This window comes from Haemaphysalis longicornis, unplaced genomic scaffold, assembly GCF_048455015.1.
Source record: "Haemaphysalis longicornis isolate Haplotype H1 unplaced genomic scaffold, Haemaphysalis longicornis Haplotype H1 scaffold_5, whole genome shotgun sequence".
In the NCBI taxonomy this organism is placed as follows: domain Eukaryota; kingdom Metazoa; phylum Arthropoda; class Arachnida; order Ixodida; family Ixodidae; genus Haemaphysalis; species Haemaphysalis longicornis.
This window is the reverse complement of record NW_027526385.1, coordinates 82,685,416-82,746,363: the sequence shown is the minus strand read 5'-3', so window position 1 is coordinate 82,746,363 and position 60,948 is coordinate 82,685,416. Positions and strand designations below refer to the sequence as shown.

At 46.7% G+C, this 60,948-nt stretch overlaps 3 protein-coding genes across 3 annotated transcripts; 2 read left to right on the top strand and 1 right to left on the bottom strand.

Annotated features, from left to right (window-relative positions):
• The first annotated feature begins 260 nt into the window (after positions 1 to 260).
• LOC144138530 (ADP-ribosylation factor-like protein 16) lies at positions 261 to 1,810 on the top strand. Its single transcript, XM_077670863.1, has one exon. It carries the CDS (start codon positions 761 to 763, stop codon positions 1,274 to 1,276), a length of 516 nt encoding a protein of 171 aa, XP_077526989.1. The 5' UTR covers positions 261 to 760; the 3' UTR covers positions 1,277 to 1,810.
• Hdm (meiosis specific with OB domains hold'em) lies at positions 1,800 to 40,377 on the bottom strand. The gene is made up of 12 exons (XM_077670864.1): positions 40,109 to 40,377; positions 37,730 to 37,879; positions 36,595 to 36,670; positions 35,504 to 35,705; positions 7,274 to 7,374; positions 6,298 to 6,350; positions 6,112 to 6,204; positions 4,413 to 4,490; positions 3,853 to 4,006; positions 2,788 to 2,980; positions 2,603 to 2,689; positions 1,800 to 2,032 (listed from the first exon to the last, which is right to left on the bottom strand). Exons 1-12 carry the CDS (start codon positions 40,275 to 40,277, stop codon positions 1,922 to 1,924), a joined length of 1,467 nt encoding a protein of 488 aa, XP_077526990.1. The 5' UTR covers positions 40,278 to 40,377; the 3' UTR covers positions 1,800 to 1,921.
• On the top strand, positions 9,321 to 31,339 carry Usp39 (ubiquitin specific protease 39). Its single transcript, XM_077670862.1, has 6 exons — positions 9,321 to 9,619; positions 14,156 to 14,554; positions 22,339 to 22,542; positions 25,427 to 25,585; positions 28,919 to 29,235; positions 31,091 to 31,339. Exons 1-6 carry the CDS (start codon positions 9,362 to 9,364, stop codon positions 31,251 to 31,253), a joined length of 1,500 nt encoding a protein of 499 aa, XP_077526988.1. The 5' UTR covers positions 9,321 to 9,361; the 3' UTR covers positions 31,254 to 31,339.
• Positions 40,378 to 60,948: the final 20,571 nt, after the last annotated feature.

Here is a 60,948-nt window from a genome sequence, read left to right as displayed (position 1 = left end):
TCGTCGCTAATGACCGCTACGGTTACCTTGCAAGAGCTCCAGGGACACAACGTCAAAACCGACGCGTGGATCTTGTTTCGGGGCGAGGTGTACGACGTGACGAAGTACGTCGACGAACACCCGGGAGGTCTGGCTCTGCTGAACTATGCCGGCAAAGACGCCACCGCGGCTATCAGCCAGCAGCCGGCCCACAAGTGCGTCTTCAACTTTATCCTCTCGAAACTCAAGACGTTTCACGTAGGTAAGCTGTCCGAAGCAAACTAGCAGCCGCCTTGACTCGGAATAACGCAAGACCGCGTTGGGGCGACTTACGGACACAGGAAAAGGTTCAAGAAACTGTGAATGCAGAACGCACTTCTTGAAGCCACGTCCAAAACGAACAGGTTCGACAGTTCCTAACTGCGCTGCCTTTGCTAAGTAGATCTTATTTGACGTTCTCCCCTATCGCACTTCGAAAATTGATGATAATGGTGGATTCTTGACAACTGGCTGGCCTACCCTCTTCAGTCGTTAAGGCGGCTAGTTCGTCCACGAGCCTCAGAAAGATGTCGTCTGCTACCACAGTGTATAGTTTCGGATTTACGCTGCATCCAAGCGCCAATCAAGGTGATGGCCAGGAAATAAATTCTTGCTACTCTGTAAGTGATGGCCACGGAACATATTTTTGCCAGTCTGTAAGTCCTTCATATTAAGGACCGCCGTAAATTATATATGAAGGTGAAATAAGAATCCTTGCCCCCTCGCCTCTGAAGAAAAAAGAATGATCGTCTGCGTCGGACCCAAGGGATCTGGTAAGACTGCGTTGCTGAAACGACTTCAGCAGCATGTTGAAGGCAAGGGAAAAACAGCGGAGCTACAGGATACACGACCCACGATCGGCATCAACATGACACTGCTGAAGATCTCGAAGAACAAGACGTGCCAAGTGCGCGAGGTTGGCGGCGAAATGGCGCCGTTCTTGCACCAGCAGACGTCGGACGCTACGGGTCTAATATTTGTTGCCGACTCGTCAAACGTCTTCCAATTCGGCGAGACTTACGTCACCCTCCTGGACCTTCTCAGCCTCGAAAACCTCAAGGCAGTTCCTTTCCTGGTGGTCTTCAACAAAACTGACGCCAATCATGCCGTTCCTTTGGAGGAATATAAAGATGCGATGAGACTCACCGATCTGGTTGACGCTGCCCCCCAGGACCTTGAAACGGTGCAGACGAGTTGCTTGACAGGTCAAGGCCTGGACGATGTGATCGGGTGGCTGTTACGCATTGCTGCGGGTTGACTCAAACTTTATAACATTCCGTGTTTGTCACTTTTCTCATTCAAGACTGAAAAGGTGCCTGGTTTGCGGATAGTTACGTTAAATACTTAACGGGGGGTGCTGCTTTTTCAAAATGAACTTTTTGGGAAATTGCCGGGAATTCTGGTGTCAGTGAAAATATTGTCTGGCGTTGGACGTACTATTTGTCGTCCACCAATTGCAAACAACTTTGTCGAATGACATCAATGCTTGAGGAATCCCCTGAATAGTTCTCCATTTTGGGAATAGTTCCTCCTCTCATCTGATGTACATTGTCTGCAACGAAACTAGTCAACTGATGAGGAAGATTTTGTTTCAATTCTCGTCAACCTGCTCATTGGCTGTTCCACAACTGTGATTGCCTGATGTCTCGTGTAAATACACAACGATAATTTACTCTTGCAACCATGTTTACAGAAAATGTGTGCTAAAACTGCTGGACTAGTATGTTAACTGTGTGTCACGACTACTCCGCAAGAAATGACGCCCGAAATCAGCGGTCATTGTTCACAAAATCAGTTTGTGAATAATGACGGAACTCAAACTTTTATTTCAAGTTAACTGTGAGAACCCAACACAACAAACGCGTCAAAACAACAACACTCCACGTCTTCTTCGAACGCCGGTTCAGACCAAAGCATGGAAGACGTCGCGCAGGAATTCTTGCGGCTTGGCGCGATCCGCGCCGACAACTCTGACAACGGGGTCCCAGTTGGTGGATGATTGGGAAAAGGTGACCTGGATGAAAAGGCAGCACAACGAGTTTTTTAAAGTTCCTGCACTTGTTTCCTAGAAACTTCAGAGAGAAAAAAACAACGCTAATCAACCAATAGATCGTACACATTCGAGTTTAATCCGTGCACCTCCACAGTTATAATGTCCACAGTTATAATGTGCGCAAATGAAGCACACAACTGGTGTTGTGTACCCTCTTAGTTCTTGTCTGTGCCATTTTTCGTTGTTTGTTTGCACTGTTTTTTGTGCAAAGACGGGTAGTGCCCCACTAGCCCTGGCTTTCAATCATTTGAAACTAGCCGAGGCTTTCAATGATTTAAATATCGCGAAGAAAAGTGAAGGAAATTGCATGTTACTGCTGTTACAAACTAACTGAGGTTGCGTGAGAACTCCACCAGTACCCTACACTTTGGTGTAATTAGATTTCCGTACTAGTATCGTAACATGATGTAGCCAAGCGATAATCCTATCAGTCTTCAACTACGCTTCTTAAAAAAAAAAAAAACTTTTGCGGACTCAAGTTCAAGAAAGGTAGTTATACTTAAAAATTAAAAAAAAAAGGTTGCGTTGTACCTTGAACTGCACCTTGAATCTCTCCAGCAAAAACTTCCACTTCAGAGCGGTCAGGTCGTCGTCAGTGAAGTTCTTGAACTCGTCAACCTTGGCGAACCAAACCCAGAAAGAAGGAAGAAAAAGCGTGTTCAGCCTGTACGGAAACGATAGATTCCTTTTGTCCAGTAATTCAACTCTAATCTCACCGTCACTCCAAGAAAGGCCTCCGCAGCCCTGCCGTTAATGCGGGAACGCTCGACAGATCCAGTGTGGTCCGTCCACATGACCGGTATGTCAAACTCTTCCGACGACTGAGGCTCTGCTTGTCCCATGGACACAGGGCACGTCCCGTTCATGCAGACCGGTTCGTCGGCCCGCAGACGGAAGTTGCAGTGACCGCTAGCGATAACAAAGAAGGGAGTAAATGTAGGAATAAATGTTTGCATGCTGGAATGCGAACGGATGTAAATTTAACCACATTGGAGTAAGACACATTACATCTGATTAAGTTGGTTCGACCGCTCAGAATCAGATAATTGTGTAGGTGCATGAAACGTGGTAGCCATGCTCGAACGTAGCTTAACGAACTTTTTCAGTGCAGGAGACGCGGACATAAAAAAAGACATTTATACGGGCTGTGCTTGCCAGAGGCTTTCAACTTGCAGGAACGGGAAAGCTCTGAATCTGTAACGGTGCTGAACTGACCGTTAGTGGAACTAAATTTGTTATCTTCGAGTACAAGTCTTTTCACGGATCAGTATGTTTTCTTATCTCCCTTTTACGAACAAGCATAGTCCACAATGTTGCATTAGATAAAGGACTACAATTTTGGTGAACCAATTTTTTTACGGCGTCGCCCGCTCGTTTAGAGTGGCGATTTGTTTAGCAGCAGCCAACGCAGAAGTGTACATCTCTCGGTCAAATTTCGTTTCCAACTACAAAACGCTGTCAAACTTGAAGTCAACTCAAAGCGTTTGGAACCACAGTGGTTCTTTTTAGGGTGGAGGTCAGAAGCAAGAACTGATCTTCATTGAGATTTCAGCACGCATTGAAGAACACCAGGTTGTCAAAATTAATCCAGAGGGCCCTCCACTATGGCACCCCCCCACCCCAAATAATAAATGCAAGCTTTTGGAAATAAACAAAACATCTCGGCTCATACTGATGGCAAACATACAAGTCGAGTTTTAACACCCATGCCATGTACAACAACTCTACTATTCTGTGAACTGTGAGCTTCAAACATGGCGAGCCGCTTATGAGGTACTGACCAGCGTGATGTGATGATGCGGGCTCCGGGACCATCAAGATCAAACTGGTTGAGCAGAGCGTACAGGACGCCAGTCAGAGGAGTCATGTTCCCTATTTGGTTCCTGGTGGCGATCTCGTGGTTCAATTGGCTGGCCGTGTACACGGTCGTGTCCACTGCACACGTGCAAATACTTTTATACAATGGGAATCTCGCCAGCTGTGAAATCGCGCAGGTCTTCAGTTGGGTTCTGGATACTCTATTAGCAAGGTTAAAAAACATCTTTCGTGACTTTGATGGAGCTGAGTTAGTCACCAAACGCCAATTCGTACAAGTTGAACATAGCTGTACTTTGTCGCCACGCCCTTTTCAAAAGCATGGATGAGTGAATTATTTGGAGGAAGAGGTGGGTTTGAGTATCTGAACCTGGAGTAGAGTCATCGTCTGAGGGACTTGGTGAAGGGGCGGGATAAAGTTTAATGGGAACTGCACATTCTAAACTGCTGTAGCAAGCGACATATCGTGCTGACAAAGGTCACAGGATTGTATGGATTGGAGGAAGGCTGTCCTGAAATCACTTACCGAAGTTGTCGTCGCTGAGGTCAGCTCCAAACTCGACTCCCTGGATGTAGTCGAACAATGCCATTGCCGCGGGCATTTCTTGGTAGTGAGAAAGGAGAACACACAGTGTTGCGCAAGACTGGTAAGAACAATGCATGGAGGAAATCCATGCACTACATTATATACAGTTGGACTTCACTACAGCCAACACTGATATAGCGAATTATCGACTATAGCGAACTAAATACGAACTTTGGTTGGTCACGCTTCATTTCAATGACGCCTATCCTTTTATAACAAAGTCAAACTGCGATAGTCGCGTGCACTATCGGATATTACAGAGAAATATTTGACCGGTAGGCTGAGAAGCTACTTGAAAAAACTCCCGGCGGCGTCCGAAACTGTAGAAGTAGAAAAGGCCCCTTTGTTCGTGGACACTGTGGAAAGCTTCATCCTGCTCAGTGCTGTGAATAGCACCGCACAAAGATCACATATCCTTAATCGAAAAAATAGGAACGCAGGCCTGTCTTGTAAAATGAACTTTGTTCTGTTGTAATTTCCCATTTCATGTTCTGGTTCGTTGAGCTTTTAAAATGACACAAGAAAAAGGAAAAAATGTAAGGGTTGCCTTGGTTATAGTAAGTTTGATGATTAAAATAATGTGCTTGTTTTTGTATCAAGGATTTTTGCAGGAGCCAGATTACCGATTGGTTTGAACCAATTTTTAGCTCTACTGTTACAACGAATATCAGATACAAGAAACTAAATTTCTGTCCCTCCATTATTTTGTTAAAACGAGGTCCAACTGTGGATGAATGATTGCCCGTCAACCCATCCCTGGTTTGTCCATAGTCGAGCTCAGAGTGCCAGATACTAACTGTTTTGCGTGAACAAATGTAAAGCGACCGGAGTTTCTAGTATCTGATCAACATTTTTATTACATCTATTAAGACGGGGACAAAGGTGAAAGTGCATTAAATGCTCAAAAGAAATTCGAAGCCACAGGATACATGAACGTTTTAAAAAGCCGTGACATAAGAAGTGGAAAAATTCCCGGGCCATCTCCACTAACGTGAAACCTGGGGAGAAGCGGCGGAGTGTGCAGTGTATAAATGTATTCTTGGCGCCCTGGCGTTTTTGCCCACGGAGATGAAACTCTATGGGGGTAGAGGTATACAGCTTTGCTGTAAAAGTCTGTTGTGTTTGAAGCATGAAGCGTTCTAGCGTGAGGCATAAACGAGTTCCCCATTGTTTTTTTGGCACGCGTTACGTTCTAGCGCGAGGCATAGATGAGGGTCCCGGCGTTTTAGTACCGTTACTACATGAGACGACGGTTACGGTGACGATGACGACATGAGACGCAAACAGCCCAACTCCCTGAGGGGCTTCGCTCGTAAAAAATTAGGCTGCCTCAGAAAACGGAAGTTTGGCCTGTTCAATAAGCTGATTGTCTGCATAACAGATACATTTTAGTTCTACGAGTATTTGTAACAGCAGCGGCTTTGGCCATTTGTTACACCGCTGGGTAAGCCACATGTGGGCCAACCCACGAGTTCGGCCACTTCGGGGTGCTGAGGCAGGAAAATGTCGACTGCAGGTGACGCCTGCATCATTCACATCGTTTAACCTTGTTCGACAAAGTGACTGTACAACTTACCTACTTGCGTCAATTAGTCACATCAAGCTATACAAAATTTGAGCGTTCGTAGCGCTAACTTACCCGGGTTGACGGTAATCACCGTCTTTCCGTCAGCGGAAGCCGCTAAGCCGAAGACGTTGCTCAGCCTCACTCGTGCGTCGGCGACGTAGAGCACTGTTATTTTCGGACACGGGCAAAAGGTACGATTTCACTTTTGAGCAACTCGACAGGAGGCGAACAGAGCTGAGAGTAAAGATCACATCTTACCTGTTTCTCTGGCCTTCCACACTTGAGAAAAATGGATCAATTCTTCATCCCACCTGCAGTGTAAAGCAGGGTCAGAAAAAGAAAGCTTCGTAATGATCAAATTGTTTGTACAAGTGAACTAAAGTAGCCAAGTTGCTACACAAGACACTTTGCTTAATTAATAAAATGAGGGGTCTGAGCTAGCTACCCAACAAAAAGTAAAGACTAAGACATCCTATCATTTTGTCTGGCTTAATTTCTCTTTTCATTACCCCGCATGTCGACATATTGACTGGCTGAGGCAACAGAAATATCTGGATAGATCTGGTACTGCACCTCAGCAGTGACTTGAGCTAAAATATCCGTATTTTTGGATTGCACCTGGACTTGTATATATAAGGCGTGCTGCATTGAGCAATTGAGAGCTGCATTATTAATCAGTGCCCCTGTAGTTGTATAACACTGTCCGAAACCTTGCGCATGCACTTCACTCTTCCAGTGGTGATATTTCGTTCCTAGATAGGTACAGGCCTGGCACTTCTGGCGTGATGCAAAACGTTGGTTAAATGCATTGATATGCCTTGCCCTACCTCGAACCTGCCCTAAAAGGTACCAAACCACACTTATTTATGAAAATAACGAGCAGAATTGAGCTAAGAGAATAATTTAAGGCAAAAAGAAGCACGGGTCTTGAAAAAAAGTTGGCACTGGTGGGGGGGAAGAGATATCGAACCCAGGACGCTTGATCTGAAACCCACAATTCTACTCTTAGGCTACTGAGGTTGAACAAGCCGTTGCTCAAAAGAATAGAAGGAGTGTTCCGAGTGAACCGTTAGATGGCGCTGGGTGCTCACAGGGAGTGCCAGGCTTGTAACTGTCCCGTAACAGAACGTCACCTTCAACAGCGTGTGATAACTACACTATTAGAGTAGGTAACTGAACGAATCCTCGTTAGGATTGTGGAGTCTTTGAAAAGTATCAGGAAATAATGTCTTACAGGGTGAGCTTGAAGCCATGCTGGGACTGGTCGCACAAGGTCACATCAAGCTTCTGGGTCTGCCTCCCATCCTTTGTAGAAATTGGGGTTGGTGAACCCATCTGAGGAGAAAAAATAAAAAGCAATACATTTGCTCATTGTTATGATTGCATCATTGCTGATAGTCGTAATTTTAAAAAAATCCCGGGCCATCAACTCTAATGTGAAACCTGGGGAGGAGTGAAGCATGCGGTGTATAAGTGTTTTCTTGGCGTTTTTGCCCACGGAGATGAAACCGTTGGAGAGTACTGGTATACAGCTTAAATTTGCTGTAAAGGTCTTTTGTTTTTAAGCACGAAGCATTCCAGTGCGAGACATATAAACGAGTGTAGCGGTGTTTTTTAGTATGCGTTGCAAAGCGGCAAAGCGCTCTAGTGCGAGGCATAAACGGGTGTCCCGGTGTTTTAGTACCGTGACTACATGAGACGATGATTACAACGATGACATTAGACGCCAACAGCCCAAGCCACTAAGGAGCTTCGCCTCCTAAAAGAAAGGGTAGATCAAAGACATCGATTGAGTGATTGCCACAGACAATATCACGAACACAGGTTGTAGTGAAAGAATTCAAAAATGAAAGGCCAAGGCGTCAATCACAAAGTTAACAAGTAGAAAGAAATGTTTGGACTCCCCCAACACTACGCATCTGGACCATGCATCCTGACCAGGTGGGTTTCCGTCGCACCCATGAATTCGAGTGAAATAATTCCTTCAACTTAAGTAAATTTACTTAATTGTTTCGATGCACACCACGTCGAAAAGTACTGGTGACATACACAGGGCGTCGCTGCAGCTAGACCATCTGAGTCGGTCACTATATAGAGCCAGAGGGATGTGAATACCCATATGAGTGGACTCTAAGAGCTAAGGTCCTCTGCTTCTTTCTCGAAAGAGTGCATGCTGCTGAAACAGCCTATGCAGGCATTGCACAACCAAACTAGGTACTTTACAGTTCAGCATTGGGATAATGATGGGGATGAAGCAGAGCTATAATTATAAAGCTGGATCATTTTGATTCAAGCGTTTCAAACAAAAGGTTACCGCAAACAGGTGACGATTTTGAAAATGAGTACTCATACAGGTTTGTTATGCACATGCGTGCACACCTGCAGGCAGGGATATGTGTCAGCAATAAGTACAAAATATTAACCCAGACTTTCTCTCTCCGCGAATCAGAATTGAGGGGCTCGTTCAATGAACACAGACAGGAAAGCCATGAAGCAGTTAGGAACGTTAAGGAAGGCAAAGCGTAAGGAATTCATCCACTCACTTTTCTTATTGAGTGAGGTACGTTTGTTTTTGGTTTTTAGAGATAGTATGAAGGTGGAGAAAAACACGCTCCTCGGGTAGGAACACAACCCACAACGTTCAGGTACCACTCCCAAGCATAGGAAACAGTTACATATCCACATAAAAGCATAGCATCCGCCCAGTATATTCCGAAGGTCGTGGGTTTGGGTCTCACCCCCATATATTCTTCCCTCTTCAATTGAAAAAAAAAAATAGCGCCAATGCATTCCTACAGATGGATAACTAGATCTGTGACGTTTAATCGCCAGTGTTTTTTTCTTTCTGATACACTGCCCTACATGTTAGAGTGTCTGTGTCATCAAAACCAATATCTTTCCACTTGCTTCTAACTTTTTTCCAGTCTGGTTTCTTAGCACATGAGCATGGGGTTGAGCCGGATGAGTTTTCTGCGTACGCGGGACCACCGGATTGTCCTTTCACCTAGCCATACGCTTCGAAAATAAACGCACTTCAATACGAGAAATAGATTATTTTCTTCCCCTTTCCCTTCCTTGGTCCTCCGGATTACATGTGTGTGTGTGTGTGTGTGTGTGTGTGTGTGTGTGTGTGTGTGTGTGTGTGTGTGTGTGTGTGTGTGTGTGTGAGAGAGAGAGAGAGAGAGAGAGAGAGAGAGAGAGAGAGAGAGAGAGAGAGAGAGAGAGAGAGAAAGAGGATGAATGAGAATGAGTGCGTGCTCGCGTCATCGGCGGCATCACCATCACTCCCAAGCGATCGTCATCAGCACCGTCGGCAGCAAACATGGCGTCCCCGCCAGACGCGAAAAAACGTAAGGTGGACGAAACACCCAAAACACCGTCGGTCAGGCCCCAACCAGCGCAGGGCAAGCGCAGGAACTGTCCCTACTTGGACACCATCAACCGGAATGTGCTGGACTTCGACTTCGAGAAGCTCTGCTCCGTGTCGCTCTCGCGGATCAACGTGTACGCGTGCCTCGTCTGCGGCAAGTACTTCCAGGGCCGCGGCACCAACACGCACGCCTACACGCACAGCGTTCAGGTGCGTGATCAAAGCGACGGGAATTTCTTTTATTTTTTCTTTCATCACGAGTATCATCCAAGTACGACTGGCTGTGTTGATCGCATTGCTGTCAGGGCACATGCTGGTGGCCGATGCTTTTCGCGCTGCTAAGCCGGCATCTTAAAATTCCTCGGACCATGTTGAAACAGTGGAAGTACGCTCTATAACGAATCGCATGAATGTTTGGGCGCTACTTGAGAACGACAACGGAAGTTCCCTCTGCGCCTATCACCGCAGCCGGTTGCTACTCCGCGCGGCTCAGAGTTCGTAATTGCGAGTATTTTGAACCCGATACGAGTCGCTTGCGTGATTTTTGGCACTTAATCTGTTCGTTAATTACTTCAGTGACGACAAACAAACTGATTCTTGATGAAGTGACACACTACATGAGCTATTGCCGTTCGTGTACTCAATAGGGTTACAAATTGTTTTTGTTTCCAGCGCGATTCCAGATGATTCAGTTATAGTTATGAACTAGGGTGGTTGCTTAGGAACTGGTTATGCTACGGCCTATGCCTCGTTCATTACAACCTAGCATGCAATTGAGCATGTGGTTTAAAAGTGCGTGCACCTCTGTTTACGTAGTCAGGTAAACATAGTGTTAATCAAACGCAGATCAGAGCTGCAGAAAACGTAGTTAACGTTATTCTTGTATGGTTCTAGCCTTGAATCCATGGCGGGTGTCACTGAAAGCTGCCCATGCCCCGTGATGGCCTTTAAATTTGAATTGGAATGTTGTGCTGGGCACACAAGAGACCAATTTAAATAAAAGAAAAAAAAAAACGCAGCAGGCTTTGTTTTCAGTTAGATTCAAAAGCGGTTCCCGGACAGTTTATCGAACGCCGTTTTATCGAAAAAATGCCCGTTTTATCGAAAGCCGTTTTATGGAACCACCTACGTCCATTTTATCGAAAGTGCGGTTTGGCGGCTTTCATTGTACTTTTCGGGGTTTATTTTGTTTGACTGGCCATCGCATTAACCTTACCTGCAGTTAGTTTCAATCTACATTGTCTCTGCCGTGCATTGCATACAAAAACCTGCTTATATATGTTGACGCATCTCTCCCGTGTTTTCTGTCGCCTTTGTTTCATTCGATTTTTTAAAAATTTTTTGCGTCTTCATTGATTCCACTCAAGCATGTATGTCCCCCTTGTTTATATTACAGAATTTGACACTATGCTCTAATAACAAGCCTAACCTCGTGAGCAATATACTTTGGATGTGTATTTCGGTTGGTGTTGCCAAATATATCCCTTATTTTGCGCGATGGTTCATCATTACGTGATAAAAACTCTTGCCCTCCCCAATTTTTATAGTCACGTGGTTTGCACGCAACTCCTACGCGGACCATGTGGTCACATTGTTTGCATCTGGATAAATCTCGTGCCAAGAACTTCTGAAAGTTAAGTGCTATGTGAATATAACACAGGGGGGGATTCCGACAGGTAATGTGAGGCCAAGCTGGTGGAGTCTGGGAGAACTCGTCACAAGTGAACCCATAACAGCCAACTCATCATATGTGAACTCATCAAAAGAGCTAGAAAAAAACATGTCGGAGCAGGCTTTTACTAGCTGTCCAGTTTAAAGTTTTGACACTGGATGCACAAGCACTCATTTGATTGATTTTGAGGTTTAAAGGGACCCTGCAACACTCTTCGTGCAGTGCAAGTAAACCTGCGGGACGTTTAGATTAGACTTCCAGGAACACCCGAGCCAAATATTACACGTGCACGTGAAGCGGTAAGCGCGCAAATCGCCATGAAAGATGCGGAAAAACCAACCGCTCTCTCTTCAATTCTCCTCATTATGCACCCCTGGCATGGCCTCTGTGACGTCAATCGGGCCATGGCTGTCCTATTGGCTGTCACCGGTCAACTTCGCAGCTAAATTCTGGCATTTCCTGTGACGATCAGCTGTCGTCGGCGCTGTGTACCAACCTCTTCTATGTCTGAACCTGTCCGTATGCTTTTGGTGTTTCTTTTGTTTTGAGTGCGCACGGAGTTTGAGCGACGAACTAAATATTCCACTTTCAACGAGCCCACTCGACAACAAACGTTTATTGCTCCAAAAACGCCCTGCCAGCCTGAGCGCTTGCTTGCGAGCAGGCCACCATGCCTGCTTTTTTGTGGCATCAGGCCGGAGATAGACCCATCCACGTTGCGAGGAAAAGGACGAAACTCCCCGGCCTGTGACATATCGAAGGCCGCCGAACAGAACGCCGCGCGCCGCCCCCCTCTCCGGGAGAGAGCGCCCAGCTTTCGTCGCGTTGTCCGCGGTTGAGTTGGGAGGGATCATTTATGCGCGATTTTTCATCGCACATAGTTTTGGTGATAGTGAACGGATTTTCATAATTCTTGTGGGAGGAGATATCTGGGACAGTAGACTTCACCCCAAAGTACATTCAGAGTAGTCGATGGTAAGTGTTGCAGGGTCCCTTTAACGCGTCCAAGAAAGACCTCGGCAACAAGGCGCGCCGTTGTTAAAGGCACCGGAGTAATTTTGACCACTTCAAAATCTTTGACGCGCGCCAAAATCTTGACTCACGGGGGTTTTCACTTTTCGCCTTCACCCAAAAAGCGCCCACCGCAGCCGGGATCGAACCCACGACCTTGGGCTCAGCAGCACAGCGTAGAGTCATTAACACCGCCTTAGACGTTTAGCCACCGCGACGGGGTTGCTCAAGCACCAAGTGCGTTACTTACATAAGCACACGCGGGAAAATAATTATGTGGCGATACAAAGGCGGAGTATGAAAAACTGAGAAGCATATCAGGGCATTCTAGCCTATACGCTACAAAGACGTGTATGCTGCGGATCAGATGGGGGACTATACGGAGACGGAGAGTCGTTATATAAGTTCCGCCTGCACAATGAACTGAATAAGAAATGAACCCAAAAACATTAAAAGCATGCAGGAAATAAAAGGCGTCTACTGTATATAATACAAATTTTGGTAAATAATAAGGAACCTCTGTGGAGACAATCTTTTTGAATTACGCGTAGCATCGAGGAAACGAAAAAAATATACTGCAGAATTCTCAAATGAAAAGGCCGAGAAAAACATTTTCGATAAAACGGCTTCGATAAACTGCCCGGACCCCTTCAAAACCAACTAATTCTCATTCATCTGTTGATAACGTACAATAATGTACACACATAGGTGGGTTTTTTGCATAGCCTGGGCCAGTGAATAAATTAGGAGCTTTGAATTTCCCAGCAATGATTTAATTTTCAATTATTCGGGGACTTTTTTTTTTGCACCTAAATAATTGTGATCTGAGTTAAACCAAAACTATCTAACTTTCCCCAGGTGAATCTAGCTGAATATTTCCCATCAAAAACGTTGTAGGGCACCAAAAAAGTTGTAGCGGGTACCAAAGTTTCTAAAAAAATTCCTTCATGAGGGCAAGGGAGTGCCCACATGAAGTTTTAAGAAACTGCAGATGCTGTGCACGCTCATAACACTTCAGTGGTGCTCTTCTTACGTATGCAGTTCAAATCTGACCTACAGTGAAAGCTCGTTAATTCGAATTTATGGATAATTCGAACTGTATGATTTGGTCCTGCCATGTTTCGTTATAGTGTATGTATAAAAAAGCAGCTCATTAATTTGAACGCGAGTAGGATCCACTACAGATAATTTGAACCATGTGCAACCACACTGGCGACTTGGTGCCTGGTACGCGGCCAGGGAAACGAACCATCTGCTTATAACACGAGCTGAAATCGGGTGAATCCAATCTAAAGCCCTTCTTGGTGGATATTCTGGAAAATGCATTCCTTGCGGAGTATGTCGATGAGGTATCATTTCTCAGGTCGGAAGCGTAGAGCATGTCACTGGCTGTCTGCTCGAAAGTCATGACAGGATGGAATGACACCCAACTCTTCCAGTTTGAAGGAGGCAAAGAGGAGGCCTTCCACACTACTTTGGCTCGATGGAGCAAAGAACACTGTCTGTCACCTTTAATGACGAGAGACAATCTGCAGTGGCAGACTTCTTCGTGCATCAAATTTGCTGACGTGTTTTCCATTCGCAGAGTGTGGTTCTTATTCCTTACTTTCATTACTTCAAAATTTGACTACTGTATTTTCCTGATTCTAACGCGCACCTTTTTTTTTTTTCTTTTTGCTAAAAGGAAATTTCAAATTTCTGCGCGCATTACAATCGGGTTTAAAGCCAAAAAGGCTTCGAAGCGACCAGCAGCATTTCCATGTACACGAATTCCTCCAAAAAAAAAACAAATCAACGTAATCAAAACAAACTTTTTTTTTTTCAAAATTTTAGCTGTAAACTTTCCTATGCGTTAGAATCGTGCAAATAATATGGTAATTCAAACTGCGTGCCCTTGCGGTTTTAATTAACAAACTTTTACCGAGTTATCTTCAAAGAGCCAAAAGCAAATCCCGCAACTGAGAAAAATTTTTTCCAACGACGGCTGCATTAGATGTTTCTTTCGACACCCAACAACTTGCTCCAGCTTCGCAAATCAATCACTTGACGTCGCGTCCTCGCAGGTCAGCCACCACGTCTTCCTGAACCTGCAGACACTGCGCTTCTACTGCCTCCCCGACAACTACGAGATCGTCGACTCCTCCCTGGACGACATCACGTACGTCCTGCGGCCGACCTTCACCAAGGGCGACATCGTGCGGCTCGACACGAGCGAGCGGCTGTCACGTGCCTACGACGGGACGACCTACCTGCCTGGGATTGTGGGCCTGAACAACATCAAGGCCAACGACTACTGCAATGTGGTCCTGCAGGCGCTCTCCCACGTGCCCCCCTTGCGCAACTACTTTCTCCGCGAGGAGAACTACGCGTCGCTCAAGAGGCCCCCCGGCGACATCAACTCGCTCATCGTGCAGCGGTTTGGCGAGCTCATCCGCAAGCTCTGGAACCCGAGGAACTTCAAGGTGAGCTTTGGGTGCCTCCAGGTATTGGTTCGAAAATTGTGACTTGCTATGTTGGGCAAACTCTTCTGATACCCATGATGCACGTACACGAAAAGTGACACTAAGTGCTTGAAGGAGCCATGAAGAGAAAATACAACTTTGTTTAATTTGAAAGAACTAGGATTTAGTATCTCACTCAGCTCCATTACAGCCACAAAATATGTTTTTTTAACGAAAAAAAAGCAAGAAGTACCGTAATTACCCAGTTCTAACGCGCCCCCGATTCTAACGCGCACCCGATTTTCCTGGCAAAAAAAAAACGAAGAAAACTTGCACCTCCGATTGTAACGCGCACGGAACTTTGTGAGCAAGAAAAACGAACGCGAGAGAAACGGGCGATTCATTTCCCGAAGTAATCTCACTCATCTCACTCCTCGTTGCTCTCCGCTGACCACAACATCTCGTACTCGGTGCCGTCAAGCGCGTTCGCGATACCACACTTCTGAACGAGCGTTCAACCATGGTCGATGGGATCGTGTCCCTCACCTCGCACGCCCATCCCGCCAGCTTCTCCAGAGGCGCACGCTTCAGCCGACCGCTCGTTTTGAGCGCGAGAGAGCCGCTGCTGCCATTGCTGTTATCAAGCGCGCAAGTGGAACGATTTGACGATTTGTGTGAACGCCGATAGAAAAGCCCAGGCGCCTATGCTTCCTGCATCCAAAAAATTGTTGCTAAAAGCTTTGGTGCCATCTTGAGATGGCGATGGGTGGGACGAAATTTCCGCTGTTGCGGCAATTTCGGTTTCGTATCCGATTCTAACGTGCATGAGATTTTTCGACCTATTTTTCCGGAAAAAAAGTGTGGGTTAGAATCGGGTAAGTACGGTATTTAAAAACTTTCAAATTTTGCGCCACAGTGACGTGTTATGAGCAAGAATGACGTCATACGGGCCAACAATAAAACATAATTTTCAGTGCGTAAACTGCACGTTAGCATTCAAGTGATGCGGTCAAATGGAACTAGAGGTCCCATTACAGACGTCCAGTCATGTGTCAGTTAGGCGGCCGCCAATCGCACAAGCAAGGTTCCATGACGTCATAGAAAAGTTGCGGGAAATTGGCTAGGGGGTCGCGACTGCTTCACATGTTTTCTTTAATATCTCCGTTATTTGTTCGAAGATTGTGATGATATTGGTATCATTGTTATCGGGACTAAGCAGTCTTTCTAATAAACCCAACTTGTATTTTGTCTTCATGGCTCCTTTAAGTTTTAATGCCATTAATTTGCTGCTACATGCAAAAATCTAATGCCATTCGATCTGTCATTTGTGGTTTAAGGAGTTCTGCACAACGCATCCGCCTTCACGAACACCTTAAGTCTGCCTACTCTTGGAACACAATGAGCACCAAATGAAACCAACAAAACTCTCAGCACCAGAGTGTTGATGCAAAAACATAGCTGAACTTCGAAGTAAGACGATTTTTTGTGCACTCTTGGCGGCGAAGTTCTGAAGAAGACAAGGTTCACTAAAACAGCGGCAAAAGGCAAAACATCATGTTTCTCACCGTTTTGAATTTTTCGGATTTGGCTACCTCTGGCATGCTACCACTTTCGGCTACCACTTTTAGAAGTGGCTCATGCCGTTTTTTAGAAAATGCTATTTCTCATAACGTTTCCTTTCACAAAAAAACATTTTAACCCTTGCACGATGTCTTTCTCTACGTTAAAAACTTCTAAAATATGAGCACATTTTTCTTTTTGGTCATTAGTACCATCATGCCTAACACATTTAATGCCTTTGCATTTTCTCGTGCACCACGGCCCACCCAAATAGTGTCATTCGATATCTTAAGGCTTTAAGCTCTTAATGTCATTTTTCGTGTACGTGTGGCATGGGTATAAGTGAAAAAACAGAGTAATGCTTGGTGTTGGGCTAGTTGGTTGGGGATCATTTGTAGGATTGCACTGGTTATGACACAAGAATACACCAAAAAGAACCCGTGCACTTGATGTAAAGACTGCGCTGCATTTGCAGTCTTTTACGTCAGGTGTAAGTGTTCTTTCTAGTCCGTCCTTGTGTTATACCCATCGGAATCACAACCAGCCACAATTGCATCAATATCACAATGGGCGGTATTTAAAAACATAAAAATAAAAAACTCCCACCTCCCCTCGCGGGAACCCCTGTGTAGATGCGACGCATAGGAGGTTCACGTTGCAGCGTTGGACAGCGGAGGAACGGCGCAGGCACCGCGTTTTATAGCGGGCATAACGGTGAGGGGACGCGTCGGCACCAGTGCGTCTGCCGCGGCTATGACGCAACACAATCCACTTTAATCCAATCCAAGCCAATCCAATCGAATCCAATCCAATGCCCCTCGCGAGAGAGTGTTCGCTATCGGAGAGGAGAGGGAGTGAGCGGCGGAGAGCGCAGCTGGCGCGGCGAGGAGAATGGGGGAGGGGTGGATGCCGCCGACGACGCCGGATGCAGGGACAAGGCGAGTGAATGAGATGCCTTCGCATCTAAAATGTGGTAGCTGGTTTTGCACTGTTTGGGGTAATTTTGTGTGTCTCATGAAGGGAACCTGTTATTGCAAACAGAATTTCGCTTGGAGCTTTGTTTGTGTATGTTTGTAATTCTATACGTTCACCGCATGGGCAGCAGAGGCGGTCTTTTTTTAAAGGGTTTTTGAGCGACTTACTGACAATACTTGTACGTGGGATACTGATTCTTTGGCTTGTTTCTGCATTTGGAGCTCCCGTCACGCATTCATTCTGCACATGCAAAGCACAGCCTCATGACTACTAAAGCCACTCTTGTAGAAGCGAAAGACCAGACAGAGACTGCCATTGTTCCGGAATAGACGTCAGCTTCAGTACATAGGCACCCATGTCAGGTGGCGCCAGTTCAAGAACGATAAAGTTTCGTCCAAGTGTTGTGGTGATAATCCAGAAAGCACATGGAAGCTCCTCACAACAATCATATGTTGGGGTATTGACTGACCAGTCGACTAGAACCCGAAGGTTGAGAAAGCGGCCTCACTGGAGGGAGGTCACGATTGCTGCTAGACGAGAGGCCACACCCAAGTCCTGCCTTATTGCGCCTGGAAGGACTGATGGTATGCTAAACTTGCTTTGTCGCATTATGACCAAAGACACACTTGAATGTGATGGCTAAGGAGACAAAAAGATATAAGGAACAGTACGTCCTTTCGACCTTAATAAAACTGACATCAAGAGGCGGAAAGTGGTGGGCGTTGGAATGCTTTTTTAGAAATGTTTTTTGAGGCTGCGTTGAATAAAAGCCTGCCATCCTAAACTAGGCAGTCAAGTCTTGGCATTCGGAGGCCCACTGCATCAGTGCTTCTGTGTTGTATCCGTGAAGCAAAATAATGAAGAGACAAGACAAACCATCCTCGTTTGAAAGCAAAACATCCAGCCAGTCGGCTCTGTTCAGTCAGGGAAAGCACTGTATAGCCGTGCAGCAACATAAGAGGTTCATATTGGAGGTGCTGTGCCTGAACATCAACGTCGTTTGTATCATCTGCCAACATTCCAAAAAGACATTTTGAGGAGCACGACCTAGCTTTGACTCACAGTGCACAGAAATGAAGGCTTTGTAACGAGTCTGTGCTGTGAATATCTTTTCCAAACTGTATTGTTCGTTAGTGTCAATGGTTGCAAGTGCCAGTAAACAATTCCAATTCACTCTTTTTTTTTTTTTGAGTCAAGCACAAAAAAAAAAAAAAAGAGTGAATTGGAATTGGAGCTGGCACGGATGGCCAGCATAGCCCAAGGCATCCCGGACTAAGGAAGCCTCCCACCGGGCGGGTGCCCTAACATCAGCACCTGGTCTCCAATAAAGTTTATTCATCATCATTCATCATGAGTCAAGCACAAAGAAGGGCTGCTCCAGTTGAGTAATGGTTGATTCAATCGCTTCTGCAGCAAACTGCTGCATCAGAAAGGCACAGCTTGAACGCGCTTTTAGTAGTGGAGCTGTTTAAGCTTGAGCTTGGTCCGGTGGCATTAGCAAAAAAAAATCAAGAAAAAAACTCCGCTGTGAGGCACATGGCACGACCTTTGTGCAGCTGGTAGGCGGAGCTAAGCCTCGCCTAGCTAGGACATCACTGTGCCAGCATGTCAGTGACACAGAGTGCCTCGTGACTCCACGCTGAGCACATCGTTCAAACTCCCGCAAAACATGGGTCGACCGAAGAAGTATTAACTGCCGAGGAGGAAAAAGCGCAGCACGAATGCCGTCATGTCGCTGCTCGAGAACATATGAGACGGCTGCAATCCAACCCCTACCATTGCGCCGAAGCCGCCACGCCTAAACGGCAGCAAAGAGCGGAAGATCCCGAGACCTGGTTTAACCGCTCAAAACCTGGCAAGAACATGCAAAACCTAACAAAACTTAGCAAAGCCTAGGAAAACCTAGCAAAATTTAGTAAAACGGAAGAAGCTAGGTCGATCCCCACCTCCGCTGTACCTCCAGCCTTGCACCACTAATGAAAGATGCACCATCTTCTTTTCTTTCTTTCTTTCTTTCTTTTATTTTTCTTCTTTTCTTTTTTTGCCCAGTAGTACTTGTTTGAGTAATCCAGCTTATTTCTTTCCCTTCTTCCTATTGACCTTGTAGAACCCCTGGAATATCGGTTTATGATGTCCACAGCATCCCTTTGAATTTCACCAGCTTCATGCGAAATTCCCCCTGCGTGTGACGTTGCCGAAGAGTAGGAGGTTACGGATAGTTGTGAAACTATTGTGCCCGACCTTAGAGCACTACTGTACTCGGTTACAACTCAAGAACGGCACCACCTCATGTAATGTATCACTCAGCCAAAGCGCCGGACCCATGACGTCAGTGAGCGCGCGTTTTGAAAGAGGTTTGCTATGAATGCGTTATATCGTCTGCCTTGTCTCACACAGTTTGTTTGTCGTCACTGGAGTCGTTTGTAAGAATATTAAGTCCGAAAAATCACGGGAACGGCTCACGCCATGTTAAAAATACTCCCAGTAACGCCCTACTTGCGCTGCGTGGAGAAACATCCGGCTACGGTGATAAGGCACAGCGGCAACTTCCGGTGCCGTTCTTAAGTTGTCACTGAGTATACCAAATTCAAGAAAAAAAAAAATGCTTAGCATCCAGATATTTTAGCAATTCAAGCCATTCTCCACTTCCTATACTGCCGAACTCAAGTTTTTAAAAATTGGCACTGCTTGCACTAATGGTGCAAGGCTAGAGAAACAGTGGAGCTCGAGGTCGCTGTAGCTTCTTCCGGTTTTGCTAAGTTTTGCAAGGCTTTGCTAAGTTTTTTTAGGTTTGTTAGAATGTTCTTGCTAGGCTAGGTTAAGTGTTGAGGGCTGAAGCCAAGTTTAGCCGGATTTTACAAGGCCATTCAGGTTGGTCCCCCACTCCCACTGGATCCCAGGGGGAAGAAGCTAGATCGACCCCTGGCCCTGCTGTTTCCTCATCCTTGCACTATTAGTGCAAGCTGTGCCAGTTTCTTTGCATTTTAGTAGCTCAAGAAAGACTATCACCTTTACAATGGCGCACATACGCATATTCCCCTAGTGCTCACACTCAAGCAGGTGTGAAAGCTGGCTTCACTGTTATAATACCCTATCTGCGGGAGTGCACACTTTACAGGCAGCACAGTTTTTTTTTTTTGCTAACGCCACCGGACCAACCTCAAGTGTAGACAGCTCCGCTGTTAAAAAAGTTCTAATGTGTATATAAGTCTACTTATTTTCCAGGAAGATGAAAGTCCTATGGCTTCCCTTGGCAATCGGTATCCAAGGCTCCTTCACGATTACATCATGTTTTGCGCCTCTTTGGTTTTTTTCCCCTCTTTGTATTGTGGGGCGAGTTACTTTAACAGGCGGACTGGCGAGACGACACCACAGCTCCCCCTGAATCAGAGTTCTTTTCTGTGGCTTACGTGCGCCTGCTTTACTCGTGTGCCATCATGTATCACGTGATATCATGCTAGTGCTGCCGCACTCACTAGGCTAAAACTTGTTCCACCGCTGACAAAATAACTGATGTGGCATAGTGGTAACACACCCAGCTCCTATTCTGTTACTTTGACAAAATTTATCTAAATAAGCGCTTTGGCACAAATTGTGAATTTTCATATGTGACTTTTACTCTTTACAGCGTTTGTGTGGGTCTTTGAAAACCTTCAAAACCCTTGAATTTTAAAGGGACCCTGCAACACTTACCGTCGACTACTCGGAGTGTATTTTAAGGTGAAGTCTATTGTCCCAGCAATCTCCTCCCGCAAGAATTATGAAAATCCGTTCACCATCACAGAAACTACGAGCGATGAGAAATCGTGCGTAATTGTTCGCTCTCAACTCGACCGCGGACAACGCAACGAAAGCTGCACGCTCTCTTCCGGAGAGGGGGGGGCGGCTCGTGGCGTCTTCTCCGGCGGCCTTCGATATATGACAGGCCAGGGAATTTTCCCCTTTTCTCCGAAACGTGGAAGGGTCTATTTCCGGTTAGGTGCCACAAAAAAGCAGGCATGGCTGCTTGCTCACAAGCGCGCGCTCGGGCTGGAAGGGCGTCTTTGAAGCAATAAACGTTTGCTGTCGAGTGGTCTTGTTGAAAGGGAAGTGTTGAGCTCATCACTCAAACTCCGTGTGCACTCAAAACACAAAAGAAACGACAAAACTGTGCCTACAGGTTCAGGCATAGAAGAGGTTCGCACACAGCGCCGACGGCAGCGGATCGTCACAGGAAATGGGAGAAATTAGACGCGAAGTTGACCAGTGACAGCCGATCGGACAGCCATGGCCCAAATGACGTCGTATAGGCCATGCCAGGGGTGCATAATGAGGAGAACTGAAGAGAGTGCGGTCGGTTTTTCCGCGTCTTTCACAGCGATTTGCACGCTCACCGTTTCACGTGCACGTGTAATATTTGGCTCAGGTATTCCTGGCAGTGTAATCTAAACGTCGCGCAGGTTTACTTGCACTGCTCAAAGAGTGTTGCAGGGTCCCTTTAAAAAATTCGCTTTCAAGGCCTTGAAAGTCTTGTAATTTTTACAGACCCTTAAAAATCCCTGAATATTTTTAATTTGTATCTTTAGCGAGCATGCAGTCAACATAAGGGTTACGTAAGTACTAAGCGAGTGTTTGTTGACTTGTTGACCTCCTTTAGGAAACTAAAATTTGCATATTATAACACACTGATAGGGCTTATGCCACTGGAGCCTATGTTTCAACAAGTGGGGACTTGTCTGAAGGCAAGCCCCCTGTTGAAACATTGGTTCCGGCAACTTTGGCATTTTTTTACACTTTCTCATCATTTCCAGCCTCTGTCTTCTTGTGAACATCGATATTATTTAGATTTCCAGCAGACAGTGTGGTCCTTGAAAATTCACTCGCAGAGCTTGAAAAGTCCATGAATACACTTAGAAGTTTTGTCACGTAAGTGAGTGGATACTGAGAGACGGATCTAGAGTGAAGGAGAAGGCCCATTACTCAATGTAGGATCGAAATAAAAAAATTTGGGGGGAAAGAATGGACTCGAGCAGCGCAGGACGGGAGTGGTTTTGGGAGAGGCCTTTGTCCTGCATTGTGCCTGAGCAGGATGGTGATGATGATGGTGACAAAACCAGAATGACCCCCACCTCTACAGCAGTGGTAAATTTCTCTACCGGACAACAACAGCTGTCATTTTTCACACGATAACACACTCCGATGACCTTCATCCTTAAAAAAAAAAAGAAACCCAACAAATTGGCATTCCCCAGTGCACCCAACTGGTGCCGCTCCTGTTCCTTGGATTACAGGCGCACGTGAGCCCCCACGAGATGCTGCAGGCGGTGGTTCTGTGTAGCAAGAAGCGCTTCCAGATCACCAAGCAGGGGGACCCCATCGACTTCCTCTCCTGGTTCCTCAACAGCCTGCACATGGCCCTCAACGGCACCCACAAGGTCAGCAGCAGCATCGTCTACCGGACCTTCCGCGGCGGGATGAACGTCTACTCCCGAAAGGTACTTGTGCCCACCCACTTCTGATTGATTGCAGGACCCACCACGGTGGCTCAGTGGCTAAGGTGTTGCGCTGCTGAGCACGAGGTCGCGGGTTCGATTCCTGGCGGCGGCGGCCGCTTCTCTGATGGAGGCGAAAAGCAAAAACGTTCGTGGGTACGAGATTTCGGCGCACGTTAAAGATCCCCAGGTGGTCAAAATTAATCCGGAGCCCGCCACTACGGTGCACCTCATCGCCTGCGCTGCGTCGGCGCGTTAACTCTTTCGCTACTGCCGGAAAATTGACCAATGTTTAGGGGTATAAGAAAACATTTTTTCCTGCTAAAAAAATTGGTTAGGCACTAATTACAGGAACACAAAATGCAGATTATTTAACGGCCTTTCTAATAACACCAGTTTTTTAAATGTTTTTATATATCATAGTTGCAAAAAAAATATCAATCAAAATTTTTGTCAAGTTGTCGGAAAAAATGATAAAAAAGGAGTTGTGTATATCAAACCACCGGTAGTAGAAAGAAATTAGAATATACATTTTCTAGGGAAACATTTCAAAAACACGCCCTAGAAAAAATGTCGACTTGCGCGAAACAGTTTGTCAGATATAAATAAAATATGTTAGCACGAACGGTGCTCGTGTCATGCGGTGAAGCCCAACCTCCAATTCAAAATGTGCAATTTCGGGTGGTTCCCTGGAATAAATCTGGCGGTTTGACATTATCAGAGGCACCAATTTGCCCCCCCCCCCCCCCCATAACGTAAAAACATCTTGTCAATGACTGACTTTGCATTTACAGCGAGCACAATATTTGGGACAAGCACGCGATGTGGAAAAAAACATGCTTGCAGTTGAAAACGGAACGCCGTGGTTGATGCTTGTTGTCGTTCACGGTCAGTTTTCTCTCAAAACATTAAGCTGAGCTTTATTATCATCTTCTTACTCGCAATTATAGCCTTGCTCGCAAAAATGAAATACGATGCGCTAGAATCCTGCCCTGCAATCTTTGGCCGAGTAGCAGTTGCGCGATGAAAAAGATCAGCACAATGAGCCTCCTCTGTTGCAACGCCACCTAACAGTTTTCAAATGAAACAGTACAAAAACTTATCGGGGACTCCGTCCGAATGGACAGTTCAACTAAGCAGCAACATTAGACACCCGGATACACCCTCGCATGGAAACGAAACTGGAAGGCGAACAGCTGGCAGGGTAAGGCCGGTTTGAAGCGCTATCCTCGGCGGCACAGATATCTGGCGACTGGGTGTGATCTTTTGACTTGCATCTGAAGTTCTTATTGCAGAAATCGGGTTAGGGTGGGGGGAAATCAGGAGCGGCGTGCTTTGTTCGAGGATCAGTCGCGGACGCTCCAGGTGCCATGGCAGGTAGCCTTGAAGTCGGGTAACTGCATAGTAGCGCTAAATATGAATTTCGCGATGCAGAAACGAAACCGAAATTGTTGTAAACTGTTCGCGAATGGTCCTGGGGTAAGCAGAACTACCACAGAACTTAGAACAGCGTGTGCAAAGGCAATATAACTGCCTAAAATCATAAAGTAGCTTTGCAACCAGGCACTGGTTGACATTTTCAGCCGATTTCTGGGATTATTACTGTCAGAGTGCGAACCTGGCGATTGAAAATCGTTTGCTGGTTCACCATTCACGCCCTGATAGCAAAAAACAAATGCTGGTGCAGAGTAATTATGAGTGGCACGCATCCTTCGTTGGTAGCAGCGACGTGCGGTGACCACGCCCTATTCCACACCTAGGTGATTCAAGCGCGTGTCAGAAATGACGTTTTTGTTGCAAAAATGAAAACAAAACTGATTTTGAAAGGCCATTTTCTGATCTAAAGCCGAACAGCTTTACTTGTTCGAGCAACGCCTGGAACGCCATGAAAAGGCGCTCCGAAAATATCGTTCAAATTGAACGATTTTGAATAGGTGCTGTCACGGAAGAGTTAACGTGCCAAAACTGTTCCTAGGCTACCAGGGGCACTGTAGTAAAGGATTGGTATGGATTTCTGGGGGTTTACCAACAAGTGCCGAATCTCACTCCCGAGGGAGTTATTATGGACACAAGAATCTCACCCCTAGTTGCAAATGAGGATCACTCACGTCTGAGTGCAAATGAACGACAGTGCGAAAAAAAGCTAACCAAGCTTGTTGACTATTTGTAAACTAAAACACAGTCATCTCTGTTTCACTTTTTGTGTCAGGGCAAGTTGTTCTCACTATGCATTTTTTGGTGATCTCACTGACTTCTTCGCTAGGGTTGACTTATTCAGCAGCATCTTGTAAAGACGCAGCCACGATCATGATTGTGCTTGAAATTCGAATTAAAAGCATGCCCCGTTTTATATCTTCAGCCTTAAAATGCTGACACAAGCATAGAGCAGGCACATTTTAATTTTTCAAATCATGCCAGCGAAGCACAAACAGAGCCAAGTTTGGAATTTACTTTTCAAACGAAGACGGTGGCGTTGAATACTTTCTTAGTAGTAGCAAGTGTATCACCACACTTTCTCGTTATGGAAAAAAAAAAGTATTCCCAACAGGTTACAGCTAGGTGATGGTATTATGAATATGCACTTTTTAACTCTGGTATAATGAAATTGATTGTATCTAGTGAATGTGATGAAGTACATGGTTGTGATTCCCTTTTGCAATATTGCAACAGATATGGACAAAGGATGAAGGGGGTAGTGACTGCTTTTGATCATTTCCTTCTAGGTATATTATGTGTTGACCTGACGATAATCTTGCGACAACCATATTGCAGTTTTTGTGCTCTGTGTTTTATCAAATAATTGATACGACGTGTTCGTGCTAACCTTCATCGTTTTGTGCTAACCCATCCCATGTTTTAATTTTGCCCCTCCCGCTAATCCACTCAGGTTATCCCCGTGGAGATGACGGAAGCAGAGAGGCGTGCTGCCCTGCGCACCACGGAGTACGACGAGAAAGTGGAGAACACGGGCTTCATGTACCTCACGGCGGACCTGCCCGCACAACCGCTGTTCAAGGACGAAATGAGGGAGAACATCATTCCCCAGGTGCGACAGCTTTTAAGTGCAGAGCACTTTAGGGGCTCACCTTGCTGTTGTAGCTCGCTCACTGGACCCAAGTGGAGCCACACAGCGTTCCGTCTCAGCGACTGTCGTCGCGGCGCAACCCAGAGGCTTCGAAAGCCAAGCGGTTTATATAGTCATAAGCGTTCGAAACTTGTGAACCGCTGGCACTTGTCATACATCTCCCCGCTGCTTACCGCAAAGAAAACTGCAGGTACGCTTGAGGTAAAATATACGTTTAATACGTTTTATTAAGCGGCAGCGCCCGTGTTCACTTAGTTAGGAACGCTCGTTGGGTTGGGTTTTATGATAGTAAGCGAGAGAAAAAAAAGTGGCGGTTTAACGCCGGCACGTGCGGGAGGAGAAGCAAACACGAAAAGAACAGAACTCCTGCTGGCGCAGTTTCAGGCAGGGGCCGCGCAAGCACTGCGAAGGCGGGGAAATTCGAATTGTGTTGGGTGGTAGCAGTAAGCGGGTAACGGTGGTACAGCCCATTATGGCGTGTCACTGCTCTGCACTAATGACAACTTTCACGTTGAGTGGAATGGCTTTAATTTTTTTTTTTTCAAAGCCTCTCTTCCTTGGAAGTGAAGGGTGCGGGATGTTGGTAGTATGGGGTTCTCTTCTGCACACTAAATGCAGTAGAGTGATTGCGACACTGCTTTTATTCCATCGTTGCTCGTGGAAAGCATGTTGGGGGTTAGTTGTCTTCAGCCAATTCCAAAAGGTTGCAGCTACGCTCAGAGTGACTATCATGGAGGTGTGAGAACAGCGGTTTATCTGCTTACATCTGGTCGAAGAGCAGCGGCAATTACAGTGATCTAGGTGGTTGTAGGAACAACTTACTTGAGTGCTTGGCTCGGTGAAATTGTTGTGTGGCTGTTATGGCGTTAAACCATGTTTACTCATTTTGTACCATGCCACGATTGGAGGTGATGGCCCATTGTCTATAGATTCAACGGCCAATTTGGAAGTTCCTTTAACATTCCTAAGCACACCTCGGCATTTAACGGGTAGCTTTAACACTTTAGCTTTGGGTTCGGTGTTTTCTCTTTTTTTTTTTCTGTCTATTTCTTTCTCTATCGCAGCCGTAATTTTTGAACCAATTGCAAGAACATGGCTGGGAAAGATTTAGCGCAAATGCAGTGGTGGAACTGCTGCGCCGATTGCGCCAAGCTGCGCCAAGAGGGTCATCCTGCTCCATTCTGCTCCAAAAGCATATTAATTTGAATAATTGCTCCATGTCTGCTCTCAAACAGTCGCAGGGTAATGGCAGTTTCTATTGGAAACAAAAATGAAACTGAATGTCATACGCTATTTTCCATTTGGTGGTGCCAGAGCATTTCCGTTTTTCTATTTTATGTTTGGCCGTGACGTGCGCACGTTACGCATTTGACCACGGATTTGACTGATTGACTAGATGCTGTTGATGGCCGCGTATGGCTTCTGACACCTTTGGTCATGCCGGTAGAGGGAGATTGGGAGATAAGATGCGTGCATTGCCACCCCCACTTCTCTTTGTGGCTGCAGTGATGGCATTTTGGTGAGCGCGGCTCCCGTTTAAGACGCTTCGAAAGGACACGCCCCATTATGGCAACAAAGCGCCGTTGTTCCGTAGTTGCGTGCCTGGGGCCCAGTGGGTTACGCTTGCAGTGCGCCAGCCCGGGCAGCAACTTTTGTGGGCGCCCTGGTGCCTAATGGCCACCTTGAACGTAAGAACCTTGCCTCTCCGACATGTACACGTTCTCATTACGTTTGGGAGGACAAGGAAAATGTTTGAAATTCGGTGAGGGGCGTTGGGCTCCACGATTGGGGGATTCGAGAAGTCCAGCTGACCAGTCGAATTTGCTGCGCGGCATACAATGGCTGCGAGGGATTATATTCCCGCGCAAGATAGCCAGCAGCAGACTAGGCTGGAATTTTTTAAGGCATCAAAAACCAGCGAGCCTCCGTGTTTAAAGCACGGTGAACTTTGCGTCTAGTGCATAACTAAGGGTCGGATTTGGCCGTAATGCAACAGCTGTGCCCCTGAGTGGTGGAAAGCTCATCAGAGCTGTGAAGGGCTCTCGGAAACATCAGATGCAGCCACTTGAAGGCCAATCATGGGAAGAACCACGCGACAAAAAATCAAAGCCAGGTGATTCCAGTGCTACAAACAAGGATGGCAAATAGCAAGAAGTGCAGGCCGAAATCGATTCAGCTAAGATGATGTTGAGCAATGCTGATCTCCTCATCTCATGAGGCATGAGCAAAAAAGGCTTCGCTGGTGTGCAAAGTGGCCAGAGTTTTCTGAACGAGGGCCAGAGGAAGCTCTCAGAAGCCTAGTCAAACCTGAATTTTTTGCAGAAAAAGAAGTTCTAAACCTATCATGCTGATAATTAGGCTTATGTTTAGCTTGTACGATGTTCGTTTTCTTCAACTAATGCTTTGGTGCTTGAAATAAATTTATGGAAAACCAGCTGAAAGCTTTTTTTGGTTCTTTTCTGCTCTGTGAGGTTCTCTCTTTTTTTTTTTTTTTGAGGAATTGTATGGCCCTGAGTAGTAGTCCTTACAAAGCAACCTGCTCCAAAAGCTTGAAAGTGTGCTCCAAATCTTCATTTTGGCTGTTCCAAGCACTGCTCCAAGTAGCCGATTGTCTGTTCCACCTCTGCAAATGCCTAACAGTGCCTCCAGCCTCAAGATTTGTTTCTTTCTTTGGTTGGCTTGTTTGACCAATGGTGATAATAGACCTTGAGACTTATGACTAAAATCAAAGCCTGAAGTGCCCACCAAGCAAACTGCTCAACGGTGCTGTGCACAACAAAGAAGGTTGAGGACCTGAAAAGAGGTGGATACATACACTGGCGCAAGTCTCCACCGAGCGGCCGCTTTATTGACTGTGTGCTGCCTCAGTTGCGATGATGCTGACTTAGGGCAGAGCACCACAGCCTTTGGGTGCTTAAGATTTAAAATAACCTCCAATTAACTGATGTAATGGGTTCTAACTTCGAATTATCAAGCGATTTCTTCCATTGCATTGCGTGTAAAATTGCCAGGACCAGAACGTCACTTCCAATTAACTGAAAATTCAAATTAAGTCACTGAATATTCGAGAGTCGACTGTATATGTGTCGCTTTTTCTGCATAAACCTTAGTTGATAGCCAGCGCCTGTATCGTCCTTTTTTCAACGTCCCTGTCGTGTTAGTGCGGTTCTAAATGCAATTATGGATTTTAATTTAGTAAGGTCGAAGTTTGGGTGAGTTGTTTTAGTCCTGTTTTTTCCGCTCTGTATTCCAAGCCGTTTTAATTTTACTCTAAACTGAAACGGCGCACGGCAGGTGCCCCTGTTCACCATCCTGTCCAAGTTCAACGGGACGAGCGAGAAGGAGTACCGCACGTACAAGGACTCGACGCTCAAGCGCTTCGAGCTGACCGCGCTGCCCCCCTACCTGATCCTGTATATCAAGCGCTTCACCAAGAACACCTTCTTCGTGGAGAAGAACCCCACCATTGTCAACTTCCCCATCAAGGATGTCGACCTGGGCGAGCTGGTGGCCACCAGCGTGCCCGACAGCGAGGAGGGCACCTACGTCTACGACCTCATCGCCAACATCGTCCACGAGGGGGAGCCCGGCTCGGGCAAGGGCACCTACAGGCGAGTAGCGTCCGCTCTTTGCGTTGCTGGAAGTGCATTCAAACCTACAACAAGCACTCATATAGCGAATTATTATTAAAGCAAGAGGCCTCTTAGTGAGACCGATGCCGTCCTGTCAGAAAACTAACGCATTTCCCCATAGACAGCTTGGTTGACTGAAAAGTTCTGATGTCTCTGAGCACGCGGCGTGTACGTGAAACACGGGCTTCCACTCTGTCAAAACAGTTACTGGTAAATCGTGAAGAAAGGACGGTTCTATAGATAACACAATACACGCATTGATTATAAAGGAGGATTAGAATAGCACACCTTTATCTCATAAACCATGTATCAATACACATGTAGACCATTCAAAGATGCCTATACTTAGTACACGAGAAATCATCGCATGGGTTCGTTTTTCGTTTGCGTTTGAAATTACGGACCTTTGAAGGTTTGACAACCAGTTGGACGCACTTTCAGTGACAGTTGGGTTTTTTACGTGTTTTGACTATTTTTTGAAACACTCTTGTCGTGTCTCTGTATCTTCTAGGTCATCATAATTGGGGACACTACTTTCAATTTTGTAGCTGTGTGGGGGTCATACAATGACTTTTACATTTACCCTCTCTCTCTCTCTCTGTTTTATTGTGATTTATCGCAGATTTTAAGTGGGTACTTGAGCAGTACTGAGTACAGTCAAATCCCATGATGACGCAATCTCATGAGTACGAAATTCCCGCAGCAACGAAATATTTTCGGATTTTTAGCGAACATCCATAGACGCCCATGTATTTCATATCTCACGGCAACGAAATGCTTTTGGAAAGCAATCCCACGTCAATGAAATTTGCTAGTTCGTTTGGCATTGTACCTACCCATTTGAGGCTAACAGTGTCCAAAGTGTGCTCAAATGCATTTTTTTCGGACTCAAAGGGCATAAACTTTTGTCAAAGCATGCTTGCATGGCCGCCGCCATGTTTGTTTACAAAGAGGGTGTGCAGCAGGCGGCCGTGGAGGCAGCCTCGCAGCGACACCACCAGGGGGCGACGCATGGTGACTCACGGCGTGGCAGCGCGGCTTTGGCTACACTTGGTCGCTACTGCTGAACAGCACGTGTGCATTTGTTGTGTGTGAGGATCAGCGAGTTCACTCTCAGTAAGGTGCCTCCGCAGAGGAAGTTTTATGGCTACAAAATAAGGCAGCCATCCTTGCTCAAGTCAGTGGCCCAAGACGTGGAGGAAGGGAGGATAGCGCCGACAAGTTTAGAACCGTCTGTAGCTTGCTCTACCATTTCGAAAAACAAGGCTGCTACTCTTTAATGGCGCACGTGCTCAAAACAAAACAGTGACGGCTATGGCCTGTCTGGACGTCAACAAAGCGGTGCTGTCTTAGTTTTGGGGACGGCATTGTAATGAGGTGCATTCTCTGGAAAGTTTATCAACAGAAGAAGCTGGACTTCGCTTGCATGTTCGGACATACACGGTGCTGAGGGCCAAGGAGAAAAATGTGTAGAGAAGGTGAACCTGCGGGACCTTTTGGATGCATTTGACACGATCTGTCATTCTTAGGCACACACGACGACTAGCAATGAAGCACTTATTGTAGTGTGAGAACCGAGCTGTGACGTTGCTGCAAGGTAAGGCCTGCAAAGTAATACATATAACCGACTTTCAGAAATAAATTTTCAGCTTGTGGCCGATTTTCCTGGTGTTTATGTTTTATTCTTGTGGCAACAAAATTCCCGCAAAAGCGAATTTGTCAGCTTTGCCTTGCGGTTTCGTTGTTGCGGGGTTCAACGGCAATGGCTACGTGGATTTTGTCAGTTTTTCATCGGCACCTGACGAACGATATCTCTACCGAATTCTCTGCGCAGGGCCCACATCCTTCACCGTGGCTCGGGGAAGTGGTACGAACTGCAAGATCTTCACGTCACGGAGATTCTGCCCCAGATGATCACGCTCTCGGAGGCCTACATCCAAATCTGGGAGCGGCGACGAAAAAAGCCAGAGGCAGCACCGGCAGTGTCACCAGAGTAAATCTGCGCGCATGGCGCGCTGTTTCACGGGGGACATTTTAGTATTTTTTTTTGTATGCAAATAAATGCAAATGTGTTGCACATGTACTGCACAGGGTCTGTTGTTTCAACTGGCTGATGGCACATCCTGTGTGCTGAACTTAAGTGCGACGGGACTAAGAGGAGTTGAGACATTAAATTATAAGTCTGTAAAAAGCCTGCTGCAGGCTTCCTCTGTATGCAAGGACAGTCGACATGAAGTGCTGGGTACAGCAAATATTTAATATCTATTTTAATTCGCTTCTAAAAAGTACTTAAATGCTCGTTCTGGAGATCGGGACCGACCCGCCGCGGTGGCTCAGTGGCTAAGGCGTTGCGCTGCTGAGCACGAGGTCGCGGGTTCGATTCCCAGCCACGGCAGCCGCTTTTCTGATGGAGACGAAAAGCAAAGACACCCGTGTGTTCGAGATTTCGGCGCACGTTAAAGATCCCCAGGTGGTAAAAATTAATCCGGAGCCCTCCACTACGGCGCGCCTCATCGCCTGCATTGCGTCGCCGCGTTAAACCCTACAATCAATCAATGGAGATAGGGACACATCGCTAGCTCCACTAACCTTGACGTCAATCTATTGCCAGCATAACAAAGTTTCAGTGTGGTCATACCATGTAAGCGACTTGAGCATTGCAATGTGAGCCCCAGTTAGCACAGTTACCTGTTTGGTTGGATCATCGACCAGATTTAGGGGTTGGATCAGCAAACGAGTGTGAGTGATGCGTGAGCCCCATCTGCTGCGCTACAAAGCACCATGCCTGGCTACTGTTGTGTTATGGACTAGACTACTACTGTCCAAGCAAATTCAGTGACCCTGTAAGATTTCACAAGTTCCCAAAGACGAAGCACAGATAATCGCAGAGAGCCAGATGGCCATGACTCAAGTTCTAGAGCGGCTCCAGGCAATCTACTTTTATTGCTCTTTATTACACTGGACGCAGAAATGCACTGCACACACCATAGAGTTTCATGCAATAATAACTAGAGGGGAAGGTGGCACTAGTGCCAACATGAACACGGCGGCGGCACTTACGCTTCAATGGGAATGATGGGTAGTTCTGGAACCGGATTGCGTAGGATCGAAACGGGCCTATGGCTGCGCAAATTGTGTTTTTTGACAAAAAAAACTCTTATTGCCCGGTTCTCCGTTAACAAATTACATAACAAACAAGACAATTAGTGACCAAAAACTGGTTTTGTATGAAATAAAACGGCGTGTTTCAATAAAAAGCAGACGCGGAGTCAAAGAGGTTTGTGGAGCAGGTTTGCCTTTTGCCGCCAACTACAGTGGGACGCAGACTTCTTTAAAAACTATTTGTAAAAATTTCGGCGCTTGTAGTTTGTAACACTGAGAAAAGTTTTGTGCTCATGAAAAAAAGAAACTGATTACCTTTGGAGAAGTTGTTCTTGCCTGAATTAGTGACATTCATCAAGCTGCGTTCCTATCAGCCGTCGGTGCTGCTGGTCTACCCCGTAGGAGCCGGCGCTCGCGTGAGAGGTGCGGCTGTTCCAAGCTATTCGTAACCGTCATCAGCTTTTAAAATACATTGCTCTGCTGAATGAGCAGTGCCTCAACTCCTAATTCACAGACAACTTCGCCACGCACAGCACCGTCATTTGTGTTTTCGTGCTCGCTGTGCCGGCAACGAATTGATAACCCATTCATTTCGCAACTCTGGTTATAAAACATTCCACTCATGGTGGTGTCAGTGCACGCGCGGTATGCAGTTGAAGGAGAAACGTATTTTTGAATGCTTCTTCCAACACCCGGCATAAGCAAACAAATGCATTCATGTAAGTCAAAAACAAAACGAAACTGCCTGCACGATTCAATCCATAGCAACTTCGACAAGCCATCGAGTGCCAATCCGTATCCAGAACTACCCATCACACCCACTGCAGCGGACGATCGCAGCGCTAGATTCCTTTCTAGTTATTGTATGAAACTATGGCACACACAACAGGCGCACTGAGGTAAGCCTGGTCGCTGCGCAGGCAGTGGCTGCGAAGTGGCACAGGCCGGCGCAGGTAGGTCTAGCGATAGCTTGTTACTGCTGCACTAAATGGGACTTAAGTCCTAAACAAAGCTGCACATACGAGAAAGGAGTTAATGTTGGGATGGCGAATTGGCTTAAAAAATCATCATCTGCACTGCTTACGAGATCGCAAATCGAATAACCGCCACAGTGTCAAGCCTAACATATGTAGGCGGACCTGTAGGCAGACCGGCTGGCTGCTCCCAGCAAGCGTCTCCCCATCCACTACCTCGCTTGTTGGTCTCCAGCCGTGGCAGTGATTTGCACTCACAGCGCCTGCATCGCATCCACGGCTGCTTTTTGGGCGGCTGACGAGATCTGTGCGTAGAGGCATTAGCAGAAACTGCCGCCGATGTGTAACCAACAGTGCTGCGGCAGCTCTGCTCTTCAGTAGAGCTTGGCGACTGCAAACAGTGATATCCGTCCGACAGTCACATCCTCTGTGTGAGCGAAGGAGCTGGCTGAGCGTAAGTCCGCCTACGGTGACGCCACGACCTCCCTTGGATTTTTCCACTGAAATGCTCCGTCGTGTGAATACCGCTTAACATGTGTGCGAGAATGGACGCCGCAGTAGAGTTGCAGCATACCGCAGCACCGCATGGTAGACACACATGGCAGAGCGTCCTCGCAACACTGTGACGTCGCTGCTCAAATTGGCACCCAGAAACCGAACCCTGTTCACATGAATCATGCGATAATAAATTATTTACTCAGAATATGTGAATGTGCGAGCATGTATCATGCTTTCTAAAGCAATATGAAACGTTTGCAACAAAGAATGCACAAGCAACAAATTTGATGTCTCAACCCCTTTTAAGAGAACTTAATTAAGACATAACCACACTGGGCCGATCATAAGAGAGACAACGGAAGTTTCCCCTGCGCCTTGTCATTGCAATTGGTTGTTCTGCCACACTGTGCTAAGAGTGCGTTACAGCTAGTATTTTGAACGTGACACGAGTCGTTTCCAAGATTTTTTGCACTTAATCTTATGCATCACTGCAGCGACGACAAACTACGTGGAAAGAAGCAGACGAGGTCACGCATCAGCGCAGTCTCCTTTCAAGTTGCATGCGCGCTTTGACATGCAAGTCTGTCGCTTTAGCAGATTGGTACAGTGCATGAGCTATTGCTGTTCTTAACTTGCGCCCAAATATAGTATAGGCCGGATAAATTCTTGTACTTTTGGCTCAACAGCTTATGCAGAAAAAGTTGTTTTCATGGTTCGTTTATTTCTACTGCTGTGGTGCAGTCTTGCATATTTGTAGATGGCGAAACTGCATGCTCTGACACTAGCCAGAAATGGCAGTGATTTAGCCCCCTAAGTAGGCAGTATTTTTTGCGAGATGTTCATGTGTTTGTAATACGCATTAGTCTCTTGTACCATTCTAAAAAATTTCACAGAAAGGGGCTTACACGCACCCTCTTATGGGGCCACCAAATTGCTTAATGCTATTATTTTCTCAATACAGGAGACTCGAAACAGAGCTGGATTTCGGGGAAAGTGAAGAATTAATTGTAACTGGTACTTTCTAGGCTCCAAGTCAGTGTATTATAGCGGGAAAAGGAAGTTGAAGATATTAAAGCGCTATGGCTAAACGAAATGTTACTTCACACGCATTCAAATCTCACTGTATTTGGTGTGCCACTCATCTTGACATGCTGGAGAGGTCTGTGAATTCCGGATGTAGATATAAATGAAGCCGGCAGAAAATTTGTCTTTGAAAATGAGTGGCTCCCAGCTTCTGGATGCTTGTGGCACAGCTTCGTGCACCTCTGGACATTCATGCTTTCGAATTCAGAACCCGTAAGAAATGCTTAGGTTTCCTCAGAATTTTTTTCTGCCATCTCTGCTGTGGCACTGTTATGTCTGAGAATAGGCCTCAAACTCCCAGCTACGTGTCGTGGTGGTTAAGGCGTTGTGATGCCGTGCCAAAGGACGTGGGTTCTATCCCGGCCGCAGCGGCCGCTTTTCTGATAGAGACGAAAAGCTAAAACGCCCGTGTGTTCGAAATTTCAGTGCACGTTAAAGATCCCCAAGTGGTCTAAACTAATTCGGACCCCTCCACTTCAGCGCACCTCACAGCTCAGGTGTTATCACAGCGCATCAAACCCCATCAATCAAACTCTCGGCTGGCTATCTTGAACTGGTGATTTAGTAGTCGGGTGACCTGTTTTTCTGACCTTTTGGACGCCGACCAGGAGGGAGACGTGACGGTCTTTCATCTCGTGACCGCAGTAGAGCAGGTCGGCGAGTGTGGTGACGCTCGAGTCGTCGCGGAGGGGGATCTGCGTCAGCGGGAGCATTTCAAGGAAGACGTCCTCGTCGGCGATGGCCACCTCGCTGCGAGGCTCTCGGTCAGCACTCAGCACCAGATTGAAAGGGCTGCCACAAATGGAAAGGAAAGGAAAACCAAGGCATGAATGAGTTGGGTAAACCAAGGCATGAATGAGTCATTGGGTAGGCAGTCAAAGTGTCTGCACAAATCATTTTTAAAGTGAGACCTTTTGAGAACTCGGAAGATTTTCAGAAGCGCAAACATTGGCCATTACACTTTCAAAATCAAATTTGCCTGTCACACATGTGAAATTGATTGTCATTGAACTTTGTAGTCGTTGCTTTTCACACAGCAGCTAGTATAACCACTTGTCATTGCACTAACCAGTTGGCTATGGTTTATTTATTTAGAGCCTCAAACCTAGCATGTTATGGACAGCGCAATCATTTCAGCGATGATTTAAATTACGGCCCGTCAGTCAAACTGGAAAGTCAGTCACTGCAAAGTCTCTATTTGGAAGCAGTTAATACTACAGGGCTTCTGTCTTTGGGGAAACAAAAGTACAAGCTGGGATGTGGGCATCGACAAATGCTGCAACACCTTTGATTGGCCTGCTTCTACGCACACTGCTTCATTCTCACCGTGCGTGCAGCTAGTCGAGGCATAACAAAAGAGGGGGAGTTACAAGTTGTAGGGCCCATTAGAGCAGGAACCTTAAATCGGACTTGTAGTTACTTGTAATTGTGGGCATTGAATTTTCACCCAGCTTATACATATGTGGGTGTGAGGGCTGTGCCACTCAGGAGAACAGCCTGCAGCCTACATTGAAATTATTGAATAAAATGTTCTGACATGTATTGGCACGCCCAAGCTGGCTGCTGGAGGGAGGCTTTCGTTGATCATTAGATACGTATTGACACGATAGACACGTATGGACACGATAGCGTGAGCACTGTGTTGTATTGCCAGGGCATAAAGGAAGCTGCGTTCACGTACCTCGAAGCGTCAGGTGAGTACTGGTCCTGAGTGGAGCCCAGGTTGCGGTCCCGAACTTGCACATTGCTCACACGCACTGTGAGAGGTGGGAACAAATGGAGGAACGACAAGCAATGGTCAAGTGGAACTTCGTTCACTAGCTTTTTGCGAACTATTGGCGAATTCGAATGGTTGCCTTGGAGCAAGAAATGCCGCTGCAGGGCAACCGATGCAATTTATCATTAACCTGAATCAGTGACTCTGGGTCAGGTTAGAAAAGTGCGGGGGAGTCAGTATGTCACACACTTCACTGCCGATACCCTCATAATGTTGTGGGGCTTTAGTTAGTCTGTGATTGTATCATCTGAGATAAAAGTAAGCAACCGCCTCACTACACAAGTGTTGCCTTAACCCCTAGGTTTAGCGTATGGGGTGCAAATCCCTTGTCCCACATTGATCACCTTCCAAAAAGCATCTAGAGGGCGCTACCACACCCTGGTATTATTGATGGTCACAGTATCGACAAAATATTGCTGTCTGCTTTTTCTTAAGCTCATTTTGTGACTGCGCTTGTGTCCCTTAGCATACAAAAGGGGCATTGTACCTCGACATGTACATTCAATGGGAAAATACTCTGATATCATCTCTTTTGCGCCATCAAACTGTTTTGGCGTCATCAGAAAGTTGTAACATCACTAAAAAAAAATTTTATGATTGTCTTGATGAACTTTTCATGCCTAGCCTGTTATGGCGGACTCATTTCAATGATGTGAGATTCCCGAGAATTTCTCGTATCGCTGTCCTCTTGAAAAATAACGCTACTCATTATGTGATGAAATGACAGACAGCTAACTTGGGGTAAGCAAATCATGGCACAGTGCGCATGTATAGTCTTTGTCGAAACTTTCTAGGCCAAGTCAAAAATGCATAGGCCAAAAAAAATTCTAAGTACAAGCTTAGCTCACTAGTGAGGATGAATTGTTTTATTCCAGGAAGCTGGAGAGGACTTGTTCTTTTTTACCGCCATGTAATATTCTGGCCACAGTTAAATGTTAAGCTTTTGGTTTGAATTCTTGGTGGCCCGAAATGTTTAAAGTGGTCTAGAAAATTTTGACAAAGGCTGTATTTGGGTATGAAAAGCAGCCGTCAAACTTACCGCAGTCACCAATCCTGAAGATGACCGCCACCTTGTCCACTTCAGCCCGGTCACCCCAGCAAGCGGCATTCACCGTGTCGCGCACGGAGTCCCTCAGGGTGAAATTGAGCACGCTGCGGTTCTCGCTTCGCCCCGAAGACGACGTCGAAGCTGTAATAAAAACTCTTTTATCGTTTGATCAAACAGACGCAGGATTTCTTTGCACTGACATGCTTCTTCGCTTAAATACTTCGGAGCTAACTTTAATGCTGACATAACATCCAATTCCCATGCTGAACTCAATCCTAGGAAGACAGAGAGAAATTTTATTGAAATGAAAAAAGAAACACAGAAAGGTTGGCTTGACGGTATTAGTCCTGGCCAGCTATTCTGTGTGTGGAAAGAGGGAGGGGAAGAAAGAGCATGGATAGAGGATTAAAGAGATGAAGATGTTGAAGAAATGAAAGATGAAAGAATGGCTATATACGAACAATGCTATACAGTAGACTCCGGTTAAGACGAACTCGAAGGGACCGTAAAAATTTCTTCGTGTTATTAGAAATTCGTCTGAAGCGGAGGGTTTTGGCATTGTGGACGTTACAGGAGAGAAAAAATGTTGTTCGTCTTAACCATGTGTTTGTCTTAACCGATGTCATCTTAACGAGAGTCCACTGTATTCATACGGTTCATGTGTTATATATCGTTCATCAAGACGGGCGTCAACCACAATATTGCTGCCAGGCCACTGCTGCTCTGAAATGTCAGCGCTAGCACTAAAAAAACTTGGCCTCCTAAAGCACCATTTACAACAAACAAACTCTAATACCATGTTTTGTCAGCACTAGCACTCAAAAACTTGACCTTCTCAAGCACCATTTACAACAGACAAACTCTAATACCATGTTTTACATGTGCTTAATGAACAAGACTTTTATTGGGATATGGCACCAACATCACTTTAATCTTACCAGTTTACTAAAGTACATCCCAAATAAAGTTGCAAGGTTCATTTTATTGTCATATTCTTGGCATCAAAGTGAATCTCCACTGAAAAAAATTCCTAATCTTCCACCTCTCACCGTTCACCCGAGTTTTCCAGGCTATCCTACTTCCACGCTTTATTTTCTAGTGACCACTCATTTGTGTGCCTTTACTTTAGCCCTGTATCTTTAATATAACACGATATTTATCAAAGCAAATAATTATAAAATTATTTAGTAGTCAGCATAACTTAATGGAATTCAACACCCTGTGCAGCTATCTTCACAGAAACCTAATCTTGGAAACTGCCTATTTAGCATCCTTGAAAGTCATTTGTGACATATATTGAAGTATTATGTTTTCTTATTTTGGTTATCTGTGCTGTTTAAGTGTTTCTGGTGCCTCTTATGTTTCCTTGATTTTTATAAAAAATATTTTTTTTGTTCATGTCGTGTATTAAATGTTCACTACACTTGTTGAGAGCTCTTTATTTTCTTATAAAACTATCTCCTCCTATGTGATGCCCCAGGGCCCTTAGGCTGTGTAAATGAATAAATAATTTCATCAGCTTTCCAGGTGGTTGAAAGCAGAATGAAAGGTTGGCTGCTGAGTGTAAGTATTTCCATAATTTGCATCAGAGTGATTCATTTTACCACCATTAATTATTACAGTAGTTGCTAACTGTCTTTGCTACATGTTTGTAGATATAAACTTGTTGTTGAAATAACTGTTGTTGAATGTTACCTTAGCTCTTAAAGAAAATGTGATAAAAAACTAACCTGCCCAAGAGTGTGGAGTTCTCGCAAGTTAGGCTTGACGAGTTCTTTGAACGGGCGTCATTTTTGGACAATAACACTGAAATAGGCAGTACTAACCACGTGCGGTGGTTATTCCGCATTGCTTAAGTCCGGAAACCACATCCAGCCGGCTGCAGAAAAAAAAATATAGCAGCGCGCACACCGGAAGCGGGCTTCTTTGCAAAGTGCGTGTTCACGCGGCGAAGGTGACGCGCAGGGGCTCAAGTCGGGCGGAGCAGACGATTCTGTGAAGCGCGCAGTGATTGTGTGTATTGTATTATGAATCTCGCAGCTACCGAGGCACGCGTTCATAGGTGTTTCAACACGCATTCTTCGCGCTCTATTTCTTTACGCAAGGTTACAATGTATATTTTCTTAAAACGTAAAATACATTGCGTGGTATCTGTACATAAACGACCGCAATTATTGGTTTTTAATTTTCGCTTCCCTCCTTGCTGGAAGCAGTTTCGCTCGTTTTAACGTGTTTATTTTCGTGTTATTTGGCACTAGCCGAACTGACCGACAGCGTTCAACACGCAAGTCAATGCACCCTTGTTAAGTATCCCGAAGTTAAGGCAAAGCAATGCCGACTTTGCATCGACCTTCGCAGTAAAAAACTTACCTGTACTCCCACCGATGGTTCGTACAGCTTGCTTGGCGATAACAATTCCGAAAACAGTTACTTTGGTAGCATTAGCATTCAGGTTGTCAATCGATGTCCTGTTGAGGGCAGCGTCACGGTCCAACTGCGTCAGCAAGCTGCCGCTGGCACCGGCGCTGGAAGGGAACATTGTAAACGGTAAATACAGTGCACTTCGCTCTGTTCTAGTTTAGCCCTCCAAGCGTAGGACGTTTGAAACGTCGTTCTGACGTCTTCTGTTTTAAATAACTCTACAGCGAGCACTTTTAACAGAGCAGCAGTACGGGGGCCCAACTATCTTGGACGGAGCGCGCTGCGCAAATGCACTGTTTCAGTATCGTTTGCGTTTAACTTCGTCGTGTTTAAGCGCGGACAGTCGTTTTCTTAGCTAAAATAGATGGAAAACGTGAAATAAACATGAAATAACGAATAATTTGTGCATATGGACAATTAAAATTCGAAATAAAAAACTAGTTAAGGATGCAGCGTTTGAATTTGTCGTCTGCTACTGATTGAGCTGTGCGCTTCTGTGGTAACGGTTATCAGTTCGCCTTGCCGCTTTGTTGCGGAAATATTTGTCAGACCTTTTTAACACCGTTTTTTTTAAGACCGTTCGTACTTATATATACTATGCTCAAACAGAATTCTTTTGTGTGTGTTCGGTGCCTCAGCTGCAAACTGCAAGAGCAACAGTTGATTGCATGCGGCTTCAATTTTTTGTCGTCTGTTACCCTACCGCCTTAGTTGTAGGCGTAACGGTAAACAGTGTGCAGTTGTATTGTGCTAGGAAATAATTTAATTATTTTACCGCGCGTCTTTATTCATGTTTAACATATGCCGCCAACAAAGAATAAAACTAAAATTAAGAACGTTCTATACCAGGCGCCGCGTCGGTGGAACCGTGGTTCCATGCTTCCCATGCGCCATGCATGGCGCTTGGGAAGGGCTATGTGCTGAGGCTTCAGAACACTTGCCGAAGTTCTGATACGCCTTCCCCACCCTTTACTTGTTGCAATTGGGTATAGTGGACTAAGAGATTGAACTCTTTCTCTCCATCTACCCTTAAAAAAAATCTCGAGTTGCCCATAGACAGCGGCGTAGCCAGAAATAATTTTCCGGGGTTGTCATACGCCGCCGGTAGAAGAAAACCTAAAAGTAAAGAATGCCTGCGTGCAAAAATCATTTTATATTTTATTTTCTAATTTTCTTATTTTACTTTTACGTATAATGTGCCGAAATGTGGAGGACGGAGGGGGAATACACCCCTCAGACAATATCGGCCGGGGGTATTCTGATACCGAAACACTCCGCCCTTCCTCCCACCTCCCCTGGCTACGCCCCTGCCCAGAGACATGGCCGCTGGATGAAAGGCGCGCTGACCGCGCTCTCATCCAGCGGCCGTGCCAGAGATGTCAGGCAACAGAAAATTTTCAGCAAGTTAGTTCGCTCGAACGGCCTTTACAAGGTCAGGCAAGGAACAGATGCAGTGGCCCTACTTTTCTGCGATAAAAAGGAGTGCGTGCGTGCGTGCGTGTACGCGCGCGTGCGTGTACGCGCGCAATACGAACGGAACGCTGTATTTCAAGGCCAACTCCTCTGTGTCGAGACTTCAACGCACGTTAGAGATACCCAAGCGGTCGGAATTCTGTCCGAAGCTCTCCACTACGCCTGGCCTCACAGCTAGCCCATTTGGCGCGTACTCATTCGGCACGTACTCGGCACGTACTCCGCACTCCGGCATGTAGCCCATTCGGCGCGTACTCCGTGAATTTGAATTTTGGAAGCGTGGTGTGTTCGACATTCGACAGTCCGACATCTTGAGAATGGCGGCGCGCGGGAATTTTGCACGTCCCCACGAATCAGCGCTCCTATTCTTATATTGTTCTTCATTGATTCCAGCAGAAAGCCGCGAGTTTTGCAGTAGACGCAACCAACAATGCCAACATTCCTGGTGGCAAATATTCAGGGAGACACTTATTAGACTGCGAACGTGTGGGACTGCGAAAGCATGAGATTTTATTAAAGATGTGTGCGGTTCTCTGTAATTTTTGGTAAAGCTGCCGTGCTCATGTCCTTTAATTAACAATTCCGACGGGGTGGAAGGTAGACATTTGAGGCAGAGATGATCAACAGGAGATTACTGGAGGAAGACGTGGTTTAATCTCCTCGCCATTGGGTACAGAGGGTTCTAAAAAAAGTGTTTATCCTTTTTGCCCTCGTTAGGTGTCAAATTTTGGAACACCCTGAAAGTAATTTTTACCAATTAATTACCACTACCCCCAAAAATTATGGCACAGAAATTCTGAAACTTGTGTACCTTGTGTGCTAATGCGTAAGCATTTTTTTTTTTTTTTTTGCAAAGAAGCTGTAGCCTCTGCACGCATTTCCGGAAGCTCGACAACCATTAACTGCGCAGATTGTCTTATGTCACACGCGCTGCCCATCGCAGTGCCAAAAGGCCACAGAAGTATTACCACGGTTTTTATAAGGACACACGCTTGTCTGACCGATAGTAGGGACACTGTGAACCGTCTTTCATTCGCGCTTTTGGCTAGTTTACCTGTTCTATTTTAGACATAGCTATTGCCCGTGGTTGTGTTTTTGTAGTCACCTTTCTTTTCTCATTCATCAAGATTCACTGCCAATCTTTTCTATACCCTTTCTTTCCTGCCTTTCATGTACTGTACTTTCCTTCCTTCCTTCCCCACATGCACACCCTTCCTTCCTTCCTTCCTTCCTTCCTTCCTTCCTTCCTTCCTTCCTTCCTATACTTCCCCACATGTATTCCCTTCCTTCCTTCCTTCCTTCCTTCCTTCCTTCCTTCCTTCCTTCCTTCCTATACTTCCCCACATGTATTCCCTTCCTTCCTTCCTTCCTTCCTTCTTTCCTTCCTTCCTTCCTTCCTTCCTTACTTACTTCCCCACATGCATTCCCTTCCTTCCTTCCTTCCCCACATACATTCCCTTCCTTCCTCCCTCCCTCCCTCCCTCCCTCCCTTCCTTCCTTACTTCCTTCACTCCCCACATGCATTCCCTGGTGGGGTATCCTGGACTCCTTATGTCCCCATCAGTGACAAAATGGCTGCCAGTGAGAGGAGAAGGGGAAACAACATGGCGCCGGCGCGGCAGCTCTCAGAAAAGCTTCAAGGCCACGCCTCGACGACCTGCACAGACAGCCACCGATCACGCTAGACGGCGCAGAAAGTTCAGCACGAAGAAGGAACGAGTGAGCAGCTCGGCGCCCCAACGACAGCTTCGCTGGCGTTCTACCTTCACAGTGAGGATTGGTCCCCAAATGTTCACCAGCGCCATTACAGTGGACTCGCGATAATTCAAGCTCGAAGGGGCCCCAAGATTTTGTTTGAACTATCAGAAGTTCTCATAAATATGGCTCGGGGCAACCTTTTGCTGTAATGAAACATTCACATACATTTAGTAATACAACATTCACACACAATACTGAAGTGCTGTTCAGTATGCAGAGTTTGAAAGAAAAAAAAAAAGAAATCACGAATGGGTGACTGCCTTGTCTTCCTCAACCCACAAGAGGTTGTTGGCGCGCACAGTTCCGCTTTGACACGTGTGTGCAGGTAATCAGCTTTATTTGTGACTGTTAGTGATTATCATCATCATCATAATCATCCTATCTACACACACTCCAGGGCAAAGGCCTCTCCCATAGATCTCCATTTATCCCGGTCCTGTGCTAACTGCGACCAATTTATCCCCGCAAATTTCTTGATCTCATCTGCCCACCTAACTTTCTGCCGCCCCCTGCCACGCTTGCATTCTCTAGGGATTCACTCTGTTACCCTTAATGACCAACGGCTATCTTGCCTTCGCATCACATGCCCTCCCCACATCCATTTCTTCTTCTTAATTTCTACTAATATGTCCTTAACACGCGTTTGTTCCCTGGCCCACTCCGCTCTCTTCTTGTCTCTTAATGTTACACCTATCATCTTCCGTTCCATTGCTCGCCGAGTCGTCCTCAATTTAAGTTGAACCCTCTTAGTGAGCCTCCAAGTTTCTGCCCCGTAGGTGAGTACCGGTAAGATGCAGCTGTCATACACTTTCTTCTTCAAGGACAATGGTAGGCTGCCGTTCATTATCTGAGAATGCCCGCCGAATCCACTCCATCTATTCTTATCCTTCTAATTATCTCTGCCTCATAATTATATCTGCCTCACCCCTATCTCAAACCGCTATGCTCTCCCGAGGTTATAGAGCATTACTTTATTATAGTTAGTGATATAAGGATGCAAATGTGCAGCTAGAAGCGGTAAATGAACAGATATTTTCCACGAAGAACATGCAAAAAGTACGAATTAACCGAATCTACGCAATGGAGCAGTTTTAATTAAGCGGCTTTAAAATACATTGAAAACATAGCGGGGAAACCAAGATTTTGAAATTTGTTTGGATTAACCGAAAGTTTGAATTCTCCAAGTTTGAATCATCGCGTGTATACTGTACATATACCAAACCCCTTTGAAGTCGGCTGCACTACTTTGCACAAATGCACTGCTGAAGAGACATTTTCATTTGTGCAATGCATGAACAACGCCAAGTATTCCTATGGAGCGCTACACATCGAGTCTGCTTAATGTCGGCTTCAGATGCTTTGCTGACGCATCGTGTAACGCGCTTCCTTACAGCGAAGCTGTGTGTGTCTAATCCCACCAGTTCTCGCGCCCGTGTGGAACGAAAACCCGTGAATTCGTGCTCAGCGTATATATAAAAAAAAATTAAAAACAGGGCCTTATTGCTTCCATAATTTGATATGCCGTCTTATGTTTCTCCTAAAGAAGTGTCTTCCCATCAATGCGTTTGTGTTAGGAGGTGAAACCGACTTTAAGGAGCTTGGGAAACTGGCTTTCCCAGATTATGGGTTGCGCAGTGAAGCGTGGCCCCCTACGGAGGGAGTAGGGTTGTTACAGCCCCACGTTAATACTCCTCTCCACCACAGCCGCCTCTTTCCCAGCCGAGTATACTTAGGGTTGTTCGTTTTCGCGTAAAACCCGATTTCACCCGATTCTTACACCCCGAACATGCTTCAAAAGATTCCGGTTAAAGGAGCCACGAAGAGAAAATACAACTTCGTTTAATTTGAAAGAACTAGGATTCAGTATCTCACTCAGCTCCTCCATTACAGCCCCAAAAGATGTTTTTTTAACGAAAAAAAAGCAAGAAGTATTCAAAAACGTTCAAATTTTGCGCCACAGTGACGTGTTATGAGCAAGAATGACGTCATACGGGCTAACAATAAAACATAATTTTCAGTGCGTTAACTGCACGTTAGCATTCAAGTGATGCGGTCAAACGGAACTAGAGGCCCCATCACAGACGTCCAGTCATGTGTCGTCGCGACAGGTCAGTTAGGCGGCCGCCAATCGCACAAACAAGGTTCCGTGACGTCGTAGAAAAGTTGCGGGAAATTGGCCAGGAAATTGACTGCTTCACACGTTTTTTTTTTTTTCATATCTCCGTTATTTGTTCGAAGATTGCGATGATACTGGTATCATTGTTATCGGGACTCAGCAGTCTTTCTAATAAACCCAACTTGTATTTTGTCTTTATGGCTCCTTTAAGCCCGATTTCTTCCCGAATGGACCTTTTCAAAGGAGAGATCTGCACGATTGTGGTTTGACGTTCCGCCGTTCTCAACCAGTACTTGCTGGAAGCAAGCGCACAAACACAACTTACGAACTCATTGAGTATTGAAATATGACTCTACCACCCGCAACCTCAGGCTGGCGAATGCTACCCTGACATTGTTGCGCCTAGCTAACGGAAGCTGTGTTGTCGAGAGAACCTTCTCCCAGTTGAGACACGTTCAGCGATCAGACAGGTCTCGAATGAAGAGCGACAAGTTGCGCAAGCAGATCACAGTACTGTATGTAAACAAGAATGAGGGAACAATATCAATGGCCAGCTTTTCGTGAATAGAACGTTACATTTGTTGGAAGTTATCAGTTCTATTTACTGTCAGTATTTATTCATTTCCACACAAATGCCATATTTCGGAGAGCATTTTAAAGAGAACCGTGAAGTCACCCGATTACCCGCAGTTTGAAATAAACACCAATTTTAACGCCCTATCGTTAAAAATCTCGTGATACCCTCTAAAATAAACTGTGTGCATGAAAATGAACTTGGTACATCTATCGATTTTACCCCCCCAAAAAAACCCGAATTTCGGAATGGCTTCACAAAAACACCTGATTTCTCCCCGAATATCAGTTCGAAAAATAGCAGCTGATTTTCACCCCCCAATTTTTTTTTTAATTATATAAAACCCGAAAACGAACAACCCTAAGTATACTGCTCGTAACGCGTGGCGTCCATCTCCCCTTGCCATTTTTCGGCGTGCATAGGGGGGGGGGGGGGGGGGGGGGAGTGCACGTGCAGGCAGGATTCAAGCGCTCACCGTTGGCGTGCCCGTTCTGTTGCGGGAATGAATGAATGAATAAAGCTTTATTGTGAAACTACCAGCCGGGTTAGGTACCCTCAGTTCAGGGCACCTCTAACAAATTTCTTTACGAAATCTGCACGGCGGCGTTGGTCGTTTAGGGCTGGTGATTGGGGTGCTGCTCTTCCTCCGGGGAACGGGCTGCATCTTTCGAAGATGTGGTCCTGGTTGAGGGCCTTGGAGCACTTTGGGCAGGTGGGGGTTGGCGTTCCGTTGTAGAGGGCCACTCTGGCTGGGGTTAAGAGAGTACCCACTTGCGCTTGCCTAAAAAGTACTTGTTCGTGTTTCGATAGTTGTGGATGTGGGCGAACGTACGGGTTAGGGTGATCGCGGAGGTCTTGGAGAGTAATGGGTTTCGGGGGCGTAGGTTCCTGGGGCTGGTTGCGGTTGCAGGGAGCCCGGAGAGCGGTGTCATGGGCGAGCTGGTTGACTCCTTCATTGCCATGCAGCCCGGCATGACCAGGCACCCAGTAAATCCTTACGTCTCCTTTGATGTTTTGAAAGAGCCTGTGTGCGCCATGGCCCGGTGCGATCTGACTGCATGCGCTCTGTTACACAGACAGTAATATTACTACGACGCGGGAGGGAGAAGGAGTGCCCCATGTTTTTACCCCGGAGTAAAGCTGTAGTCCTTTCAAGTCTCACCCAGGTAATAATTAGCTAGGAAGTGTGCTCAATCGCAAATTACAAACAAACGTGTCTTGTTTCGTGCACTCCTCGGACTTACCCAGCTTCGCTGGTCATCTTTCACAGAGTGGAAAGGCACTGATTTTTCTCAATACTTCCTTATCAACTGTGAAGGTACCAATTATCTAAATTTGCACTAGCATAACACGTGTTAACATGACCCATAATGCATTAATTTTGCACATATAAGGCGCCATTGCCGCTGAAGAAGAAAGTGTATGACAAATGCATCTTACCGGTACTCACCTATGGGGCAGAAACCTGGAGGCTCACTAAGAGGGTTCAACTGAAATTGAGGACGACTCGGCGAGCAATGGAACGGAAGGTGATAGGTGTAACATTAACGGACGAGAAGAGAGCATAGTGGATCAGGGAACAAACGCGTGTTAAGGATATATTAGTAGGAATGCGAAGGCAAGATAACCGTTGGTCATTAAGGGTAACAGAGGGGATCCCTTGAAAAGGCAAGCGTGGCAGGGTGCGGCAGAATGTTAGATGGGCGGAAGAGATCAAGAAGTTTGCGGGGATAAATTGGTCTCAGCACAGGATCGGTATAATTGGAGATCTATGGGAGAGGCTTTTGCCCTGCAGTGGGCAGAAATAGGCTGCTGCTGCTGATGATGATGACGAAGGCGCCATGCTATTTTGGTAGGGTACTCGGCAGGGAATGCTCACGCATTAAAAATTCCACGCATAGAATTCATGGGCCACCGCCAACAGGAATCTTTTTCGCTCATAATTTCGTGCGACTCCGTATGCTGAGCTCGCTATGTTCGTCACCGCGTGGGCACGCACTCTAACACTGGAATATACCGTCGAATTAGATTGCGCTGCTGAACAACTTACCTAAATGTACAGTCATCATGGCAAACGGCACCGCGACGTCGCGAGACTTGAAGCGATAAGCGAATACCAAAAGATCTTTCAACCTGACAACTGGCACAAGCTCTGTCAACGCATTGGATGAGACAGAGATCTTTCACAGTTACGGGGCCTTTTTAGCAGCTTAGTGGTTGAGCAGAGGCGAAACCACCCGCCGCAGAGGACATGTGCCTACATGACCACTCTGCAGTCGAAACTCTTCTCCAAACATTTCTTCCTCACGCCACAGCTGACATAACGGTATCTTCATCCCTTGACTGTTTTCGTCATTTCTGCACCCCATTCATACCTCGACTCCCTATTTACTACGAGCGAGCTGCAGGTTGATTTTTCACCGGTAGACGCAAATCTGCAACGTGTAATGACCAGATCAAATGGCAAGATCCTCGTAACTTCCCCACGCAGGGACAAGGGGCACTCTTTACTTTCGTAAATCAATCCTGAGACCCGGACAGCTTCCTGGCCATTACGAAATGACCTTCGTTATTCCCATACTCAAACCGAGTGAAGATTCCTGCTAAACAGGGACCCTAGGCACTGACCCCTGTCTGTGCAAGCGGATATAGCGACTCAGCAATAACAGGCTTCAACACCATCTCGAGCATACGGGGTGGTCTCACCCAGCAGTAACGGCTGTTGTTCTAATTTGGGAACACACGACCAACTCTGGCTTAGGTCTCCGCCAAGTGAACCGTATACAACCCGCAAGACATCTTTGCTCCCGGTATTCGTAAGGCTTTCGACAACGTCAGCCAAGAAGGTGCACTCTGAAAGCTGGCTACCGGCTTTAAGAAAGCACAGAAATAGACCCATTTCTTCCCAGAGCACCGTCGCATTCGTCTAAACCCACGAAACGCAACGCCTACCACGCACTAATTTGACAAAGAATTTCCCTAAGGCTCAATTCCCAGCTATGCTTTTCAACTTGGTCGTGCCGTGAACATACATGCTGCTCGCACGCTGGAAATGGACTCTGCGGTCCACTTCGCATTGCGCGCTGATGACATGGTCGTTGGGTCTGAGGATGTATGCAGATCGAACTTCAAGTTGCTGTTTTCAGTTGTAGCGCGCGCTCTATAGCTTCAGTGCGAAATTAGCTCCTAATAAGAATGAACTCTTCCGTGCCGATGGTGAGCATTCCACCAGCCCTGACCAAACCACACAAAATCAAGTTACCAATACGGTTCTTACCTCCAAAAATAGTATTATAAAGTCCTTTGCAGATCGCTGCAGTGATAGTTCCATTTCACGGAACCGCCACATAAGAACTACAAGGCACTACACCTTACATCAGATAAACCTCATATCTGGCAAATAGGGCTATCACACCAGAAATACTGCCTGATGCTTGTCCCTGCCGTTGCTCACGGAAGCATGACTGACGACTTCCTAATTTATAAATTTCGTTTCCGACACCTTACTGACCTCAACATTTGAACAGACATGCATCTAACCCATGCCATTGCAAGATTTTGTGACACACCAAAAACAGACGCACCGACACAAGCAGTGTCGCTTCCTCCCATCTGGGGAAGGAGGCAATTCGCTTTCAGAAACACCTCGAATACGCACCTTACAAGGTCAGTCTAACCTAAAGTATGACACTTAATACAGCCCATTTCACACTGAAACTTACCCTGCGTGTATTTCCTTGGGAGCGCCCCGCCCCGGGTCACCTCAGATGGCGACCCATTACCGCCGTAATCGAGCCTTACGGGTACCGTTCGCCAGCGACAAGGCCCCTAATGAACTTGACATCTTCACGGGCGCAGTAATCAGTGGAACCGCCGCTGCCTCGACGTGCCCTCCCATGCCCCAGCTTGATGACTGTTGATTTTGTTGCAACATCCCTAACACCACATACGGGCTTCACCGATGAAGTCGAGCTCTTCGGAATCCTCGGCGCCATTCAGACCATACATCCTCATCTATCAAAGAGAGAGAGAGAGAGAGAGAGAGAGAGAGAGAGAGAGAGAGAGAGAGAGAGAGAGAGAGAGAGAAGGCTCTTTATCGTAAAAGCAGAGAGGTTTGCCGGCGCTTACAGTCTCCTACATGCTTCTCTGCTTCTCTGTACGGGGATGGGGGAAGGAAAGGACCAAGAAAGAGCTGGGCAGGAAAGAAAAAGGAAAAAAAAAAAGCTGTCGTGGACTTGGAGCGATCACGGACTTTCACAAATTTGGTTTTTGGTCTGAGCTTGGGCCATGTAATTTACAATTTTGAAATTAGGCCAATGTCATCCAAATAAGAGAACAGACTCCGTAGAGCTTGGCGCTGCTTCGAGGGACAAATCCATGGTCCTGAAATAATCTTGAGAGTTATTGGTCCTTGTTCCAGACGTTCAGTGTTTTCAAAGAAGTGTGATCGCGGTTCCATGTAGGCGGTATATTCTAATAAAATGTGTTCGACAGTTTCTACACAAGAACAGTTATCACAGTGCGGATTTGCACCTAAAAGTTCCCAATCATCACTGACTCACATGTTGCATTTTGACATCGTAATAGAAAATCTTCACACAATTCTACGGCCACCAACATCTCCAGCAAAGTCCGAGACGTGACTCACGAGGAAATCAATACATTCACTGCCTCGACCCCTGCGCACACATATGTAGCTGACGGAAACCAATCTGTGCATAATGCTGCCCGGGAATGTCTACACAGTCTTCACATGGTTTACGTGCCCGTTCAGGAACAACCTACTCAACACAGGCGTCTGAACTACATCGGCAGCAGAATCACAGCCAAGTCAGCATAATATGTTGTAACTGCAAAAGGTCGTCTGAATCTTTTTTTTCTTAAGGCGCCACACCCGATCTACGCCTTCTTGCCTACAAGTCAAGAATTGGCCCAATAATGGAGTACGCGCAGTCGTCATTTGGGACCCTTTCACTAGGAATAATATGGAACAATTAGAAAAAATACAAAACAAAGCAGTTCAGCTTATATTTAACTCACATTTATATTTATATTTAGCTCCTCCATTACGGAACTCCTAAACAGAAGTGGGTTCCAATCAGTTTCCGAGAGAAATCGCATCTGTCGCTTGAAATTTCTTTTTCAATTAGTCAGAAGGCACTACCTGTAGATACTTCGCACATTTTATCCTATTCTTCAGGTTATGCTACCAGGAAACGGCACTCCCCCATGATGACACCACTTGTTCCACGAAATAACTGTTTTAGATATTCTTTTTTTACAAGTACCATTGTAGACTGCAATGACTTCTAGAATGACTGGCTGTCTGACTTTCTACGCCATATGAAGGTGATGATGAAATGAAAAGTTTACTCACATGTACAGACAAATACAAATATACAAACGCATAAGTAAACACACACACGCACACGCCGAGAGGTAGAGAGGTATGTGACCGCCATGCCTTAAAAGCGCACGAAATTTTAAGGCATGGCAGTAAATGTGTAAGCCGTGCGTCTATTGCGTTGTCAAAAAAAAAAAAAAAGAGATAGACTTCCTTTCAAACACGTGCTGCACTTTGCGCATTACGGGAATTGTTGGTTGTATAGATTGTGCCAAGTGCTTTGAACGCGTCCTGATATGGTTGTGTAATACTAGAGATTAGAATTTTCTTGTAGTTATGTTAACCCGAAGAATGTGTATAAAAGGCGCAAGGTTCATCGTATTAAATTTAGCTGGAAGTCAGCGCTCGTCCCGTCGTCTTTCTATGTCCGTGTTTTATTTCGCGCTGTAGCATCTGAACTACCAACTCGCCCAACAGTACACTTTGTTAAGCTATTCCTCTCGTGGATAAAACATTTGCGCTTCTGTAAATTTCGACTGAACACCCACAATACATCCAATTTCGGGCGTCCGAATGGACGTACGGAAGTGTCAAATCCGGACGTCCCAAGGACGTACATGGTATGCTATATCGGCACTGAAAACGGACGTCCTGCGGACGTCCGCTGGACGGCCGACGGACGTCCGGTCGTTGCTTAAGGCCATTCCCACAAACACAAACGCCGATATGGTAATGCGATGCATGCTTTGGCCCGCTTGGCATGATTCTCGAGAGTCATGACATAGTCAAAACTGCTCCTGTCCTCCCGGAAACCATACATCTGCGAGGCATATATATATATTTATGCTCAAGTCTCCATTCAGGCACAGTTCTATTGATGACTTTGCCGAAACCACGTATAGGACAACCACGCACAGGCCACGAAGACAAAACACAAGTTTGGTTCATTTAAAAACTGCTCTCCCCAATAACAATGATGCCAATTTTATCGCCGACTTCAAACAAGTAATGGAGGTGTTAAAGAAAACATACGAAGCAGCTATAGTGGCAACTTCCCAGCCTTTCCCAGAGATTTCTTTGTCACGTCACAGAATCATGCTTGTGTAATTAATTGGCTGTCGCCAACCTAAGCCATTACAAAGAATCACATGACTGGGGGGGGTGGGGTAGTAGTCGGGCCCCTAGTTCTATTTCATCGTATCAGTTGTATTCCAACGTGTGAATAATTAACCCAGTCACCAGTATGTGTTAATGCGTTTTCTTTTTTGGTTAAAAAGCTCCTTTTGTCGCTGTGATGCAGCTGAGTGAGCTACCGAAGGCGAGTTATTTCAAATTAAACAGAGTTGTATTTTGTCTTCATTGCCCCTAAAGAGTTCGTCTGTCAGTACGTTGCCCGGTTTTAAGATAAGTACCACGAGGCACAATATTCAGATGTGCTTTAAACGCTTAAACGCATGGTTCATAATAACAGATATAACAAAAAAAAAATTTGCTCCAATCCACGCTGTAAAGGCGGTTCGAAAGCAAAGCTTTAAACGATACCCACAACAACTGCCCATGCGACGTCACTTAAATTCACACACGTCGCTCTGCGAAGAGTGAAACGAGAGATTCTGCCAGCCGTTACCTGGGATTCGCGGGAGCGGCGTCCCGAACACAGCAGCGTCGGCCACAGCCAGGCTAGAGCGGCGGACGCCGCCGCTCTATCCCGGCCGTGCGCCGGCTAAATGAAAAAAATTGGGCCCATCTCCCCGCGAGGGGGACTCGAGTAAATGCGTCGCATAGGGGGTGGGTGTATTGCGTTAACGTTTAGTGTTTGGGGAGTTGGTGGTAGTGAATGCGTTGTATCAGCAGCTTCTTCACGTAGTTTGAATAAGTCAAGGATATAAGGCGCGTTCGTAGCCTCCCATTCTGTGTCGGCTTAGTGGCGCAGTGGGAAGAGCACCATGTACCTCGCGTTCCGCCCACAGGTAGTGAATGCGTTGTATCAGCAGCTTCTTGACGTAGTTTGAATGAGTCAAGGATATAAGGCGCGTTCGTAGCCTCCCATTCTGTGTCGGCTTTGTGGCGCAGTGGGTAGAGCACCATGTACATTGCGTTCCGCCCGCAGGTTCGAGGGATCGAAACCAGGCGCCGGATAGTATTTTTTTATATAGTGTAGGGGGAGGGGTGCGGACTACGACTACCGACGTCAACGCGGGTGACATCGTGAGTTACTGAAATGCTCTGCATTTAAAACGGGGAGGAGCGCCTTTCGAAGGGTGAGACAGCGGAACATAGCCATCCTGGATGTGCTAGATTGGGGCTACACCATCCCGCGACACAAGCGCAGACACCGAAACAATTCGGCATGTGAGCTTAGTGATTCCCATACTGATTTAAGCTAGTTAGTTTAGTAAGTTTGAGAATTGCTGGGAAAGCTGCAGGAACTTTTATAATATTTATTTATCAGGTCCACTTGCTCCTTTCGCCTTTTGTAATACCTCTTAAAACACAACCGAACTGGTATTCACATATTTAGAAAACGGAGTCCCATTCGTGGCAAGCAATGCCCCAAAGGTAGCGTTTCTCTAGCGGCCACATGTCTGTATGTGGTTTGTACATTCTATTTTCCCGCCCTGCAAACCAATCCTTAACGCATCTTTGCCGTACGACTGCTTAATTCCGTCGTGTCCGGGTTACCCAGGAGGTGCTATCGAACAATTTAATCAAGCCGTGCCAAGGAAGCGCACAGTGGACGCGAAGCTGCGGCAAAACAGGCCTAAAACAACCGTCGCTAAAGCAGACAACAAAGCCGTACCGCCGACACGCCTGCCGGCGAGCAGGCACTTCCGCGCGGTGAACGCTGGGAGAATTCGCCGCGCCATCTACAGTCTGCGCCATGAGTGAAACCCTACCCCCCCTACCCACCCTTCGCCTCCGCCGCGTTGGGAGTTTATTGTCCCGATCGCCACGAAAGAGCCGTTGGCTGGTGGAGCTAGAAAGCTTTGCTTTAAAAATTTGCCGATGCAGTCTGTTCAGACGGTTAACCAGCGAAGCTGAAAGGGCTGCAGCACCCTCACGGCGTAGGCGATCTCGTACCCGTTCCTGCTCGCGACGTAAGCTGCGCGCTCCTTGAGAGTACGTACGAGGCGTGCCCTACCCGTCTTGAAGTCATGTGCGGGCGGTGTTATTAGAGAGTTTTAGCAGTCCGTCTGTTCCGTTCATTACGTTGTTAACGGGTTTACTGGGACCGGTCTGCGCCTGCGCGCGCGTACTCTGCTGCAAGAAAGATAATCATCATCATCATCATCATCATCATCATCATAATCAGCCTATCTACGCCCACTGCAGGGCAAAGGCCTCTCCCATTAATCTCGAATTATCCCAGTCCTGTGCTATCTGCGACCAATTTATCGCCGCAAACTTCTTGATCTCATCTGCCCATCTAACTTTTTGCCGCCCCCTGCTACGCTTGCCTTCTCTAAGGATCCACTATGTTACCCCTAATGACCAACGGTTATCTTGCCTTCGCAGTACATGCCCTGCCCACGCCCATTTCTTCTTCGCAATTTCTGCTAATATGTCCCTAACACGCGTCTGTTCCCTGACCACACTCCGCTCTCTTCTTGTCCCTTAATGTTACACTTATCACCTCCCGTTATATTGCTCGCTGAGTCGTCCCCAGTTTCATTTAAACCCTCTAAGTGAGCCTCCAAGTTTATTGCCCGGTAGGTGAATACCGGTAAGATACAGCTATCGCACACTTTCTTCTTCAGAGACAATGGTAGGCTGCAAGAGAGATAAAACCAGCCCAAATCGGTCCGCTTAGGTCGAACTCCTCTACAACCTGTTTTTTTCGAGCATTCGCATGGGGTTGCGGTGGGAATTTTCTGCGCACAAACGACCTCCAGGTTCTCCCGCCACTTATAGCCATATAAAGCTATGCTGTAAAAGACACCTCGCGGCGAGGAAGCACTAACATCTTCGCCATAATGGTGCCCGTTGGTGTATCGACCAATGATGACGCCACGAAGCTGTTACGACATCTCTTTGATGTGGGAAAGAAGCGTGAATGAAACACTATACGTATTTCAACCATGTACAAGTGTGCTCCGGGTGCAAATGATTCTGCAGCGATAGCTGCTAGTACTATAGATCGCCTGAGGTTTCGGTGATTCCGTCGCGCTAAAACCCAATTAAGGAGCGGCCCCCGCAGCTCGAATATGGACACTGAGCGGCATAGGGCTTGAGTTTTCGCAATCGAGTGAGGTAGCGCATCCTGTATAAATAGAATAGCTCAGACGAGAAGAAATTAGTTTGTGGCCGGTATGGTACACTAAAATAACTGCGCGTAAAACTGATGGCATGGAGCAGCGCGTGATTTGCGCAATAAAAAATGAAGTAAGCTCACACTAACGCGTAAGACTTGAACCTAGCGAAGCTGTACGCAACTTTCACGACCATCTCGAAGGTTTAAGCCTACGATTTTGGCCGATGTGCTTCTTCTTTCGAATAAAGATCGTTGCGGCAGCGAGAGAGAGAGAGAGAGAGAGAGAGAGAGAGAGAGAGAGAGAGAGAGAGAGAGAGAGAGAGAGAGAGAGAGAGAGAACATTTATTGAGCATCTCCTTAGGTCAGAGGATACTCGTGGCCGCAGGCATGAGCCGAGCGGCGACGTCGGTAGCTCATGTGACCTCTCTCTCTCTCGCTGCCGCAACGATCTTTATTCCATCACTGTTGCTTCAAGTGTGAGCTTCTATCATTTTTTTTAAGTGATAATCATTGGACATCACCCTGAAGGGGCGTACGCTATGACGCGTCTTTCTCGTTCCGAGGAAGTGTTGCCACGATTACGGTGAACGCTGGAGTTTTTTTGTTTTTTGTCAATCTTGGCCAATCTCCCAAGTGGGTATGCTTGGCTTGACAAACGTGCGACGGGGACGCTGGGCGGTCGCCGCGAGGCACACATACACGAGCGCTGGGCATTTTCTTCGTTTTGTTAACTGCCGGCCGGTCGCCGCGAGGCCCGCGCTCACGTGCGCGCGCTCGGCAATTTCTTGGTATTTTTAACTGCGGACACGAAGAATTACGATTTGCTAAACAGCTTCGCTGTTGGAAGTCATAGCTGGGACTGGCGGAGAGCTGTTAGGAGAACCGGGCCCTTGTAAACCCTGTGAAGGGCGGTTTGCGTGGTGATATCAAGCACTACAGTCAAACCCGGTTATAGCGAACTGCAATATGCGCCACGATTAGTTCGATATATCCAATAGTTCGAAATAGCCGAACCCGCCTATAACGAATTTTTTGTTACGAGTTCGCAATACGCAGGACCCCCACCTTCACGCCCCCCCGTTCTGCCATCCCCGCATGCAGAAACGAAGATAATAAAGTATGCCATTGTCTTACATAAAACTATCTATTCATTGCAAGCAATAAAGCCACTTTCCGCTGTAACTACCTACTTTCCCAAAAAGCGGTGATTCTTGTTTTCAATGTCATTTTGGCGGCGTCAACTAGCACAGCATTCTCCCCATAAGACATCATTTTCATCAGTTGCAGCAGTTGCAGTCCGCGTCCTTCAATATCGAAGCAATATTGGTGGAGTACATTGACTGCCCAAAGCGCTTCATTAAGCACCGGACGGCTTTCACTCGCGACATCCTCTGCCTCTTCGGTGCTTCCAGCAGCGCCAGTAGCCATGTCATCGGCAATGGTGTCGGCGTCCGAGGGGCTCACAGTGAAGGCAACGTCGTCGTCGACACTCAGGCAATCCTCCAAGGGCACTCCTGTCAGCACAACATCGGCAATGTTGGCGAGCTCTTCTCACAGTTCATCGATCCTTCCTTCCATCTTGGTCCGGACTGGCTGACTGGGACGGTTTAATCATGAGAGAGGGGCGTCGGAAACAGTTACGCACCGTGCTGCGAGTCACATCGCTCCATGGGAGGCTCAACATCTCCATCGCAGCCAGTCAACATCTCAATCGCCGCTCCGAGACCATGCATTTTGGCGGCAATTCTAGGCGCGCCGAGTTCGATATATCAGATGTGAACTTCGTTATAAGGAATATGTTTCGCATGTATTTTTGTAACTGAGTTTTTTTTTTTTTGTTCGATATATAGCATAATTCGCTCTATCCGGGTTCATTATAATCAGGTTTGACTGTATAGCTTTCACACATATCTTCTCCCTAGCGTAGGGAGTCTCACGGCGTCTCGTAGTTTTTGTTGTTGTTAGCGACGATTTCAGAAGAGTGCGGTTAACGTATCACTAACAAATTTGCTATAAAACAGAAAAAAATATGTCTGTACCAGTTGAAAACGGGCCAACATCCCCTTGGCGCGTGCGTTGAGAGCTCACTCATATGGGCCAACCAGGGCATCTTCGCTCCCCTTCATTTGTAGGCATACGTACAAGCATGTTTGAGGGCGCCCTCTGTTCCGGCAATCTTGGTACCCAAAAACGTGAGTCAGCAGCGTTCCCCGCAAATTTGACGATATTACGCTGGCCTTTTAGCTCAAATCGAGCATCTAGCCCCGAGATTCACATGATCTAAAGCGCATGCTGCGAGGAAATTTGCGGAGCTACCAACTACGAACAGGATCTGGAATTTTTACAGCGAAGCTGTTAGCAAATAAAAATCAGCCGAAACACTGAAAGCAAGAAAAAACTCCCCCCACCTTCCCGAGGAGGATCGTGCGGAAATGCGAATGCGTTGGGTGCACCGATGAGTGCGCTGCGGCAAGCAGTCACGGAGAGAGGCGCGCGCTCCACTGCATTTATATATATTTTTCCGAGCGCAGCGAGCGGAGAGAGGGTACGCGGAGAGGAGAGAGAGACCCGCGCAACACGCCCGCCCCGCGCGCGAGCTCTCTCCGCCGAGCTCCGCGATGCGAGCGCCCTCACACGCCCGAGCGCGCTCCTCCTCTCCACTCACTCTCCGCTACTCCGCCCGAGCTCCGCGATGCGAGCGCCCTCACACGCCGAGCGCGCTCCTCCTCTCACCTTGCCCTCCGCTACTCCCGCCCGAGCTACCACGTGCTCCGGTTGCTAGGCGCGCCACAGCTGTTGCTAGGCGCACGCCGGCCAACGCACGACAACCCCCGACTAATGCCCGTACTACATGGAGCGATTTCGCCTGCGAATTCGCTGATGCGGCGCCGCTCGTGCGGCAAAACCACCTTTTTTCGTTGCTGCGGCAAAGTGCCAAATATTTGAAGCGGTCGAGCAAACGCCGCTCGTGCGGCGTGTGCGGCGTAGAGGGGCCGGACCTGCGGCCAATAGGAGCACAGCTCGGCACCACTTGCACGCTTGGAAACCAGATGGCGTTGCTTGTATGAGCGCGACAAAAGCTCGGGCACACCAAAACGTTTGTCTTTTCTGCTGTGTGTGCGTGTATTGATAAAGAATTGGCGATTCTTATATAAAACCGCAAATAAACTTATATTTACCGCAAACCAGGCAGAAACAACTTGCCAAGAAAGTAAAATAAAACAAGCCTTGTTAAAATCACAACAACAATTTGCTGGTGGCAAACTTAATTCAGTCTGCAAACAAGGCGCATCTGAAATGCGAAAATCGCGGCGTTCGCAGGCCCCATGTAGACGACAATTCCAGGCATTGCGAACTTCGCAAGTGCGAATGTTCGTTCCAGCGGATTCGCAGGCGAAATTCGCTCCATGTAGAACGGGCTTAAGAAATGCATTTGCATTTAAAAAACCCAAAACGAGAATGAACGCGACACAGCAACTCACGTGCTTTCAATGGCAGACAGGACTCATAGCCATCGGCCTGCCTAAAGAAAACCACGTGAACATTTGCAACATGAAAGCTCCAAGGCCAACGCCCCGAACACCTGCATAGCCAGCCGCCGATCACATGGACACTGCCGGACGGCAAGACGCACGAGGCCACCCGCCGCGCGTCGCGCTGCTGAGCGCGGGGTCGTGGGTTCGATTCCCGGCCGCGGCGGCCGCTTTTCTGATGGAGACGAAAAGCAAAGACGCCCGGCCCGTGTGTACGAGATTTCGGCGCACGTTAAAGGTCCCCACGACCGGAGCCCTCCACTACGGCGCCCCTCATCGCCTGCGTTGCGTCAGCGCGTCAAACCCTAAAATCAATCAATCAATCAATACGCAGGAGATGTAAAGCTGCGTGCACACTAGCGTCGAACTTGCCGTGCCGCCCTGCCGACGGCCGCCAGCGGCGCCGCGCCGCGCTGCGGGTGAGGCTGCGGCGCACGCAGCTTTACACAGAGTGAGGGGGAGATAGAGAAAACTTTATTGAGCAATAATCCAGAGCCCATGTGCAGTCCGGGCTGTGGCAGCCCTGACACAAGCAGGATTTGGTCCTCAGGTCGACAGCTGGACGCCAGTATCTTCCACTGTTCAAGGTAAGGGGAGATGTTTACGGGCATAAGGTCTGAGTTTACTGCGCAGCCGAATACTATGTGTTCGAGGGTTCCAAGTTCCTGGCAGAATATACATTTATCTGATAATTGTGTGGGGAAATGCAAATGCATACACAGGGCGGAAAAAATCCCTCCATGAATCTGCCTTTTGGTTGTAGATGTGCGAGGACAGGGAAAGATCTGTCTCGTGGTTCGATAGTACTGGTGACCTCTTGATAGGAAAGAAGAGGTTTGGAAACCCCCCTCCCCCCATTCGGAGAAGGAGGGCAAAAGTCACTTTGCGGGAAAAGGTGGTGTGACAGAGGGAATTTAACAGGTGCTGCCCCGACATCAAGCATAACATATTGTCTCATTTACTGGCGCATTAGACGCTTCGCCAGAGTCGTCTCCAGTCTAAAATCACAACAGGAATACCACAGAAGCCTTACAAGAACTCCCTTCGTACGACAAAAAGCTTTGTTGTGACAACAAAAGTCATGTTGTTACGACAAAGCCATCTGTTGTTACGACACGCATTTCCGTCGTAACGACAAAGCCAATTTTCTCAACTACAAACATTCTTGTAGTTTCAACAGAACTGCCATTTACGCTACTCTTCACATTGGGCAATAACATTCAAACCATGTGCAAGTACTGATGGAACATCAGGATCACGACAAGACAGGAATTGGGCACGAGGGAACATCAAAGTCAGGACAGGATTACGACACACAACATCCGAATCACGACACGACAAGAATACAAGACGACACTACGACACGCGAAAATTTCTTGTCTTTTTCGACTGAGTTTTTGTCAGACGAGTTGCACTAGACCACCTTTGACTGCGAATTTGCCATTTCCATGAAACAGAGACTTGTCTAAACCCGTACGCACTTCTTCGTGTATGGATCAATGGGGCGACTGTATTCTGAGCAATGTCGTTGTTGTTGTTGAAAACGCTTATTATTGAGAAAAGAGAGGAAGGGAGTTGGTCAGAAAGTTAGACCTATGGGTGGCCATCCTATTCCGGTAGGCCATGGGCCGTGGCTCAAGTCTACGCCCTGAGAATCAGCGCTTCGTGTTCTTCCAACAGGCTGCAGCGCAGCGCGATGCTCATTAAGAAATTAAAGCCGTTCCACTCAGCGTAAAAGC

What these genes read in the sequence shown, in the direction of transcription:
- Usp39 (XM_077670862.1), top strand. Translation starts at nt 9,362, where the DNA reads ATGGCGTCCCCGCCAGACGCGAAAAAACGTAAGGTGGACGAAACACCC. An exon ending in TGAACGTCTACTCCCGAAAG is followed by an intron (nt 22,543 to 25,426) that starts GTACTTGTGCCC and finishes TAATCCACTCAG; the next exon opens with GTTATCCCCGTGGAGATGAC. An exon ending in TCGGGCAAGGGCACCTACAG is followed by an intron (nt 29,236 to 31,090) that starts GCGAGTAGCGTC and finishes TTCTCTGCGCAG; the next exon opens with GGCCCACATCCTTCACCGTG.
- LOC144138530 (XM_077670863.1), top strand. Translation starts at nt 761, where the DNA reads ATGATCGTCTGCGTCGGACCCAAGGGATCTGGTAAGACTGCGTTGCTG.
- Hdm (XM_077670864.1), bottom strand. Translation starts at nt 40,277, where the DNA reads ATGTTCCCTTCCAGCGCCGGTGCCAGCGGCAGCTTGCTGACGCAGTTG. An exon ending in CTTCAGGATTGGTGACTGCG is followed by an intron (nt 36,671 to 37,729) that starts GTAAGTTTGACG and finishes CACCTCTCACAG; the next exon opens with TGCGTGTGAGCAATGTGCAA. An exon ending in GGTGATTACCGTCAACCCGG is followed by an intron (nt 4,491 to 6,111) that starts GTAAGTTAGCGC and finishes CTCACTACCAAG; the next exon opens with AAATGCCCGCGGCAATGGCA.